The 64,572-nt window shown below is 34.4% G+C and overlaps 9 protein-coding genes across 12 annotated transcripts in view; 4 read left to right on the plus strand and 5 right to left on the minus strand.

The window, feature by feature from the left end:
- LOC145567779 (mitochondrial inner membrane protein OXA1-like) overlaps positions 1 to 2,778 on the minus strand; it is a 12,637-nt gene extending 9,859 nt beyond the window's left edge. For both annotated transcript variants that reach the window (XM_081627155.1, XM_081627154.1), the window contains exons 1-5: positions 2,637 to 2,778; positions 1,830 to 2,390; positions 1,644 to 1,734; positions 1,453 to 1,500; positions 805 to 851 (exon numbers count right to left, since the gene is read on the minus strand). In XM_081627155.1, coding sequence (XP_081483281.1) covers positions 805 to 851; positions 1,453 to 1,500; positions 1,644 to 1,734; positions 1,830 to 2,305 — 662 coding nt within the window. In that variant the 5' untranslated portion in view covers positions 2,306 to 2,390; positions 2,637 to 2,778. The remainder of the gene's footprint in view (positions 1 to 804; positions 852 to 1,452; positions 1,501 to 1,643; positions 1,735 to 1,829; positions 2,391 to 2,636) is intronic.
- Positions 2,779 to 6,034: 3,256 nt separating this feature from the next.
- Positions 6,035 to 6,415, minus strand: LOC145566866 (putative non-specific lipid-transfer protein 2). The gene has a single exon (XM_081626147.1). It carries the CDS (start codon positions 6,413 to 6,415, stop codon positions 6,035 to 6,037), a length of 381 nt encoding a protein of 126 aa, XP_081482273.1.
- An 826-nt stretch (positions 6,416 to 7,241) lies between these two features.
- Positions 7,242 to 11,216, minus strand: LOC145569214 (putative RING-H2 finger protein ATL21A). Its single transcript, XM_081628567.1, has 2 exons — positions 10,437 to 11,216; positions 7,242 to 7,934 (listed from the first exon to the last, which is right to left on the minus strand). Exons 1-2 carry the CDS (start codon positions 11,146 to 11,148, stop codon positions 7,504 to 7,506), a joined length of 1,143 nt encoding a protein of 380 aa, XP_081484693.1. The 5' UTR covers positions 11,149 to 11,216; the 3' UTR covers positions 7,242 to 7,503.
- Positions 11,217 to 13,235: 2,019 nt separating this feature from the next.
- On the plus strand, positions 13,236 to 18,397 carry LOC145569215 (uncharacterized). Its single transcript, XM_081628568.1, has 5 exons — positions 13,236 to 13,505; positions 14,662 to 14,820; positions 15,846 to 16,106; positions 17,302 to 17,973; positions 18,088 to 18,397. The coding sequence occupies exons 1-5, from the start codon at positions 13,422 to 13,424 to the stop codon at positions 18,175 to 18,177; spliced, it is 1,266 nt and encodes a 421-aa protein (XP_081484694.1). The 5' UTR covers positions 13,236 to 13,421; the 3' UTR covers positions 18,178 to 18,397.
- A 5,109-nt stretch (positions 18,398 to 23,506) lies between these two features.
- Positions 23,507 to 23,815, plus strand: LOC145566867 (uncharacterized). The gene has a single exon (XM_081626148.1). The coding sequence runs from the start codon at positions 23,507 to 23,509 to the stop codon at positions 23,813 to 23,815; it is 309 nt and encodes a 102-aa protein (XP_081482274.1).
- A 1,515-nt stretch (positions 23,816 to 25,330) lies between these two features.
- On the minus strand, positions 25,331 to 31,515 carry LOC145567782 (uncharacterized). 3 transcript variants are annotated; one of them, XM_081627158.1, is made up of 2 exons: positions 27,616 to 31,515; positions 25,331 to 26,196 (listed from the first exon to the last, which is right to left on the minus strand). In XM_081627158.1, exons 1-2 carry the CDS (start codon positions 27,835 to 27,837, stop codon positions 26,026 to 26,028), a joined length of 393 nt encoding a protein of 130 aa, XP_081483284.1. In that variant the 5' UTR covers positions 27,838 to 31,515; the 3' UTR covers positions 25,331 to 26,025. The 3 variants fall into 3 exon arrangements, with proteins under 3 accessions (XP_081483284.1, XP_081483285.1, XP_081483283.1); XM_081627159.1 differs by having other exon boundaries at positions 25,331 to 26,187; positions 27,616 to 31,514; XM_081627157.1 differs by having other exon boundaries at positions 25,339 to 26,187; positions 27,352 to 29,333.
- A 1,831-nt stretch (positions 31,516 to 33,346) lies between these two features.
- Positions 33,347 to 37,224, plus strand: LOC145567783 (uncharacterized). Its single transcript, XM_081627161.1, has 3 exons — positions 33,347 to 33,579; positions 36,711 to 36,856; positions 36,990 to 37,224. The coding sequence occupies exons 1-3, from the start codon at positions 33,492 to 33,494 to the stop codon at positions 37,005 to 37,007; spliced, it is 252 nt and encodes an 83-aa protein (XP_081483287.1). The 5' UTR covers positions 33,347 to 33,491; the 3' UTR covers positions 37,008 to 37,224.
- A 289-nt stretch (positions 37,225 to 37,513) lies between these two features.
- On the minus strand, positions 37,514 to 38,476 carry NDHS (NAD(P)H-quinone oxidoreductase subunit S). Its single transcript, XM_081627156.1, has one exon. It carries the CDS (start codon positions 38,387 to 38,389, stop codon positions 37,619 to 37,621), a length of 771 nt encoding a protein of 256 aa, XP_081483282.1. The 5' UTR covers positions 38,390 to 38,476; the 3' UTR covers positions 37,514 to 37,618.
- Positions 38,477 to 39,912: 1,436 nt separating this feature from the next.
- On the plus strand, positions 39,913 to 50,383 carry LOC145566868 (uncharacterized). The gene is made up of 16 exons (XM_081626149.1): positions 39,913 to 40,032; positions 42,499 to 42,728; positions 42,817 to 42,931; positions 43,019 to 43,101; positions 43,192 to 43,255; positions 43,345 to 43,462; positions 43,782 to 43,936; positions 44,682 to 44,778; positions 44,959 to 45,055; positions 47,292 to 47,380; positions 48,224 to 48,349; positions 49,198 to 49,235; positions 49,379 to 49,429; positions 49,549 to 49,716; positions 49,800 to 49,912; positions 50,010 to 50,383. Exons 2-16 carry the CDS (start codon positions 42,526 to 42,528, stop codon positions 50,131 to 50,133), a joined length of 1,641 nt encoding a protein of 546 aa, XP_081482275.1. The 5' UTR covers positions 39,913 to 40,032; positions 42,499 to 42,525; the 3' UTR covers positions 50,134 to 50,383.
- The last annotated feature ends 14,189 nt before the right edge of the window (positions 50,384 to 64,572 follow it).

Here is a 64,572-nt window from a genome sequence, read left to right on the forward strand (position 1 = left end):
CCTAGAACTCAAACCATGTCTAGTCAACTCGTAGAGTTTGAAAAGCTGCCCTACTAAAGCTTAAGTCATGGCTTAACCCAATCTAGTAGACCCCAAGGTCACAAAAGAAAAGAACATGAATAAGGGCTCCAAATGCAAGAAGCTTATGTCAAAGTGCATCATGTACAGTTGGATAGCTAATAGCACCCACTATAAAGCCATTAGCATTCGAAATCAGGACTCTAGTCTAGGCATAAAAGTCCGTTACTTACAGCATACCAAGGCCTTTTCTATGTTAATCAAGCATAGATTGATGGACATTAGTTGCATCTAAATTTGCTGAAACTTGAAGGAGATTTCCTATTTCCCTTCCCATGCTGCCCCCAACACAAGCTCCTCACCTAGTCACCGCTTTCCTAGCACATTGCTCGTAACGTCATAAGTGATTTGTGAGAACAGTAAATACTTTCCCTGGATCTTTTTATCATTACTCCATGATGTATGTCATCTTTCAGCTCCAGGGGTTTAGCTTAAAGTCCAACTTAAATAAGTGTATGCAAAACTACATAGTATAAATCAATAAGAATATGTCCATAAATTGCACAGTTCCAGCTTATCTAGAGATCAGAATATGTAACATTAAGTACAGTGAAACTAATTAACACAGAGACTACAGCCAAGTACCCAATAATAATCTGATTAGCCTGTTCCAAATCTGGCAGAGAGCCGAATACAACTATTCACCAAGAGAAGTAAGCATACCTATCCCAGACAAACAAATACACAACACAATAGTTCATATGAGGTTCTTCATGCCTGACTTACTCTTTGAATATCTCGTTCATTTTCAGTCTCCCTTCATCCGTATTACCCTGTAAGGAAACACCAAAGATTCTAAAGGTTTATTGAACAGAAACAGACCAGGAAAGTCAAAGAAGGTATGCATGCATCAAATAAGTTGATAATAGCAAATGTATGTCTGTAACAAATGAAACCAAAACAAAAAACTTCCTAGCTTGTGTACAGATGCAAGAAATTGACCATAAGTTGATAACAATGAAATGGCTCACATCAGCCTACTGCAAGGTGAAAGAACCATCAGCTACAGTAAATTAACAATTGCCAAAAACAGTAATACGAGCACAAGAATTCCAAATAGCAGGATAAAAAAGTACTGGCTCTCCTCGATATAATTCATACAAATACTGCTACAAGTTCTGAATTGCTAAAATCTTTGCAAAGTTTGAAGATAATTAAAGCACCAGATAAGGCTCCACTACATAGAAGACAGCAATATATAACCCTTCCCCACCCCCTATTCCCCTCCCAACACACGTGCACACACATAAGAAACTTATAAGCAGAATGAACAAGCAACTCATAAACATTACAAGGCAAAGTACAGAGTTTGATGAATATTACAGTACAAAAAAGTTTAATTATAAATTAGGGAAAAGGAATTGGTAACCATACCGTGGCTTCCATCTCCGCCTTGATTTCCTCGAGACGTGGCCTCATAATCTATGTATGACAAATAATTTTATGTTACATACAAGATTATACACTCTTTGATGGTAAGCAGTCTAAGCACAAAGTGTTAATTGAAGTTGCAACTTGGAAACTAAAGACGGTGAAAAAAAGTTTGGATATCAACAAATCAATACCGTCAACTTAGCAGTGGCTTTGAGCTGACTAATCAGGAAAGGGACAGTCATCCCACGTATCATCAGAGTCGTAAGAGCTATTGAAGCCCACCTAAAATTAAGGGAAAATTCCACAACATTTAGAAAGCATCCATCAATTTCAAACCTATATAAAAGGAACAAAGAAGAATCATTTCAGATTCTCACCAATTCAAACCAGTAAAACTGTGAACCCCATCAATCAAATACTGCAAAGCAGCAACTGGTATAGCAGAATCCGCAGCAGCAGTTGCCACTTCACTCAAAACAGGGGCCTGAGACGCAACCGCATCCACCGTGGTATCACTCATAACCTCGGCAACATCGCTAATGAAACCAACCTTATCTGACGCTTCCCCAACAGAAGTTGACATATATCTATGAAAACTACTAGCCCCAGTTCCATGTCCAGGGAAAAATGATCTTTGATGATGAAATAAACTACTGGATGCCAAAGAACTGTTACTATAAGTTCCGAAAGACCTTCTTTGGGCTAGTAAATCATCGATTTTCCGCCGAGACGACGATTCCGGCTTATCATTGTTATTGTTCTTGTCATTGTCATGAGAAATGTAACTAAAACAAGGGTTGATTCGTCGAGCTAAAAGGGTAGCTCGAGTACAAACACTACGCCTATAAGCCATCTTCAAATAACCAAATTAACTAAACTTCACAATCAATTAAAGAAAAAAGATTGAAACTTTAGATATCATCACCAAAATCAAAACCCTGAAATCAACAATTCACCAACAACAGAAAAATTGACAGCAAAAGTTAGCATCAATCAGAGCAGTTCAGATCTTATGAATATCAAACATAATTTTAATTTTTTTGAAGAAATAAAATAAAAAAATAAAAAACAGAAAATGTGAAGATATGAACTAGGGTTTAGGGTTTAAGCAAAACCCAAAAAATAAATGCTTAATAAATAGGATATAAATCACATAATGGGGAGAAATTAAAAAGGGGTCTAACCTTTGCGAGAAATTAGGAGCAGAGGAGAGAGAAAATGAGGGTTGAACATCGGCAAAGTTGAAGAAAGGGAGGTTGGGCTGTCTGCTTGATCTGCTGCAGCGAGACAGTGCCTTCCTCCGGAGTGTTGGCGGCGTAATGTTTATTTTTGGTAATTTTGTACAATCACAAAAAGTCAAAAACACCCATAAATATGAACAAAGAAAACATCAAAAATGAACTACGGGTAAAAAAAAAAGGGTATTTTTGCAATTTATGAAAATTGGTTTGCATCCTACGAGTAGCAATAGTGTATTGTGTGTGGTCTGTGTCATCAAACAATAATATTTTCAACTACTCATATCGTATTGTATCTGTATTAAAGTGTACATGATTAATCTCGGATATTCATCGGCTATAATCATTAACCAATTATCTACTTTATTTAATTAGGTCATGTTCTCTTCACCTTAAAAAAATAATATTAAGTAAAAATAATTTCAATTTAGTTCAGTAAAATTAATTTCAGTTTAGTACAAATAATTTCAGTTCAGTAAAAATAAGTTCAGTTCAGTAAAATTCAATTTTCTTAAAGAAGAATTATAATAGAAAATCAGTAAAAATAATTTCAGTGCAGCAAATATAATTTCAATTCAGTAAAATTAATTTAAGTTCAATAAAAATAATTTAAGTTCAGCAAATATAATTTTGTTTCGGTAAAAATAATTTCAGTTCAGCAAAAATACGGTGAAGTGAACGGGACCTTAGACTCGAATTGATATTGTTGATACTGATTTGAGATTGTGAGTTTTTTTCATGCACAAAATAACTTGAATTGTTGATGTCATGAGATTTACTATAGTTGGATTTGATCATTAACGTTTTTAACAACTATATTTATATTTATCATTTATGATGACTTGTTGTTCAAGTCTTATGTATTATACTCTTTCTGTCCCATAATAATGATAATATAGTAAATGGTTTTATAAGAATTAAGATGAGATTTTAAATATATTGCACTTAATAATGAAAATACAAAGGCCAAAGGCCATTTAAAACTTACAAAGGTATTCATCAGGTCATATTCATAAGGCTTTAGGCTTAAGTCTTGTTTCTCTTGAATAAACATTGTTCAATTGATCATAAACTTAGACTTAACCAGGGGCGGCGGAGGGGCGGAACAACTTGAGCGACCGCAGATAAATAATTATTGTGAGTATTAAATAAAGTAGAAATCTCCTTGGCTTGCTAGTTAGAGCAATGAGTTATGAAAGGTAAGTCAGAGGTTCGACTCCCCTTAACATCACTTTATTATCTTTACTTTCTTACATAAAATTACATTGATTTTTGAATTATAATTCGAGATAATTGGCCTTGAAATTACTCATAAAAATGTTATGATTTTATTTCTTGTAATTTAACATATAATGTGACAATTAAAATCAATATTTACAAAGTATTGTTTAACCAAAACCTCCTTTTAAATTATGAAAAAGAGGTCCAAGTTTAAAAATTGCATAGAGACCCGAAATTCTTTGCCCCGCCCCTGGACTTGACATTATACCAACACAACTCAACTTGAATAACCTCTGCGTCTAGTTTATTACTCCGTAGATCCCAACTATGGACTTATATATACATATTTTAATGGGCTACTTGCTCCCAACTCCTTCATATAATCCTTTTGTTCATCATATGACATATGGGTAGTGATTTTCACTATTTTCTATGGAAACTTTTAAGTTTTAACTATGAACATCTTTTATATGTGCATGTAAAGATTTGTCTTTTTATTTTATGTTACGAGAGGAGTATACTTTCTGTAATTACATGGTGACGAGAGATTAAGAGGCTAATAAGAAGTTAAGAACAAACTCATTGCAAATAATGTTATTATTGCTAATTGCTACTACAATAAAGTTTTATTAAGTCTATAACACAGTGCAGTTGTACTTCGCTTAAGAACAAAGAATCTGGCCTCTTTTATTGCAAGGAACTCGAATCTTCTGTCCCACATTTTGTGTACCACTCGTGTCATTTTCTTCCATTGTACCAACTACATATTACAATTTACAACTGCATATAACTTTTTTTCCCTCGTATAATTATTAAAAACTTTCTCATTCCTCATCTTTGTCTCCATCATTTTACCCTGCACAATAATCACATGTAGCCAGAGTAAGGCCCCGTTCTTTAGAGTTGCTTTGCTCTGCTTTGCTCTGCTGAAATCTGCTCTGCTTTGCTCTGCTCTGCTCTGCTCTGCTAAAATCTGCTCTGCTCTGCTTCAATCTGCTCTGCTCTGCCCTGCTCTGCTCTGCTTAAAATTAATACTTAATATTGAATTATTATAATAATAATGTATATTTAATAATAATAATAATAAATAATTAATACTTAATGATAATAATAATTAATATTTAATAATAATAATAAATAAATAATATTTAATAATAATAATAAATAAATAATATTTAATAATAATAATAAATATTTAATAATAATAATAATAATATATAATTAATATTTAATAATAATAATATATAAATAATATTTAATAATAATAATATATAATTAATATTTAATAATAATAATATATAATTAATATTTAATAATAATAATATATAATTAATATTTAATAATAATAATATATAATTAATATTTAATAATAATAATATATAATTAATATTTAATAATAATAATATATAATTAATATTTAATAATAATAATAATATATAATTAATATTTAATAATAATAATATATAATTAATATTTAATAATAATAATATATAATATTTAATAATAATAATATTATTAAATATTAATATTTAATAATAATAATATTAATAATAATATAATTAATATTTAATAATAATAATATTAATAATAACATAATTAATATTTGATAATAATAATAATAATAATAATAATATAATTAATATTTAATAATATAAATATTATTAATTATAATTAATATTTAATAATAAAATTTAATGATTATAATAGTAGTAGTAGCAGCAGCAGCAGCAGTAGTAATAATAATAATTGTAGTAGTAATAATAATAATAATAATAATAATAGTAATAATAATAATAATAATAATAGTAAAAATAATAATAATAATAATAATAATAGTAATAATAATAATAAAAGTAATAATAATATTAGTAATTATAATAATATTAGTAATAATAATAATATTAATATTAATGAAATCTGCTCTGCTCTGCTCGGCTCCGCTTTGCTCTGCTCTGCTCTGCTTCAATCTGCTCTGCTCTGCTCTGCTTTGCTCTGCTCTGCTGAAATCTGCTCTGCTCTGCTCTGCCCTGCCCAGAAGCTCAAAAGAACAGGGCCTAAGTCACTAAGATAAACTTTCTTGTGTTTCAAAAAGAGATTAAAAAATAAGGACAGAACACATAATCTTACTGGGAACATTTAAAGTTTGGACTGATGGGAGGAAGTTTGAGTTTCAAACCACACTGTTTAGGAAGAGCAGAGATGAGTGAACCATCAATCTGTCCTATAATAGGCAGTACAGACTCGAGACATTGGCAAACACCCTGTCGTTTCTTCTTACTTTTCGCAAAATGCTTCCATACATACTTAGCGCCTTGACAGCAGTAAGTCGAGGGTGAGGAGTATTGGTTGTGGAGGTAAGGTAAACACGGGGACAGCTCGTTAATCACCTGATTACATGGAATTGCTGCCTGTCCTCCTGACTGTCCTAGTTGTATTTGGCCTGTCACAGTGTTGCTGGAGAGCACTAAGAGAAGAGCTAAGAATGTGACAAGACGACGACTCATATTTGTGTACTTCAGTTCTAATTCTGATCTTTTTTTTTTCAGACTGGATATATTTAAAGGTTTATATAGAAGGTAACACATTTGTTGATTGCAAGCATGTACTATACATGACTGCATGATTTAAGGATATTAGTTGAGTTTCTTATGCCAAAAAACATAATATCATTTTGCAGTGTATGGTTCACACATTTAAGTCTGTTTCTGAGTTAAATTTTTAAAGGAGCAGGAGTTAAGGGAACAGAAAACTGTAAACAGAGAAATAAAATGCAGAGGCAGCCGAACTGATGCACAAACCTACCGCAACCCAGCTGGGGTAGCCGCGTTACTTTTAGCATATACAAGGTACGAGTGTTTGATATAAGCACATGTTAAAGTGTCAAATACATAGAGGTTCACAATTTCGAACATGACATACTATGTACATAATATATATTCTTGACCCTAAAAGACTTTCGCATGTTTTTCACTTTGCATATACAAGAAACATAATGAAACAGATATATAGATAGATCTACTTGCTAGATTTAGTTATGATTCTCGTTTCAAGCCAAACCTACAAGCATACTTCACTTCTACTATTTTTTAAGGTTCTTTCCTCAACATTATTGAGGTGAGGTGTTGCAGTAAAAGTTAGTACTGGGTAAGGACAACCCTTGTCTGAGTGTCAACTATCCGACACAGATAACTATCATAAGATACATGGGACGTAGAAGAGTTGAATTACGCACCATGTATTCCATTCTACCAAGTTTATGTTTGATAAAACAACACTTCTTGCTTGTCAATTTGTTGAGCTTGACAAGATCAAAGTAAAAATAAAAAAAATGCAGGTAGATTGATGTAAGCAATAAACTGTGACTGCCTTTTAAATAACAGTATTGATCATAAAATTCAATGAATGGTATTTGTGTCTGTATAATAACCCCAAAATTTGTGCACAAAGATGCCCAAAAATTCTATTTCTTTTTCTTTTTTCCTTTTTCCTAAAATAAAGGAAAACTATAGTATATACAAGCAATAATGAATCAATGCTAATGATCCAGACTACGCCACAAGGAGATTTCAAGGACCAAGCAGGAGTTAGCTGGCTAGCTGCCAGCAAGCGCAGATGATGGTTGAGGTGAATTTCTGCAAAGAGGGCAGGTGGCATTCATTCTCAACCATTCATCTATGCATTCAGCATGGAAGTAGTGATTACAGTCTGGTATAGACCTCAAGGTCTCTTTGGGCTCATACTCTGACAAGCATATAGGGCAGGTATTGTCACTGGGCTTTGGGAGTCGCTTGCTTTCTCCTAGAATGGTTTTCGGATAGGATTCTATGGTTGGGACATCAAGGCCCAGTGTAATGATAATTGGTTGCGGAAAGATTGAGGGCGAGGATTCAGTGTTTGAGTAACGTCGATTCTGATTACGAGCACTAACCCTGCTGCTGATGTAGAATGTCAACCCAATAATGCATAGAAGGCCTGGTATTCCAGCTCCCAGCATTAAGCCATATTTGGCGCTTTTTGGTAAACCTGTAAAGATGTAAATGAGAGGATTAACAGCACATACATAATCCTTTTACTAGAATACTAACATTTGTAATCCAAAGCAGAGTAGCACTTTAAACAACAATTGGAGAAAGTTAGAAAACTGGACATTGTGTGTCCCAAAAAGAACTAGACACACCCCAAATCCTTATACTACATGTAACAACGAACTATTCACATTATATTTGAATTGGAGGTCATTATGAAACAGAGGAAGTACGTGAAAAATTATGAGTCATATGCTAATATCAGGGCACCAGTTCACGAATCCTGCCCATGACTATTTGTTACAACGTACATTTCCACAAAAGTGTAATGAGTGAGGATGAGAAAACATGGAATGTAACAAAAGAAAGAGTACCAACATGAAATAATTGATTTTTACACCCCTCATTATCTAGGCACGGCTTGATAATAGTGCCCAAAAATTGGATCGTGCCAAAGGAATAACAAACCAAAATTTTGGAGTGCAAAAATCAATTCCCACAAGAAGCATGTATGGGGACAGAATTGAAACATATACTCGTAGGGGCTCACAGCCCTACTTAGAGCGATTAAAACCCAAATCTTCGAGTGCAAAAAACAATAACCACACGACCATGTATGAGGACAGAATTGAAAGGAACATTAGGGGCTCACAGCCTTACATAGCTACCTAGCTTTCGACATCAAAATGGCTATCAGAACAAGCGTACACACAAAAACAGCAACAAGCTTCCAAGAGTATAAACACCTATTTTTTATACGTAATACTCATATACATGGTAAGAGCCAAGAAGTAGATGTCAACTTCAGTGTGTCATGGCTCATTAGAAAGCAAGATGACACCAATTTAATTAAAAGTTTAACAAAGAAAGAAAACCTCTTCAGCCCACCTTCCGTGTAATACAAAATGTGAAACTCAATTAACTAGACCATATTAGTTGAAATGTCCACATCTTAAAACCTACCAAGACAAGTTCACAATTCGTTTTCATTTGTTCCTAATTATAAATTCAGCAGTTGTTAACCTAACAATGAATTTCTAAAATCAATACCACGTCAGTATACTATCAGCAACCTGAATTGTATGTGTTTCTTAGATCTTAGCTACTGCGCGCTCAAGTAGAAGCAGCAAATATTGATTTACTAACTTCGTACAGGAAAGATTTTACAATTTTTAACAACCTATGGAATTTTCACACAAAACATCTTATGAAGTTTAATTAAGCTCCTTATTCTATAGGTATTTGGTAAATGAATTCTCACACTTGCAATAAAATGACTACTAATATGTACGGTCATACGGAGTAAGAGTTAAAAACAAATTTGTATTCTGGCAAATGCCATCAGAAATTCAGAACAAATGGTTGTTTACAAAAGCCAAAATTGACTACACTACCATTATAAAACTGACTTTTATAGTCTTTATTTAAGTTTTGAATTCAAAGAGTGATTTTTAGTATTTGCAAGTAACAGGAAATATGGAAGCTCGTAGATGACTTTAAAATTTATGTAGCATGAGAAAGTTGGTAATGCTATATGTATCATGTGAGTATCATACATCATACGCGCTAATCCTACGAGGCTATGTATTGATTCCCCTTATTAGAACATACTTGAATGGTCATTATGTTACACTAATAATCTTAAATAGCTTCATATAATTATCATTCTATACTTTTCATTGACATATAAGGAGAAATATATTGAAGATTGGTACGTTATTTTAAAATGTCAAAAACAGACCATCATTTTTAAACAAATAAAAACAAATCTTTAACTACTCTTTTCACCCTATCACATTTGAATTGCACTCCTGGCTACTAATTGACCCATTAAACAAAGGGTGTAGTATTGAATCATCCATTAGTACCCGAGTGGCGTGTTCGGCCTGGCGTACTACAGTCAGTCAATACAAGGCATCTCAATTCCCAACTCAACCACATTATACAGAACAAGTTATTCTATGGACTACGGGAAAAAGTTAGGACAAGCATGTTTTTCCTTCAATGGTTCAATAATTTGAAGTTTAAATTAGACATATAAACCCTATGGAATTTCACTATAGCTAAGTTATTGTGTAAGGTCTCTTCTCAAAGTGGCATAACAATTTTGTAGGTATACTCGTTTGTCTGTTATATGCCACAACAATATACGGAGTACAAAGCATCATAAAGATAGCACTTGTTCCAAAATCCTATATCAAGAATAAAGTTGATAGCGAAATCACCCCATAATAGCCACTAGTGGTTGATTCCACGATCATCGATTCCCCATAACGTAATATTCCCTCCATCCCACAATCATACGATACAACAATAAACGTCTGTTAGTTTCACTAGGCTCCTAATAAGCCGGTTTCAAAATTTAGCTAGTTAGACATCTCAAATGATGTATTCACGCATGACATTATTATTTAGGGACGGAGAACGTATAAAAAAAAGTAGTCACGAATTCACGATTAATCTCCTTGATAAACACGAGAACATAGAGATTAATACTCACCCGAAGAAGCAGGAAGGTAGCAACCAACTTCGAGACCCGAATCACCAACCAAACCACAAGACCCACCACGTAGCATACAATTAACGCAACTCGGAACATCCCAACTCAACTGCACAAACACATCACTCATATCCATCGGAAACACACCGTACTCCATCCCCCTCCACCAAAACGCAGCGTTTACCTTCTTAACCACCTCACACTTCCTCCTCATCTTCGCCTCCGACACGTCATCAAACGCAACCACAACCGTATAATTCCCGCCACTCATACACGAAATTACCGAAACACCCCCAGGTAGTTGGTCCGGGTCAACCTTCGGGCTGGAGCAGTTCAAAAAGGTATAAGCCGAATCATACGGCCCATAACTAAACGGCATAAGCTCCGAATAAGATAACTCAGGAACCCGTTTAGGAATACAATGATTCGGGTCGGATACCCAAATGAGTTGATCCGGGTATGATATACCCTGAACAATAAGATGATCAGTTTTAAAAGGCAAAAGGGTTTGACCCGCGGAGTTGCAGGAGAGTTCGAACCCGGGGTACCCGCACCGAGAAGTTTGGTTATCGGGTACCCAAAATGGAAATTGGATCGGGTCTCTTCTGTGTTGGTTGCACGAGAAGGTAGAACAGAGTTCTGCAACTGCTAGAAGATGGCGTTGTATGAAGAAGAAGAAAAGGAGAGAAAAAAGTAACGGAAATGTTTGCATTTTTTTTTTGGATTTTTTGGGGGGTGTACTTTTGGCGCTGTAGGAGGTGAGATTTTGGGGGATATGGAATATTGGGATTTGGGGTGTGTATAATTTGGAGGTAATTTTGGGATTTGGGTGATTAGTCAATGTTTATAAAGTCATTTTCTTTGACAAGCACTAATACTCTATTAATATTATTATGGATAACAACTTGAACTTAAACTTGTACTCCTATAAAAATGTGGTTAATCTTGGATTATGGATTGTGTCTTTGACAATGACCACAACAACAACAAAATATCGTGTGGGAATAGCGGATGTGAGTATGTATTAGTATGATTATTTTCTAAGAAGAGTTCGATGGAAGAATTGAGGTTGAATTATGATTAAGACAGTATAATGGATAGATTATATTTTAATCCTTATTTTAAATTTAAATGAGCTAATAAGTTTAGATAATGTAAGTTAGTTTACGATCAATTAGATTACAGGACTTAGCAGTGGCCTTGTTTAGTAAATACGAGTAGCTTTTTAATGGTCTTGAACAGCTTATTGAGGAATATTGTAGATTTGACCATTATAAAAAACTAAGTGTACAATTGATTGACAAATTATTGAAAGAGTTTAATGGGCATAAAAAAAAGTCTTTCGAAAAACTCAATATATAAGCCTTTTTGAAATTAGCTTATTGCATATTTAACTTTTTGGCTAATACACCTACACTAAAACAGCTAACCATTAATAATTACAGTATTTACCAAACATTAATACACAACCAGCCAACCATGCAGATAGTCAGATAATAAAATCAATAGTTAAACCAGTTATTATAATCAATTATATCAATCAGCTATTAGCTATATACCAATTAAAAACAATATAAATTAATGAATTAATTATTCAGTTATTTTCATAGAATCAAATTCGTTGAAGTATAAACATTATATATACATACCAAAACCAATATCTAATAAATACAATAATTTTGTAACAAAATATTATAATAAAACAATAACCGAACTCCATACTTCATTTCTTATCATTTTCCTTAAAATTGTATACTATAATATAACTAGTTCGGATCGATTAGAATTTAACTCAAACTCACAACAATACAATATTAATTTGATACAAATATAATACTCATCAATCAAATTAAATTTGACTTACTCTTGTAATTAACTGGTTAAACCATTTTCAAACTATTATTAACGTATTGTAATTTTGATATTATAAAAAATACAGAGTAATATCCAAATTTCTTATTACAAAAAAAAAAAAAAAAAAAAAAAAGAGATTTGACATAAAATCAGTAATATACTTTGTAACACTCAACCAATCCAAGTTTGACTTATACGGTTACACTTGAAATTAAAGTCTTGTTTACTTCACCTTAAAAAAAAAATGTTTTAAAAAAAAGTTTAATTCAACAAAAATAAATTCAGTTCAATAAAAATAAGTTCAGTTCAGTTTTGTAAAAATAATTACAGTTTATTAGTAAAAATCAGTAACCTCAAAGAAGAAATATAACGGCAAACTAGTAAAATTAATTTAAATTCAGCAAAAATAATTTTAGTTCAGAAAAAATAAGGTGAAGTAAACAGAACATAACCGGTAAAAAGACTATAAACTCTTTTCAAACTATTAATATTAATAATAATTTTAATTGGATATTATGCCTTGTTCACTTTACCTTAAAAAAATAATATAAAGTAAAAATAATTTCAATTCAGTAAAAATAATTTCAGTTCAGCAAAAATAATTTTAATTCAGTAAAAATAAGTTCAGTTCAGTAAAAATAATTTCAGTTCAGTAAAAATCATTAATTTTAAAGAAGAAATATAACATAAAATAAGTAAAAATAATTCCAGTTCAGTAAAACTAATTTCTAATCAGTAAAAATAATTTTAGCCCATTAATATCCAAAATCACTCATTACCAAAATAAGAGATTTGACATTAATTCAATATTATACTTTGTAATACTCAACCAATCCAAATTAATGTAAAAATAATTTTAATTACCTAAGATACAAATGAAAATCAATAATATCCTATCCAAAATCATCACTTACTAAAAGAGGAGATCTGGCGGGAAATATCATGGCGGTCCTTAAAATCAATAAAAGCCCTAAAACCAAACCCCTCTTTTCACTCATTCTTCTCTCTATCTCTCACTGTACTTCAGTGCCCTAATTATGCAATTTTCAGCGTTTTGCTAAAATCTAGGGTTTAATTTCTAATTTCTTTCATCAATTTTTCCTCAATTGTTCGTGCCAAATTCTCTCAAAAATGGATGATGCTTTCGAAGATGATCGTGAAAAGGAGACTTGTACTCTCAATGAATACCTCGATGACCTCGAAGAACGCGAGATGGTATAATTTTCATAGCTTTAATTTTTCAATTTTTTCGTCATTTTCCTGATTTTATTTAGGGTTTTAGAGTTTGTGTTATTTTGATTTTTATTGATTGTTTTAATTTGGTGTTTGATTGTTGTTTTGATTTCTGGAATTGAAAGTTATGCCCAATTGCTGATGCATGCTATCATTTTTTCAATTTTATGGTGAATTGGTGTGTAGAATAAAAAAATGATTACATTTTTGGATAGAATTTAGAGAAGAGTACTAGAATTCTGTAATTGAGAAACAAACATTATTAATTGATTTATTGTTATGTAGTACTTATTGAGTTATTGAGGTTTGGGTTAATTCTGTGCCAATGTGAACTTTTGATGTGTATTAAGGCTTTTGTCTTTGATTTGAAGTTGGATATAATTTTAAATCAAGCTTATGGTGGGTTTATTTAAGTGGAAATTCTGAATGGATTGATTGAGAATTATAAATTTTAGAGTTGAAGAGAGGCAGCAAGGGAGCAGGTACTTGACTATGATTCTGTTAACTCATTGTCTTTTATAATTTCGTTGCTTAAGACTCTCAAAGGAGCCCTTCTGCTGTAACATAAGGTTAGGTCAGGAACATATGAACCCCCTAAGCCTCAGACTTGATAGAGGCATTTGAGTAATGGCACTATACGTTGGCTTCCTCTGAGAAACTATATCTCGGGCATAATCAACTACTATTTGCCAAGCCATTTGCTTGTGAAATTTGGACTTGAGTAGCTTTCAACATCACATTCCCTAGTGTTCTACCTTATTGATTACCTGTACGCTCGATGAGATGCGCCGCTTTTCCTCTTGCTGGCTGCTGGTAATATTCTTTATGTTGCGCTGCAGCTGAGCATCTATTGGTTGGGCTGTTAGGTTAAATGTCTAGCCTTCGTTTTAGGGTTATATGAGTTGGTTACGTTTGATGATAAATTTGGTCTGGCGATATCTGTCTGTATGCATTTGTTGGTTATACTTGGTGTAATTGTCAAATGTGTTACTTGTCTGTAAGAGTTATTAGCTTACATCTGCTGTTTTTGCTTGTTAGATGTTCATGATATTACGACTTTTGTATGGTATAAACTTGAAAATGTGTGTGAAGAGTAGTTTTTCTTCTATCCTCTATGATATCGTAATTTGTGTTACAGGAAGCTGAAATGGTTCTGGGTGGTGATGATGGAGACGAGTGTACATACTCAAAAGGTTATTTGAAAAGGCAAGCTATATTTTCATGTTTGACATGCACTCCTGAAGGAAATGCTGGATTTTGCACTGCATGTAGCCTGTCTTGTCACGAAGGACATGAGGTAATGTTTATTCTGCTTAGAATGAGAGTAAGTTTTTGCAAGCAGATTTTTGTTGGCATGTCTGACTTATATTGGACTGTCCGTGGAGAAAGTTAGGATTTATGGCAAGGCTATTGAAAATAATTTGGCCATATAGTTGAATCTTATATGGTTCTTAAGATTTACATTCAAAGACCCAAATACCATAATATGGAATAATTTCATTTGCATTGCTTACTTACACTTGAAATCGTGGATTTTGTCAATCACATGTTCTTTGGTCATACAAAATATATATAATCCAGAATTTTCTGCCAAATCTTAGTTGACCAGTTATACTCTATAGTCTATATATCTACTTGCTTAAGATGCCTGTCCGGCTGTCCATGGTATTTCATATATATTGCAATATCTGATCTTAAGTATATTGCTATTCTTGAAATTCTGACTTAAGTAAGAAATCTTTTTTTCCAATGCTTTATAGTTCTTTTATCACTTGCATTTATGTTGCTCTATCAAGAGATTATACAAACTTATTCTAAATCTTGTGGAAAGATGACGTGTCTTTGGAGTTGATTCTATAGGCATTTCGAATTGAATTTTTATCTGGAATTGTTGAGTTATGATCCTACGGTTCTGCAAGATATCATATTTTAGATGTACTGTCTAATGTAAAGTTGTCTGAATCAAAGGGAGATGTTTCTTTTAATCATTTTTTCTTATGGTTCATAGCTTTCCTTCCTCTATCTTTTTCTTCTGGTATTCATATGCCTGGGATTGAAAAGGAAACTAAAACGGAAGTTATTGAGAAAACAAACCAGAATCTAGGATTTTGTTTTACTGTGAGTTTGATATTTTTATCTATATTCATTTCTCTGGTCTTTCTTTTCATGCTCCTATGTTGAGAATTTTGTCTGATGTGCACTAACATTCCCATCCTCACATTAGTCCGTTATACTGCAAAAACTGCATGTAACATTGTTGTATGGAGGTGTGGCCTCAGAGTCAGCCAGCTACATGAACCTTACGCACTGTTGTTTGTATAGATTGTGGAGCTGTGGACCAAGAGAAACTTTAGGTGTGATTGTGGAAATTCTAAGTTTGGAAACTTCATCTGTAAGCTTCAGCCAAGCAAGGACATAGAGAATGCGGAAAATTTGTACAACCATAATTTCAAAGGTACATATTGTACTTGTGATCGCCCTTATCCTGATCCAAGTGTTGAAGAGGAAGAAGAAATGGTACAGTGCTGTGTATGTGAAGACTGGTATCACAGGGAGCATCTTGGTCTTGAGTCCTCTGAAAAGGTTGGTGTCTTTTACATTTTATCTTTTAGCTTATTTCAGTGATTTGCTCATATTTCATTACCATTGATCAATGTTTTCAAGGTCTAGCTAGACAAATATCTTTGTTGATTCTGTTTCTTCAATTAGGACAGAAAGCTTATAACCACAGTCAAATGAATTTGGTTGGGATGGGTTAAGAGTAAAATATTTTTGGGTTTGAGTCAAACAATGCTTGTTTAAGACCTAAATTGTTAGTTTTCATGTTGATCCAACTGGCTAAATATATATATATGTTGGATTTTTTTGATTTAATGAAGTCAATTATAGCCAAATTTAACCATACAAATAACATCTAGATTCAATAAAAACCACTGTTAAACCCTTGAACGTATTTTTTTGCAATGAAGTTATCAGTATTTCATATAAGTGGTATAAATGAAATGGTTCCCGGGCCTGTCTGGGAAAAAAAAATGTTTTTTTTTTTTTTTTTTTTTGTTTTTTTTAGTTTGGATAAAACTTGTTCTGGGTCACAAAATGTTGTTCAAAGTCATTAGTTTCAGGTGTTTGGATCTGTTTTGGGTTAAGTCGAATTTTGACAGGTCAAACTAAATAAAAACAAACTGTTCCAATGTTTTAAATGCAAATTTTCTCTTGTATCAAGTGCAGGAAAATTAGATTATTAGTGTATGTGAAATTAATGATGAACTGAGGCACAAAATGGCGTTGATTGATTCCTTAGAAAAGGCATTATTGATGCTCTTGTCAGTCACCAATAGGGAAGAGGCTTATCAAGGGTTTTGTGCTGGGTAGTGTAGTCTTAGCACTGGCTTTACTATATGATATTTGTCCTTGCATCTCTTGCTTGGTTCCGTGTAAGACAACATAATGTATCTGATTATTTTGGGTGTTGTTTAGTGGCTATTTTGGGAGTCATCTTTAAGTGATGTAAAATTGTAAACTGTGATTGACCTAGAGTTTACTCCACAATTTTTTTTTTTTTTTTTTTTTTATGAGGATGATTTTTAAGAGGACTTTTGGCTCTTATTGTGCGTTATATTGTGATTTCATTAAGTTTTTGCCTTGTCTGGATAACAATTACCTGTCTTTTCTTCTTTCATTGGCTCTTATATCCAAATCATTATTATGTTGAGTTATGCGTGGGTTTTTTATTTTTAATGAACTATGCGAGGTAATGAGTCAATTCTTTGTGTGTCAGATCCCTGTGGACGAGGAAGGGGAGGCTTTATATGAGGATCTTATTTGCTCAGGTTGCTCAGCTACTTGTTCATTCTTCACCTTTTATCCCCAGAACATCTTTGTTGCTCCTAAGAAGCATGAAGTGGTTGCAAGCGATGAAAAAGGGAAAGGCATACTAGAAGAGGCTTTGCCTACCTGTGATAGTACTGGCAAGATCAATGATACTAGCTGCGACCACTTGAAACCATGCAATGGTGGTGATACCAAGCCTGAGAATGTATCTGGTGAAGAAAAGTTGGTTTCTGCAGAAGTATCTGAGAAAGCTTTGAGCTTGAAAAAATGCAGTGAAGATGGAAGCTCAGGTAATTCTTGTCAGCTTGGCTTTGATTTTGGGGCTGCTCCACCGCCTGCGGAAAGGAACAAGGCTATATTTCTTATAAAGAACTGGAGGGACACCCTCTGCCGTTGCGAAAAATGTTCCGATTTCTACAAACAGAAGTGTGTTAGTTTTCTGCTTGACAAGGATGATTCAATTGTGGAGTATGAGAAGAGGGCACAGCAAAGAAGGGAAGAAAGACTGCAGAAACTGGAGGGTGCTTCATCAAACATGTTCGATAACCTTGGTCATGTAGAGAAAGTGGAGATTATTAGTGGTATTGCGGAGATGAAAAATGAGATGGAAACTTTCTTTGTATGTCATTTTTCTTCTATTGCTTTAATATCTGTTTATTTTTTGACGGTTCACAGATCATCAAAGATAATGAATTTGTTTCTGATTTTTTAAAATTTTTCAATAATCATTCAGGCAAATCGTGATGCATCTCAAGCGGTCACATCTGCTGATATTTATGAACTCTTTGACAATCTCAAAAGGAAACGCCGCCGTGAAATGTAAGGAACGTCGTAGATCTCTGTAAGTTTGACGTTAAGTTATGCTCTAGCTTACATTTAGATAGTTGTGAACTTGTGAGACCTCTGAAACATTTTCGGTGTTTGGACAATGTTTAGATGTTCCAGTTTGTGTTCACTTTCTTTTCCTGTACCTTGGTTCCTCATCATGTTATGTATAATGGCATTTTCATGTATGGTATTTTATTCAGGAAGTCATAAGTTTAGATGCATCTCCCCTCCAATCCCCCACAATCTCCTCTCAGATGTTGTCATATCCGATTTGTTGTGGAATTCTAAGGTTTCCTGTACATGTAAGCAAGAAGTTAGGTGGAAACTAATTTGCTTCTGAATTTGTTATGGATTTAACTGACCAGGGGATTTTTGGATATTGGGGGTCAACTTTCAATGAAGTACTTGATTATTATTTATGGTAACAAACTAATAACGATACTACTTTTATACTTGAATTGGAGACTGCTCAAAAACACCAGCCTGTTGGTCTGAGACTCTGTGCTCCTGACTCTGGCATTTCACCTATTGCTTGCATTTCAATGTTCTTTACCTACAGACAGTGACATGGTCTGTTTGGTTTCATGACCTACCTTCATCTTCATTTGTTGCTCTCTTTTAATTTGAGCTGGTTATTGTGTCAGTTCCTCAGTTTAATATGGTTATATGCAGTTGTGCAGCTTTTCTTTGCTTGCACTCCCTTCTACCTGCTTCTGTATATTATTATGATGTGCTTTGTTTCCCTACTTGATGCTTTTGTTGGATGTAGTTCTTGCGAGCTTATACTTGCATGGCAAATATGTTAGCCATCTAATTTTACTGACTGAAAATGGACTGGACACTATAGTTGGTAGAATTTCATATCCTTCAGTTGATCAACTGTGTCTAATTAAGCTCCATATAGTTCACCAAGATTACGTTGCATTCACTTACCAAAAAAATAAAAGGTTCAATATTTCTTCGTACTATTCTTTGATAATTTGTCTGTCCCATGTAGGGTACAAATAATATCATAATTTGGTTGATGTCATGGAAAGATATCTACTTGGGTTACTAAGTTAAAGTGTTAAACTAGCATTATTGTCAATTGCTTCTGATTAGGGGCTAAGTAGCCTTGTTTTTTATTAAAAAAAAAGTGTGATGGGCCACCAACTTGTTTTAAATAGTATTAATGTTAAACTGTTACAAGTATATTTTTTCTACTTTGGAGGTTTTGCTAGTTGCTATATACTTAAGAGAGTTGGGCAACATAGCATCTAAGATTCACGAGCTTTGTTAGTGCCCGGTTAAAAGCTAGGCAGCATGTATGTTATTGAAAGAAGCAAGTGATTGGGTTGGGAAGTAGGAATAACGTATCTGCTTGGTTTTTGGTGGCATTGAATGCTATTATTGTGATGTTCATTGGCCAGGAGGGTTTTTTCTAAGCTGCAAAAGATTTAGGAGTACTTTACAAGTTTAACTAAGTTTTGTATGAGACTGTCTCACAATAACTTACACCATATTATATTGATATCAGAGATTTTAAGGTTTTAGAGATGACAATTTTTTAAGGTAGTTTTGTTGTTTAGAGGTGAGAAAATTTTTAACTATTCAAAAAAAAAAGGTGACAAATATTTAAAAAACTTAGTGTGAAAATGGTCTCACTCAAGACTCCCATGACTGAAAAAAAAAGCCTTTCTTATAAGCCTATACCCTTTCAAGTTGTGGATATAGGGGGTATGCCGTATGCATCCTTTAAAATAATTAAATTTATAGGATTTCCTATCCAGGGGAGCATTGCAGTATTAATCCAACGTATCAGCGAGTTAATTCATGAGTTGTTAATTAAATCAAACAATTCAATGTTATCGACTTATTAAAAAAAAAAGAAGGTAATATCATGTTTAAGATTGGACAAGATGATAAGTAATTAGGCTATGCAATAAATAAATATAGTGTTTAAAATCATGTTTGAGATTGAACAAGATTTTGAAAACATCAGGGGTAATATCAGCTACAGAGTACATGTTTGTTCGAGAAATGGTGTTTGCATTGTTTGGAATGCTACTTCCTCATCATCTACATTTTGTTTTAAAACCCTTTTCCTAAAATTGTACTACTTATAAATCTTTATTTCTTTGTCGATTTTTGAAAATGAGTGAAAAGGTAGTATGGAAGAGAAGGGTAATTGGTAGAAAATTTTCTATGTTGGTGCCAACTGCCATGTGATAACTACTATGGAGGTTTATAACGAAGCTGTGAGACATTCCAAAGATTTTTTTTTTTCTTTTCTACTTTTTTGTACCATTCAAATCTTTATTATGCTTGACAACTATTTTGCCAAATTTCTTCAACTTTTTAACAAAATATACCATAGTAGAAGGTTGAAGATTTAGCTTCACCGTTGAAGGTTAAAGCCGACAAAACCCGAGTCTTAAGGTTTGATTAGCTAAATCCTTGGGATTATTGTTAATTAATTTAACTTACCATCACAATTACCTAGCAAATCTACGAAAGCTATCAAGTGATGTCATGAATTATGGTTTGTTAACACTTTTCCTCTTGGAAAGAAAGCTTTTTGTGGATGAATTATTATTTTCCAAAACGGTCAAAAAGGAGAGAGACATAAAATTTTGTTGAAATATTAGTCTTTTCCTACTACCTAAACATAGATTGGCTTGTCTCATAAATTCATTAATTCGGTATTTTGCCGATTTGTGAAAGTGATGTGTTCTTGTCACCAGATTTATTAGAACAGTAGAGAAGTTGGGCAATTTCTCTTTGACGGTGTGTTTCTCCCAACTCTTTACTTGTATGTCTCACAATTCACAACCCCGCCTTTTATTGTTAGGGCGGGGCTGAATTCTTTCTAGTTTGAAAAGTAAGTGGTTTATATTGCGCCACGTAAATTATACAACAGTTTGTATTTATATGTCAAGTTCTTTTGAGCTTATTTTTAAGTGTTTACATATTGTAATATTCGTTTAGTTTTAGTTAACTTTATAATAATTTTAATTCACCTCAGTTTATTAATTTTAAACCTAACATGGCCTTAAGCTTTTAGTGCATGTTGATTATATAGTAAGTCAATATTAGTAATGATTTATTATTGATCTTAAAGGTCGATTTTTATTTTTGCTCTTGATGCATACCATCTATTTGCATTAACTTTTCAGGGTAGATTATTTGCTCTTTAAGCAAGTTATTGAATGAGTCAGATAGTGTTATTAACTTATTACGGAGTACTATTTTTTTTTTTTTTTTTTGCTATTAATACAGAAATTATGCTTCTTGAATTTAACAACAATTATAAATATGATTTTTCAGCTTGACCCGGGTTCGAACCTTAGAAAGCCCCAAGAATAACCAAATAATTGGCTTCCTATTTGCCTTGTGAACAATGAACGTCATGCATGGTCATGATCACGTCGAATTAGGGATAAGTTCCTTAAATAGTATAATGTTCATATAAATAAATTCAATGATTCATCAATTAATTATTGTCGGTGCATGTTCATAATTGTCATTACTCGTAATTATACTAATATTAGGACAACGTATTACATTTTGTTTTAGAGCGTTGAAGCCTTGCTTCAGCTACGTGACTATTAATTATAATGTGACATGATGAGACAATTATGTATTAATTTTATTTAATTTATATCCACAGATAAAAGATGCCGAAATTTCTGGATCCTAATCTCTCTCTACAGTATGTAGGTGATTTCTTCATTATTTTAGGGTTATATAATTCTATTTTTAGTCATCTAATTATTAATTTTTAAGAGATTAGGTGTGAATTATTTGGGTCTTACTAAGCCCGTGATTATTTTGTCCAATTAATGAACTTGCACACGAGTAGCTTTAATCTAAACATGAACTCCACGCGCTTAAACTGAGGATTTTATGCTTGACTGGTTTAAGAGCCGAAACATTTCATTTAATTGAGTGTTTGATTATAGGTACACCCGTGTATATTAAAGACAAAATCATTTAGATTCTATACTAGTTAGAGTCTTCTTAAGAAGGATTTATTGTATTCCTTAATCGTGTTATTCTGCGCGTAGCAAATGCCAAAACAGAAACCAACAGTGATAAGAATGTGATTCTTTTGCCCTTTAACTTTTTTTTTTTTTTTTTTTTTTTTTTGAATAGCTTTTGCCTTTTAACTTGAAATGACACGGATGCTAGCTGTTATTTAACTGAATATAAAACAATTCATACTGTTAGATGTGATGTCTTATGATTGTTAATTTGCATGATTGAAAGATTTTTCCAACTCTTTCTAAAGTAATCGTAGTATCTCTGTTTTACCGACGTTGCAAGATGTTAATTTATTGTTAACTCTGGTTTATATACTGTTTTGTTTAGCTTGATATCCAGTAAATTACGTGAATATATGAGCTGTCTTTTTTTTTTTTCGTTCGTAGTAATTATCATGTTTTGTATTACTTCGAATCTTCCTACTCGGTATGTCTTAATTCACTTGTCTCATAACAACATGCACTAGATAAAAAGACGAGACAAGTAAATTGAGATCCGGAGTACTCTAAATAGGATTATGGAGCAATTATATTTGAAACGGAGGAAGTAAATATATGATAAATAGAGGATAAACATCTCTTTTGAATTATTATACTCGTAGATATTATTATCAAAAAAATATTTTATAACTATGTTGAACACCATAGAAATGCTAAGGTTAATTATTCTTAACACTGTAATGGCGTAAAATATTCATAATTTCATTAGTACAATTGTATAACCTTTAGGTTAATTTTAAATGTTAGAGTGAAATTTTTATTTCAATCAGAAGTTACTTAATTAAAACTATGAACGAAAAAATTATTTGTCCCATACCTCAAGACATCGAAATTGAAACCCTATCAATATTTTTTGTTCAAACTTATTTTAAAGAAAGAGAAGTATTATTAAACCACAATCAAAGCAACCAAATAAAATTGGAATTTGCAACCAACAACAGTCTCCCTTAAAACCAGAGTAGTGTAGTGGCTACGAAAGGTCAAAAATAAAAAAGGAAGTTGAAGTTTGATTAATTTATGGTGAAGTAGGGCCATTAACAATGTGGGGGTTAGACATTGTCACTTGTCATCAGTGCAAAAAGACAATCTACTCACATGTCAATCATCCTATTTTTCTACGTACATTAATTAACTTTCTTAAGTACTACTTGTATTTGTATTGTTATGTACACTCACTTCTAAACCCCCTTTATATATATAAACCACATTTCATACATTACTTTAGCAAATCCTTCTTTTTACTCCCTAATTAAAAACCCAACAAAAAATATTTTGGTCCCAAATTATAAAATAACATAAATTATGGGAAATTGTTTGGAAACTTGCAAGGAAGAAAATAAAGAGATTGAAATGAGTGGAAAAGAAGGAGAATTTGTGAAAGATGTTGTGAGTAATGAAAATGGGTTAAGAGTAAAGATGGTGTTGACTAAAGAAGAGTTACAATGGTTAATGATGCAGCTGAGTAACAGAGAAAATGGAGTTAAGAGGATTGAAGATGTGTTTGGTGAGATTGAGAAGGGTAGAAAGAAAGGTGTTTCATCTGCTCATTCTTGGAAACCTTCTCTTGATAGTATTACTGAAATCCCTGAAGTTCTTGAGATGAATAGATGATATTTTTGTTTTGTTTTTTCGGGTAGGGAGCTTCTAAGGATTCACGGGATTTGATCTCCAAGTGTTGGAGGCACTGTCTCTATGTATTTACCGATTAAACTAGTTGTCATCCATGTAGTTGTCGTCTATGTAGACGATAGATTTGTCAGAATTGTCACTTGAGGTTTGCTTTTTTTCCACCTTTTCTTGTGTAGTTATGGTGTGGATCACTCAGATGTATATATTTTTTGATATAGATTGAAGTGTTCTTTACATAAAAAGTATCAATCTTACTTCCATGTGTTCCCTTCTTTTTTTTCTTTGAGTTAAATTTGTTGTTTACAGTTTCAACTATAAGATAATTAAGCTCACTGGTAAAATTAACTTACAATCTATACTGAATAGTATTTAACAACACAAACCATCATCCTTTCACCAATGCCACATGTCACCTCATTTAATTTTTGTTTTTTTAGTCCCTTTCTCATATAAAAAAAAAAAAAAATGCTTTAATTTAATACATGTATAAATGTTATTTGGTTCACTTTTCCCCAACTAAATATATTCTACAATTATATTCAATTTTCACCCCTTCATCTCTTTTATAAACTATTCATTTTCCTATGAAAACATATCATAAAATAAAAATTTATATTGTATACCTATAAACAATCCATGTATTGCACGGGCCAAAAGGCTAGTTTTGCATAATTCTTAATCATTTTTAGTGGATTACAAACTACAGGGGTTCCTTTCCATTCTAAAGAGAAAGAAAAAAATAAAGAACTTTTTAGTGTTGTCCATTTCTAGCTGATTATGCTGATAGATATTGATTGCCATGTGAATCCCTGTAGTAAAAGCGCTAATTACGCTCTCAATTAAGTCTCAACTTGGCAAAATATAACTAATTAAGGTATTAGAAGTTTTTGTTAACATAAAAATAAAAAAGTTACGTCAAATTGGACCATAAACAACTTTGGTGACTTGTTGACGTATCAATTAGTACTATAGATGATTAAATAATGTGTGGATGTGCATTAAATATATTGGACTTAATTTAGGTGTGTGACGCTCACTAGTCGAAACTTAATAAAAATTGATGGGGATACATACACGAATCACGAATGTCAATGCGTTATAGGTTGATCATGTAGTTTAATTTGATACCTTATTCCTGTAAATTCATATATACCGATCATGATGTTGTGGCATGTAAGATTGTAAGGTAATACTACCGTAATAGCCTTTTTGAAATTATAGGAAAAAGAAAAAAAAAGAAATAGAAATTACAAATAATAGTGTATACAAAGAATAATTTTTTTAAAGGACAATTACGATTTTCTGTAAATGTCAATTAGATTAGCTGATCACTGCAAAGTATATATTTTAAAGAAAAATAATAGGAATTTTATATGTTATAGTCATACGTATGTAGCACCACATTCTGTCTAATTAATTCAGTATTTAGTTATTTTGGCTGAGTTGATAATCTTTGGTCCACCACATAGAAATAGCGAAAAAGGTAGCGTACCAAGTAGAATTTATTTTATGACGACGTCCACATACAATGATACAAGCAAAACGAAACAACAACAGGAAATGAAGAAACATTATTAACAGAAGTAGTGTAATTGACAGCTTATTGAATTGGGTTTGTTTTTATTAGAGGTGTTTGGACTGTTAAATTGGTTGCTCGTAACTTTATTAGTGGTTCACATTAAAAAGTAATCAAAAAATTTGGATGATCGACCATATATGCCTTAGGGCCTGTTCTGATTGACAGAACTGAGCTGAACTAAACTGAATTTATTGGAACTGAACTGAAGTGAACTGAATATTTTATGAGAGAAAGAAATTAAGAACTGAACTTAAATGAACTGAAAATAAGCTGAAGAGAACAGGCCCTTAGTTGAGGTTTGAACCAAGTGAAGCCGACTTATAGGGAGGATGGCAAAGCAATATTGGTGTTTTAATGTGTAGGAACGTGTTTTAGTTGATTTAAGGACGTACTTGCGAACATAGAGTATGTATATTCGAATTTAATTTCTAAGAAACCAAGGATTTTAAGCGTGTGAGTTTGGAGGCTCAGATGCCGTCCTGATCATGACATATAGCAGTCATGGAACCAATTTTGCGGTTATTTGAATGGTTTTTGGCTTTCACGGCCTAATTAGTAATTATACAATAAGCTAAAAAGCCTTGAATGAGATTGTGATTTTCAAAAACCTGCTTCAGATGAGAGTTGGCGATAAGCTGAAAACACGCTTCAATGTAGAGCTCACAGTAGGAGTAGGTTTTCTGCTATACCAATAGTCGTTGCTTGTTACCAACAGCCGTTGCAGCATAACAAGCAACGACGTCTGAAATTGGACATTAGAAGTCTGCAACACCATCTGCAATGTCTATTAGGATCATATCAGTAACAGAATAAGGTATTTGAAGCCAATACTTGGTCCAACAAATGCATAAGAAAAACTGAATAAGTGTCACATTATAATATACTCCGTATTCATAATCCAATCACTTGGGCCGTTACACTCAGCCTCTTAGGTCCATACAACATGGATAATACTACTAGAATAGAGCCTTCTACAGCTGGTAGTCCAAGAGTTTCAATTCCTCTGTATCCGGGAGAAACATCTTTTGATTTTCATTACCTATTGAGCCTTGAAGAAAAACATCACCTGTCATACTCAGTCTGTTATAAGAGCTCAGTCTGTTATAAGAGCTTCTATTACTATTGTAGTGCATTCGTTTTCTGATCTGATCCATATATAGTCTGCCCTTTTCCTTTGTGCATATATATCGATCAGGATCGAGTTTGCTTAATGTAAATTATTGATGGACATACTAGGCATCCCACATAAATTACCAAGTATTTGTATCTCTTTCTCTCTCTCTCTTTTTTTTCTTTTGTTGTTGTTGTTGTTGTTGTTGAAGGAGTATTAGTTTCTCATTTAACATAATTAATTGCAGAGTTATACAATCCGTATAACATATATATATATATATTTTTAATCACAAGTTGTCTTGAACTACCTGCAACACGTAAATAAGTGACATGAATCCATTTTATTTTATAATTTCTCTCAAAATTTTAATTAATTTGGAATAGAATTCACATGGACCTAGCCAAGTAATTCTACATTAAATTAAATTGTTGTTCAAACTTCAAAACAGTAATTTTTGCAAATCCAAGCAATCAAATTCACCAATCACCACAACAGGCTAAATAGTTGGATTTGTGAATCATGGTCTAAATTTTGCTAGATAAATTACAAGTATGAAAAATGACAAGTATATACTTTCCTATAAGAAGTGAAGAATTCCTCTAAATTGATCTGATTCACTACCCAAAACCTAGGCCTTTTAATTTCTTTGAAAAAAGTGAGCAAAAAAGTGAATGCCAACTAACGTACTTGGTTAACCTAAAGGTTTAACGCCCAAAACTTAAAATCAAATCTTATCTACATACATCACTGCCTTCATAACTCCCTATAAACAAAGAAAAAAGAAGAGGCCGGGAATTGAACGATAATAAAAAAAACTACTCATACGTTCTTCTTATAGTATTCCTCGTACTCTTCCTCCTCCTCCTCTTCTTCTTCTTCTTCAGCAATAGTAGCAAGCTCCAAATCATTAGAAAGCTGAATAGTACCGGGAACGACATTAATCCGTTGAGCAGGAAGCTTCATAAGCTCATTAACCACATCTTTAAAATCCAAAGCTCCTTCTCCTTTACATTTTGATAACATCTTTGCTGCTTCTTCTTTTGTTAACAAAACTTTTACTCTAATATTATTATTGTTTTTGTTACTTACCTGTACTACTCCTTTGATGTTCTTCCCTTGATCATCACAATCATCCTTGCCTCGAGACGATAAGAGAGGCTCCCTCAACTCCGAGGACATCTCTAGATAGTCATCATCTTCGCGGTCATAGCCAACAATTTTAGGGCTTCTTTGAAGCCTCCTTGGTGGAGTTCTGTCTTTCGTTTTCGTAATAGTTTCAAGTAATTTGTCTAATGCAAACATGGTAAGCATTTTTAAGGAGAAGTGTATGTAAGTTTTCTCTACTTCTCTTTTCTTCTTGGTTTTTAAGGGTTTTTTTTAGTGTGTTTGTTAATGTGCTTTGGTAGTTGAAGACTTATGGTAATGTGTATGGATGAAATTATTTAATTATGGATATTGGGAGATTAGCTCGATCTATATATAGAATAAAAGGCAGAGAATAAAGTTAAGGTAAGTTAAGAGTAAACAAATGGGGTTAATCTTAGAAAGTCTTGCACTAAATAGCTAAAGTGGGGCCGGGGTACCTTTGAAGATTCAAATTTACATGTCTTTTCGTTTGTCTCATTTTCTTAACAAGTGACCCTTCTTCATTTCCATGCAATTGACTCCGTCTTAAATGGGGTAGAATATGCTACTATGGCAAATAACTAAATAAGTCTTGTTCTCAATCTATATTACCTTAACATTATGAGAACTAGCTTGTTGCATGGGAAATTTAAGATTCAATGACGGCTACTATACGCCTAAGAATTCAATTCACAATTATAACTTAATGCAAGGAAACAAGTTTTAATGACGACTGCGTACTGTGACCAAATTCAGATGAATAGAACACACTCAAAAATTACGTGTGAGACAACAGGTAACTTTACATAATGTTTAAAACAACGAAGGTTTAAATTTATCCAATGTTGTGTAATAAAGTTTAAAACGGCTCATTATGCTAATGTTTATTCAACTATATGGTATACATGGTATGGATGAATAAAGTTAAAAATGGTGCATCGTGGTATGTTTATTTAAAGTTATGAATGATGCACGCACTGTTTTTATATATGTATACAAATTTGTATCAAATTGAAATCATTCTAGTTTTGTAGGTAATGTTATATCGTTGTATGAAAACTTAAATTGATCTCTCTCGATGTATTTGATACTCTTAGTAGAAGTCCATAGAAAAATCATTAAGTGGATCTTCAATCATAAGCTAAAAGTCTAAAACACTCATTTATTTTTAAGTAGATATAAGCTACTTGAGGCCAGGGTATAGAGGATTAAAGAGTATATGGTGCAACCTCAAATTGCCTATAGTAAAACTTAAAATAAAAGGAACAAAATAAGGGGAAAAAAAAAAAAAGCAAACGTAATTACGTAACACTAGACATTTAGACAAAGCCAACATTAGATGGTTCAGCTTTAGCACTTGTTGTTAAGATTAGGGGTGAGCAAACCGGGTATCCAGTCGAAATTTTAGGATTTGGACCCGGAATTGGTTGGAACCGGGTCTTAAAATTTGGAATTAGAATTGGAACCACTTCAATCGGGTCCTAAAATTTAGAAATTGGAATTGAAACCACCGGGTACTGGTTTTGATTCCGGGTACCCACTTATGAACACAGTTGTTAAAATTTAAAACAAATTATAATACTTATTTTGATCCATTTTCATTTTTTGCGTTTAATGCTTATATTTATACCCACATGAAGCTATTTTATATATGTTAGGTATTAATAACATATTGTTTTATTTTACTAACTAGATACATTCAACATATATTTGTTTTATAATATATTTAGTTTAATATATTTTGGGTAACCGGGTACCCAACCAGTTCCGGGTCCAAAATATTGAGAATTGGAATTGAAACCGGTTGCAACCGGTTCCTTAATTTGTTACCTGGAATTGGAACCACCGGGTCCAATTCCACTTCCGGACCCGCCGGTTCCAATTCCGGGTACTCGGAATTTTTGCCCACCCCTAGTTAAGACAATACTTGAGATTAGCTTTACAAATAGATTATCTCTAATACAAATGTTAAAAACTAATTTCTTTCAATCAAAGTTTATCGTGACATGAAACTTCAGTAAGAATCATTATTATTTTTGGGTGTAAAGATCATAAACAAATAATGTACAAGAGATTCAATCAGTTTTAAAAATCACTTTCTCAAATTTTAATCAACTAATTTTAAACACTGGTTTTAACTTTTTAAACACGAACTTCTAACCATTTAACATTTTTTTTTTTTTTTTTTTAGGAAACCATTTAACATTTTCTTATTTCAAATATCTTGTTTTTCTTTATGAGACAAAAGACATGAGGTTTAAACTGATGAATTCAAAATTTGAAAAAATTCAATTTTTTTTTAACAGTCAAGATGACCCGATAAATGGGGTTAACATATTTCAACATTCTTGTTTTTCTAGTGACTGATCGATGAGACTTGTTTCGGTATTTTTGTTTTCACTCACTAATCATCAAAGAAATTTCGCCTTTTCTTGCTTGAAGTTAACAAGCGGACTATTTAATCAGCAAAGTCTTAATATAATGCTGACTAATTCAACACGGAGTAGTAGTTTTGAACGTTTCAAAGACATTAACATATTTAAATATATCTTGATTAATTAATTAATTGCACTCCAAAATATTGGAATTTTATACACAGAATGTAGGCCTACTCTAGTCTCCAGTGACTAGTACATACGTACAAATACGTCTTTGCAGTTCAAAGGGCTCGTGACATTTTGTCATATCAGAGACTAGGTCTTTCATAGTCTATTAATTTAGTTGTGGTCCGAATTGAATTAAGTATTAATTAGGGATGGCAACGGGTCGGACTCAGAGCGGATTATGCTAAATCCAACTCCGACCCGACAGGAAGTCGGAGTCTAAATCCGACTCTGACATCTGAGTCCGACTCCGACTCCGACTTCATTATCCAACCTCTGACTCCGACTCCGATCCGACCCGACTCCGAGTTATTTTTCGTTATTCAATATATTTTGAGAAATTGGGCTATTTGGGCCTTATAACCCAGACCTAATGCCACCATGACCCACACAAAAATCCACTATCTATTGGAATCGGAGTCGGAGTCGGATAATCAGTCAGAGTCGGACATTTGTTGGAGTCGGATTTTTTTCTCGGATTTTTTGTAGGATCCGACTCCGACCCACCTCCGACTCGGAGTCGGATTATTTTAACGGAGTCGAACTCGGATTACTTTTTTCTCAGACTCGGAGCGGATTTTTTTACCTCAGATTGGGGCGGAGTAGGGTCGGATCTGGATTGGATTGTCATCCCTAGTATTAATTAATAAGGCAATACAAATTACAAATAGGGTGAGAAATTTGAATTTTTTTTTTTTTTTTTGGTGTTTAGAGACCCACAAAGGCGGGGGGTGAGAATCAATCATAAAACCTCCTAAAATCGGGAGAGAAGCTCTAACCACTTGAACTATCCTTCAATCTCACAGAAATTTGAATATGTGATGACATATTATTCTACATAAGTTTTCAGTCTTAGTCAGTGGAGGCCTGTTCACATTTACTGAACTGAGTTGAAGTGAACTGAACTGAACTGATTGGAGCTGAACTGAACTGAAATTAAACTGAAGTGAAAAGGCCCTTAATTTCAGTTCAGTTCAGCTATTAATTTTCTTTTCTCATAAAATATTCATTTCAGCTCTATTCAGTTCGATTTAGTTCAACTCCAATCAGTTCAGTTCAGTAAATGTGAACAGACATTAAGCTAATAGTCTTTACATAATTTGGGTTTTCCAAGCTCAAAATATGTTAATTAATCATATGTTATATACCACACATAGTAACAAGCGAAAATCATGTTATATATGACATCAAGGGGCCATCCCATCAAGTCTCATGCTCTAGCAAACTTTGCTTCGAATGAGTCAAGCGAAAATAATGGTATATATGACACATAGCTTGCATGACATGACACAGCCCGACATAACATTTAATTTGAAGATATGATGGATTGATCTTTAATATGAAGTATATCGACCTAAAAATCTGCTTGGCAATCAAGTTGTAACAAGCTAAGCAATTTGATAGTTTATGGCGACCCTTGCTTGTTTATAGAACGATCGATTGATCGAGTTGTTTAAAATTGAAATTAATGATTTTAGGAAGACTGAAGTTGCAAGATAAGTTATATGATAAGAGTTAATTAATAGAGGATGAAGATAGGATAGCCGACGAGGCTATTAGCTGAGATATCAAATTTGATATTGGTTTTGAATAGTTGATATAAACAGTACAGTTAGTTAGTTTTGGCCATCCATCCTCATCAGTTGGCATATTACAAGGATGGGTCCTTCATAATTATTAGCGAAGGAACTTTTCTAATACTAATGTATGTGTTTACTTTTCTAAAATGGTTGTGTTTATTAAGAGTGCAAGCAAGTTGCAAGATGTATTCTCTCAAAGAAGAAATTATACTAGGATGTTTGATGGTAAGGAAATAGTTTCCAACCTTAAGTGGTCCGACCAAGCTTTGTTTGGTGGAGTTGGTGGGGAACTCACATTGTGACTTTGAAATCACGAGGTCGCCTCTACTCTTAAGCGATGACCTGCGAAGTTGGGCTGACTAAATCTGTGAGAGGTGTCGCCTCACTAGGGTCCTTCTTCTTACCATTAAAAAAAAAAATTCCTTAAGTGGGTCCGAGCCCTAACACATACTCTCTCTGTTCCTAGTTGATTGTGTGGAGGGAGTACTAATGAACCCTAATAGCAGAGGGTTGAATCTCAAGTCAGATGCGAGATAGCTCAAGACGTATTGACCTATTACATACTCAATACATACGAAGTACTTTCTCCTTATCGTAATACTTGACTTTTGTACAATTTACATAATCTAATTTGACCATTGCTATTAATTTATACTTAAATGAAAACATAGTCATGTACGATTTTGTATAATTTCTCTTAGACCCCGTTCTCTTCACCTTAATTTTGCCGAACTGAAATTATTTTTACTGAACTGAAATTATTTTGTTGAACTTAAATTAATTTTACTGAATTGAAATTAATTTTATTAAACTGAAATTATTTTTGCTGAACTGAAATTATTTTTACTGATTTTCTATTATAATTCTTCTTTAAGAAAACTGAATTTTACTGAACTGAACTTATTTTTACTGAACTGAAATTATTTTTACTTAATATTATTTTTTTAAGGTAAAGAGAACAGGGCCTTAGAGCATACTCCCTCCGTTTTTAAATACTTGCTCTACTTTCCTTTTTCGGCCGTTTTTAAATACTTGATCCATTTTCTTATTTGGAATGCTTTTATAATATTTAATTCATTTCTCTCACCTAATGATAATGAACTCAATATAAATCACATTTTATTAATTTCATATTCTCTCTCCTCTAATTCTCTCCACTACTTTTGCTTTTTATAATTTTTTATTCTTCCACCTACCCCACTACCTCCATATTTTATTACTTTCTTTAATTTCTTCTAAACTCCGCACATGTAGAAATGAAGCAAGTTTTAAAAACGGAGAGGGTACCATTTATATAAAAATAGTCCTGTACGGTTTTAAAACTTGTGACACAATACTACAAGTCTACAATAGGTAGCTAATGGGTCGGGTCTTTTATGGGCTTAACATGACATCACTATGGGCCTTGATCCATTATAACCTTGTAGTTGGACCATATGAGTTGATCCATATAGCTATATGGGCCAATTCCAAACATCAAAAAAAAAAAAAAAAAACGGAAAAAAGCGCGAACGGAAAAGCGTGGTTGTGAATTGTGACTAGGTCACGTTGAATAACTTGAAGTACGGCATTCCCCACCCTACGCCACCGCTACTCGCAAAAACGTTTTTGCTTTCCTAAACTCAAACACATTAACAATCTTCTTCATTCAAAAATTATGGCTTCTTCTGTTTCTGCTGCTCATGCTTTCAAGAGGATCCCTCGCATCAAATTCCCGAAACGTCATCCTAAACCTTCTTCTTCTGGTTTTTTTCTTTATCCTTATTTTTTTTTTTTTTATTATTTAATGTTTATTGAGATGACTTTTTGTGTATTACATTTGTGTTGCTTGTTTATTTATTATGTTGATGGATTAGACATGATTTTTGATTTTTAATTATTTTGTGTAATTAGGCTTGTAATTGTGTGATTTTGTGCGTAATTAGAAATTTTGGGGTTAGATTTTAATTTCTTCTGGTTAGTAGTTAATTTTTTTTACTAGCAGACTAAACTTAATTTGTTGAAGATTAAGAGCATTAATTGGAGTTTTGTCGTATGGTTGAAGATTAATATTAGATTTATAGATTTGTTGCTCATGTTAGTAGGCCAAGTAATGCTGATGGATCTATAGTTTTGTGTTAACAAATGGACATTTTGTTGCTTAAGATCTAGTCAAGGAGTTGTATAGGCTTATGTTGCACCAAAAGGGAAACAAGCAACCCAAATGCCAAATTGGGGATTTGTAGATATATGGTATTGCAATTCTCAAATGATTAGGAAACACGGAATCATTAATATTGAAACAATGTGTCATTAATTTTGCCTCAAGCATTAGAATTCTATTTTATCATTATTAACAAGGAGGTAAATTTTAGGGGACTTGGTTCATATGGTCGACCTCAGACTTTGGTGGTGGTGTTGTTGTTGCTGTTGTGGATTTAATTTGACTTGGTTCATATAGTCAACCTCATTCTTTGAAACTAAGACTTTGGTGGTGGTGGTGGTGTTATTTTTTTTTTTTTTCCAAATTGTGGATTTAATTTGGATTTATTCTAAGGGATTGTAAAGGGTAAAATTCAATTTTAGATTTCAATTTACATGAGGAAAGTACGCTTTGGTTATTTAAGGAAGACATTTCCGCAAATATTTCCAAAGGGTGAATTTAAAGCTTGAATAGAAATGTACCTTTTAAGAGTTTCCATACATTGAAGTTTAGCGAATATAGTTACTCTCTACATTTTGTTTCACTTGCACCATTTCAATTCTAGGGGACTTGGTTCATACAATTGACCTTATTCTTTGGGACTAAGGCTTAGGTGGTGGTGGTGTTGGCGTGTTGTGATTTAATTCGAATTTATTCAAAGGGATTGTTAAGAGGAAAGGTCATTTTTAGATTTGAATTTCCATGAGGGAAGTACTCTTTGGTTATTTAGGGAAGACATTTTCCACAAGTTTCACTAAAGGATGAATGTTAAGCTTGAATAGAAACATGAATTTTAGATTTTCCGTACATTAAAGTTTGGCAAATATAGTTACTCTTTACATCCCATTGTACTTGCATCATTTCAATTTGCACATTTTTTAGAAAAGGGAATTTGTGGAGAAAAAAAAAAGAGTGAATCAATTTGGGACCCAACTTAGAGAAGAAAAAAGAGAGGAAAGTTATAAATAGAGGTTGGGGGGGGGGGGGGGGGGGGGCATGTAACTTGAAACATTCCAAAATGGATGATGGGGCTTGTAAATTGTGACGCGAGGATTCTTGGAGCACAAAAGTTATTTTATTTAGAGTTATGGCAAGTGGTTTGATCTGCAGTATATAAGATTTGTTTTCTTGGTTAAATGGTTTAAGAAGTATTGTATGATTTTTCAGTTTTGGGTTTAAGATGATAGAATTTAAAATTATGACTAGGCAATTGAAGACGAGGAGTGCATTTCTGTGTCTAGTGGGAGTTACATAGTTTGGTCATTGACCAGCTAGGAAGCATGGATTTTTTGTCAACTAGCTTAGTGTGTTTATTTACAAGCAACGTGCAGGGAACACAAACAAGGGTGTTTTTGTCTAGCTAAAAACCATGTTCATATATTTCTCTTATGTTTTGGATCTATAAACATAAAATAAAGACTTACACAAAACTTGGAATCTCACAGGAACAATACCAATGTGATTTAATAACCTTTTTTTGGAAGCTTATGCCTGATTGATGAAATATTGAGACAAGGAAAGTAATAAAATATTTATTGACACCTGAACTCTTACCTTTTTAAGGCAAAAGATTCAAGGCCCATCTCTATTTCTGTTTTTCAACTTTCACTCTCCAGCCTGGAATAATTCACTCAATAGCACCAAGACTGGTTGTAAATTTTTGGCATCCATATCCATGCATTGGACATTAAGTGTCACATTTAGTGATTTTAATCAGCCATAAACAAGAAGTTTTCTCACTCTACGGATAAGTTTTACTTGTACTGTACCTATGTCTATATCTGTTCTTGTGCAACCTAGTTAACAATAGTGGTTCACGAGAGGGTCACTGGTAACTGTTTGCTAAGTGGAGTGTTGTAAATTTCCTTGGTTTTAAAAAGTCTTACAAAAGTAATATGTCCAATATGAATGCCCCATGCACAATTCATTAAACATGTTTATCACACGACCTTAATGCCCTTATTTTTGCCAAGGGTCTAAAGGAAGAGAGGTGGGGGGGGGGGGGGGGGAGGGGAGGGTTAGGAGCTGAGATACTAAAAGGTTTTGTTTAGTGTTGGTAGTCATTTTCAAGTTAATTTGAAGAGTGTAACTTTGAATCTTTGATGGGAGCTGCATTAGGCAGTTTAATTTAGTTTACATAGTGCAAAAATTTTATATCTACAAACTGTCCTAGGACTTGGCAGTTCAGACTAGCATTTAGGCCTTGACCACTGGGCCATTGCCCATTGCAATTTTTTTCTTAAAATAAAGTCTAAAGGAATCTGTAAGCTGTAGTTTATCCTTGAAGTTAGCTTTGTGATCCAGTTTCTGTCTTAAGCTCTTAACCTCCTATTTTGATGTTTGATCTATAATATCCGCCTTTACTCTCTGAATACAAGTTTCTGACTTTGCTGTTATTTATCTCAGTGATGATATTGAGAATGATTCTTCGATTAGTGCTGTCTATCTTGCTAGCCTCTCTTTATACTTAAATTTTAGTACTAAAATCTAATCTAAGGCCGTCTACCTTGTTCCTATTGATATTGTTTGAAAAGGCTGTGCTAAGCAATGGTCTTCTGGTTTAGAAAATTTTGAGGTTTGACTACTTATGTCTAGCTTAATGGCTGACTTTAAACATTTGGGTAATTATTGCTGTGTTAATTGTCAACTCCTAACTTATCTTATCTGCCTTTTTTTCCCTTTCTTTTTTGCCAGAATCTTCTTCCTCATCAACAGATGATGCTTTGAAGGCATTCCTATTGAGGTCAGCTTCCAGCAACTCCTCCTTGTCTGCCTCTGGGAAGGCTTCTGACCAGCCCAAGCGGACACCAGTATCAAGTGCTGAGATGGAAGCTATACTGGTACAGCATGTTGTCCTGAAATGAAACCTTTTTATCTTTTAACTCCCCTTCCCTTCTGAACTCTTTGAAATCTCAACTTCATGTTTTCCTAACTATGCATTCTCTTTTGCCTTCCTGTTATTTCTCTTTGCAGTTGGGTGGCTGTGTTTAATCTCACTGAAGTAGTCAATGGCTATTTCTCACAATAACATTTTGGTGAAAAAATTGGTAAATTGGATTTCTTATAAGATATTGTTGCTGCTGTTTCAACCTCGGTAAAGATTAAAGAAGAGGCAGCATAGGTAGGACTGGTCAAACCAATTGGTGTATACCATACCATTTATTGATATACCATATATTGAATGGAATTTAGACTATGATTGCAATTATTTCAAATTGTGAGACTGTTAAATAATTTGCAACTTTTTGTGGTACTATGTATTGTTGATTATCATCTACGATTAAATTTCGGTTTTTTAGAACCGAAGTTCCTTTTGTTATTACTTCGTATGTGCATTAATCTGCTAACATTAGAGCTTCCTGGGAGTTAAATCTGCTATGCCTGCTACTTCCAGTTGATGTTTGGGATTATCATTAACTCGAAATTAATGATAGATTAATAGGATTATGTGGATGCAATATGTATATAATTACAGGAAATATGAGAAATTGGGAATGTAGTTCAATCCTTCACTTGGGTTTTTATTTATGGGTGAATAGAAGAGAAGTTGCAGCTTTTGATCTGTACAATACAAACAAGACTAAAGATAGGTCATTGGAAGCTTACTGTGTTATTTCACTACTTTCTGTTTCTGATGCCTGCTTTTCAAGCATTTCAATCATAGGCTCAAGCACAACAGACTTGGGATTTGTCATTGGTGGGCCCTTCTCTCTCCTTTCGAGCTCCTCAAGCCTGAATGTTATCAGTCTATCCCAATTCCCTCCTTCAAACAGCACTCCAGCCTTGCCATCAGTAATCCTCTGCACAATACCGCAGTACATATAGTATGGATTGTTCCGATTTTTAACAAGGGCGATCATCCCGGGCAACAACAATGGCAACTCAGGTGGTTTCGGCTTCTTGGAGGTCAAAACCATCTTCATATCTTCACCACCTTTGTTTTCCGTCTTAGGAGGAGGTGGGTTTTTCTCAATGAATTTCTTGAGACCTTTTTCGCCTCCAGGAAATCCACCAGTTAGGCCTGAGAGCTCCTTCTCAAATGCATTTTCTGGTATAACCTCATCAATGCTTGAGTCTGCAAATGCATTTTTATCCGATTCCTCTTCATTACCCTCGGTTGTTTGTGGCGGATTTTGAGCGTCTCTTTTCAGCTCCTTTTCGAGTCCTGCCTCGCCGTTGCATAAACCTCTGCCACCCAAGATTCCATAGAGATCAAATTTAGCAGTGATTGCTGGTTTACTTGAGATTGTTTTAGGACATGAAGTTGAGATTGATCTTTGAGTTAATAATTTGACGTGATTTTGGCCAAGAAATTGTGATTTGTTAAGGAAGACACCTTGGAAGCTAGGGGGTGATAAGGAAGAAGATGCCATTGTTGCCTAATTCACTTTGCAGGAGGAGAGAGACAGAGAGCGTTGCTGTTTCTTATTCTGATTTTCTGACCACAAAATTTATGTGGGGTTTGATTCGGTCCTATCTTATTCATTTGAAATGTTAGCACGAGACAAAAGACAATGGCCTTCATCTAATCGATTCCTCTATCTCCTTGTTAAGGTTAAGTTGTGTACGAAACCATCTCATAGTCATAGTGATAAACTTACTGTTATGACTTTTAACTCTGTAATTTTCAGTGACTAGAAAGTAATTACTTCTATACGGAATATTGTTCTAGGGGTAAGTTTAAATGCTCTCTTTAACTTTGTTGGAAATGTTACACCTAAGACGGTAAGACTTTCACCTTTGGTGACATAATACTCCTTTCTCCAAATTTAGTGGTTGATTGATAATATACGACTAATTTGACGTAAGAGCTATTTTTGGATGCAATTAAGGTCAAATTTTAATTAATATTTGTTGACATGTAAAATCACAAATCAACTATTTGTGGACACAAACCATTTGATATTGCTACATTGAATCAAATCAACTTTAAACTGGTAGGTTTATTGTTACAAGTAATAATCATCCCGCCCGAAGCCATTATCTAGTGGTCAAGCCCAAACAAGTGATCATGGAGGAAGATGTTTAGGAGTTATTTAAAAATAAATAAAAATAAAAAAATAAATAAAAAAGATAGTCAAAGGTTAGTAGTCCGTATTTGAATAGTGAAAAGAAAAAATATCAAACGAGTCAATTATTTAGGAATGGAGGGAGTATGTCGTTGCTTGTGTTTTTTATATTTTAATATTATTATTGAATGATTGATTATTGAAAGATTGATTTTGGACCTATATTGATCTTATCAATAAAAGTCATGTCCATTAAAGACTCTATCTACTCTCTTCGTTCCTGAAAGTTTGACTCACTTTGCAATTGCACGATCTCCAATGAAAATCTTTGACCATAAATAAATCCAGCTGTGTATAATTAAAAAATATAAAAAAAAAATTTGATATTTAGATTATTTATAATAAGGGTAATCTAATAAGATCTTATATGCTGAATTATTACTATTGTATATCTTATATATGTGGTCAAACCTATTTTATTTTGACCACATGAATAATAAGTGAGTTAAACTATCAGAAATGAAAGTAGTATTAAGGATCCTATTAGATTGATCGTGAGTTCTGACCCATTATCAATTTATCATTGGACTGCTCTCTTAAATAACCAAGTCTAGTTACAAGCTTTTTTTTTTTTTTTTTTTTTTAGGAAAGTCTAGTTACAAGCTTAAAACGATGAGTACAATTTTGTTCCCCGAGTCCAATTGAATTACCAAAAACACCCGCAAATCAGGTGGAGGGTGTAACGGTAATTACCACAGGCAAATTCGGCAATTGTTTTTCGAGTACAACAACATTAACGAACAGTTCATTGGATATAATCATCACAATAAAATGATAATTATTGTTAAAAATAAGACGTATTCTTCTACCATTGGTCAATCTCATATTTTTAATTCTTAATTCAGGACTAAACACAACAAAAAAAACCACAAACTCAAACCCCTTTCCCTTTCTTCAATCTCTCCCCTCAATCGCCAACCCCCTTCGCTCCAATCTCCATTAACAAGGTACTTCCTTTTTTCTTGTATTTTTATGCTGAATGAATTTGCTTTTGCTTGATTAAGTACTTGAATTTTTCTGGGAATCTTGCAAATTTTGCACTTTGTTATTGATTTAGCTTGTGATTTAATTTCCGTATTTGCTACTAATAAATTTTCGAATAAGTTGACGATGTCAAGATTATGATCAATTATGTATACGATTTTTGTCTTTTGGGGCTAATTGATTCGAATTTAATTTGGGGTTATGATGGAGTTGAGTTCAATTTCAGTACTGTAATGAATTATTCAAGTTTTTTTCTTTTTTTAATATTTTTTTTAGGGTTTAGGGTTGGTTTGGAGGGTGATGGATGTGGAAATATGACTTTTGATTGGGTTTTTTAATTTTAGGATGAAGGGCTAATTAATTAACGCCTGTTGAGATGTTCTGTTTTGAGTATAGTTCAAATTTGGATTTTTTTTTTTAAAAAAAAGTTTTTTGTGAAGTGGATGAGGATTTTTAGCAATTAAGTTGAGAATGCTAAAAAGTATGTTCTTGATTATTGGGTATCTAGCTGGATCAAGGGCTACTTTTTAAAAACTGTTAAATTTAGGCAATTGAAACTCTTGCCAGGGGTTTCGGAGTGAGGATAGATGATTGAGGCTACTTAGGATTGAGCAGGAATTATTTATTGCCAAGAGATGTCGTTTTACCATCCAATGTGGCTGCTTATGGTTTTTAGTAATGGAACTGTTGTTGAAATTGCAGCTGTGGTTGATAATTTTGCAATGATCTAGTATTTCAAACTCCTCATAAATCATTGCAAACTTCATCAACTGATAGACATGCCAAATTATCGATTACCAGAACTAGTATTTATATGCCTAGTGTTATTTACTACGGGTAACATACTCTACATCCAACTCCTAGTCACTTAACATGGCCTATAAGAAAGAATTTAAGAATTTAAGGATTTTGATAGACCAAAGCTTTGTTTTCAGATCAATGGAGTCTTATTTCCTCTGGGAAATCCATCTGTGATTTTGATTAGGCTAAAATGCTAGATAATTTACTATATTGTTCACTAGTGTGTCATTTGAAGACTGCATTAGCTGTGAGGCAAAATATGGGCTTACTAATTGGTGCCATTTTATTCCTCTTATTTTATTTTAAACTTCCATACATAATTATTTTCTTCATATAGTTTAAGTTGCCTGTAATTCTGTATTACATTAATTCTTGGGAACTTCTCATAAGAGTGCCAGTAGATATCCATTTTGGGGGTTTTTAAGTTTATACTTGCTGCCATGAAATTTTCCTTAAAATGTTATAGTTCTCCACTTCTCCCACATGCCTTTTAAGAGCTTTAAATCATTCTTCTATAATTTGTTTTACTTTCATGAAATTGCAAAAACACTTTATTTCTTAGATCGTTTTTTTTTTTTTTTTTTTTTTTTGGGGGGGGGGGGGGGGTTATTTTAACTTGTTTAGTACTTTGTTGATCGCTTAATTTTTTAAGTATGTGAACTGTGTTTGGCATCAGTTTGCAGTTAGGTCTTCAGCCACAGTTATAGGTTTTCACATAGAGTAATCGTACTTTTTTTTTTTTTTTTTTTTTGACGGGATCGTACTTTGTTTCGATGTGGGAAGGGAGGCTATGGGATCAAGCTCCCTAGTTTGCAGATTAGGGAAACAGAGGAAAATTATAGGCTTCCTTCTTTCTTAACTTCTTAATGAACTTTCAAAGTTGAAAATTTTTCCTCTCTCCTTTCTCTTCCCTATTTTCGTCCCCCAATACATTCTAAGAAAAGCGGAAAACGAACATATTTTGGATAAGTGTATTTAAATGTATAGAGATTTACTTCGTATTAAACAATTTGGATAGCTAATATCAAAAATACCAAAAGTAGAGAGTAGAATAATTGCAATGCAAATAGTTGGACTGTTATACATGCATTTTTTTGATATTATAAGATGAACTGAAGCAAACATGGCATTTATTGTCCAGGGTCATTTAGATCGAGTGAAAAAGAGTTAATTTAATGTCAAATAATTCATTTTTATAATGATATTTATTATTGGTGGTGTACTGGTGTTTGGTTTGGTGAAAGGTGAGTAATGCCTTAGAAAATTGATTAGAATGAATCTACATTTTGAAATAAACTAATAAGTGGAGTATATTGAACAGTAGATTTGCATTAAAAGTTGCCCAATTACACTTTTAAATAACGATTGTTTACCTTATGTTAACCTTTTAGAGTAATATGGTTCCATGTCTGTACATGTGAAAAGCAAATTACTAATCTTGAACTTCTACTTTATTATTACACATGCAAAATTTGCAATTGCTCCTGTTCGATATGCTGTTGGCCATATCCTTCAAGTATGTGCTGATTATAGCCAATGTTTTGTTCTCATTTGCTTGAAGGATTATACTAATGACTACAACCTTCCTCAGTGTGTTCACTGTTCACTGTGTTGTTGAAATTTTGCAGCCAATTTGCAAAATAGGAATTTCATTGATGGGTGATGGTCCTAGAACTATAGAGATCATACCAGATTATTTTGAGGCTTCAGCTTCCGCTTCCGCAGATTCTCCCCTACCCAGAAGTTCAGATACCTCAATATCTGGTGAAGATTCTCCTCATACATCAACATCTGGCACAACATCTCATTTAGATAGACATTCATTTTTCTCAAATACAACTGCCAACAGTGCCTCCAGGTACCTTTATTAGTTGAAAAGAAAAGTCTAATAGTGAAGTATTTTGTTAGTTGATTCTCACCATTATTTTTCTTTCCTTTGACTTCAGCATAGTTCAGAATCGTTCATTTTCTAGGAACAAGTTGAAAACTGCTTCATTCATGTTGAGGTTATTTAGTTTGAAGGGACTACGAAATATCACTGGTCTTAATGGTGAAGAAAAGGTATTTGCAGTTAACTTTGCTTACTCGATCCCCTTTATATTTTTAATAAGAATGTAAATGTGACTCTTTTCTATCTCTAACTCACAGGTTGAGCTGAGTGCTGTAGAACTAGAATCCCTTCGGTCAGAACTTGCTGATGTAGAAGAAAGAGAGGCTCATTTCAAAGCACAGTAAGAAATGCTTCTCTCTTCCACTTGTATACATGCATTGAACTAGCCAGCTACTTGTACTCTTTCATTAACATGTTCCCGCTAATGTAGGTTGGAACATCTTGATGAAATCTTGCGGCGGGCTCGACTATCAGGATACTTAAATATGAGAACAGTAGGGTTCTATTTGTAATCTTTCAGTATTTGGACCAACTTCAATACTATGTTGCTTGAATTTGATGCATATATTTTTGAAATCTTTAGCGATGGGCGGCACTACCTGGCGAGCTACCTCCTATTGATGATTGTGATGTCGATGACTGGGTTCCTCGCTTTACAGTCCTGCAAGGATCATGCATCTTCTTTTACTTGTCTTCTACAGGTATTTGATTCCTTGGTCCATCTTCTTCGAATGTTCATTTCAGGTGACATGTTTAATGACTGGAACTGTATTATTCATTTCAATCATTTGTGATGGTATCTTTGACTCGATAACATGTTCCCTAGATGTGTTTTGTTAAAAAGTCACATGTTTGTTTTGTAAGCACTTTTTCTTGAGGAATGAGGAAGGTGGGCACATTTGTCAAAGTGTTTTATCGCCTTATTTGTATGCTTGTTTGAATGGGGTGTCAATATATACAAATTTTGATAGCATTTGATTTTAATACAACACATCTAATAATCTAATAAAGCTGCTGCAGATTTGAGTCCTCAGGATTCAGCTCTTCTCTCCGATATTGATGAAGTAGGTTCATTGCCATGCATAGTTCGAGAAGGTGAAGAAATTTGGCACTGCTTTTACATTGTTACACGTTATGGACTCAGAATTGAATGTTCTAGCGATTCTGAGATACAGGTAAATCCAGTAGCTACTGCTTCACTTTTTTGTATGTGATTTGCTGTTAAAGATGTCCTTTCTTATCTGGGGCAGATTTACTTCATTTTGTCACTTGTTAATTGTTTATGTGAAACTAATAAATCTTAAATGAGCGGACATTATTGAGTTTGTGTGAAATTTCATGTTATTTTGTTTTGTAGTATTATGTACTCCCTCTGTTATATAAAGTTTACACACAACTTTGATCATACTCCGTACAAAGCATTTTTTATTCTCTGTAAGTAAAATTTTTACAAAAAATGATGACTTGAATTTATTTATCGAGAATAACCTAAACTTAACAATCTCGTATTACTGATTTGTGTATGAATCGCTGTAGAAGGACAAAGTGAGTAAACTAAAAAAAAACTGATGGATTATAGTTGAGGGGTCATAGACTGTTTACTTGAACACAATTGTTAATGTGTTAGCTTTTTAAAGAAAAGTTATCATGTTTTTGGTCCAAATGAGGTGTCAACTGTCCATACCCTCATTTCAATGTCAAGGATCCTACATTGATTTTGAGGTGAAATATAAAGTCCCAAGTGAAAGAGATGATCAACTCCATATGTCTTTGTTGTATGTATTCATGTTCAGCAGGAAGAAGAAGATGAAATGACCTTTTTTGTTAGAGTTCTATGTCCTTAACCGTGGTTGCATGATTTCAAGTGTAATTGTTCTTGATCATTAGCTTTGATACTTGGATTGTAACTTTATTGCACAGGTTGATTCTTGGCTAAGAGCATTACGAACAGAGTGCAAGCTTGGACCTGATAAAACTGACCCCGGTGATCAAAATTGTGAAAGCAACGCTCAGCAATGTATATAGCTAGAAAGATAAGGTTATTGAGAATCTGAGTTTGATGTGCAGAAATTAATTATTGTGCTTGTAAATATAACCACATTCAAGGTAAATAAAATAAGGGTAATTTCAGGTTTGCTAATCGACTAAGTGCTGCAGATCGAACTTTTTTCTTTGCCAATTTCACCTTGTATTTCAGACACCATTGTTCACCACTCCAAATTGAGCTCCCGTCGAATTTCCCCTCCTGAAACTTCTAAACAGAGGATTTGGCCTTGGCCATTAAATCCACACTTGTTCCCATCCTGATTCCCTGCCGTGACTGTTAGTCTGTTACTGTCTTACCCTCGCTAGTTACTGTCAAATTAACTGGACATTTTTATTGACAGTGAGTTCCAGTTCGCTTTGATTCAGACGTCCGATTTGTTTCCATATAAATCATGCCCTTATCATCAATTCCTTAAGAATTCCATTCTTACGAACGTTTTTTGAAACGAGGATACGTAATGTGAAGTAGTTTTTCAATTTCCGTAGTTGTTTGGGGAAATGTCTTGCTTGTAAATAGGATGATGACTTAGGTACTTAAATTGTCAGCATTGGAGTATAATTAGGTTGTGAAGCAGTGTACGTAGAGTAAACTCAACACTATTACAAGGTCCACGTGATTTGTGAAGCTTTGCTGCCTTTGCTGGTGGAGGCGTTTATTGCTAATTGATCATATATTGACGTTGTATATGTGATCCATGAAAAAGTATTTGCAACTTTCTAACGATTTGACCTTTTTTTATTACTACGGTAATTTATTCATATTTGTAAAGATGATATTTTAATGATTAATCAAATTTCTTTTCTTAATTTACCTGTATTGAAATTTGGATGATTTGTGATGATCAACTCATTGTTATTTGAAGTTCTAGTTCTTATTTGTGATTATTTTACATGTGAATACTTTACTTAAACAAATCATACATGATAAATATGATTGTATCGTGTCTGGAACCAGTATGGTGTTGCGATTTGCAAAATTTCCTTTCTATTTTATGATGTAAGTATTACTTCCTATGTTTTATTTTACTTGTCATGTTGCTTTTATCACGCTTGCCAATGCAAAAGTTTAACGATCATTAACTTTAATTCTCCATAAGTAAAAAATATAAAAGTCATACATTATGATAGTACTTATTGAGACGAATTCAAAAACATCCTATATGAATATGTTTTTCATTACATATTATTTACAAAAGATTGTTAAAGGAGGAGTAGGTCAAGTAAAAAAGAACGGAGGAAGTATTTTATTTTCGAATCCTACTATGGTTGTTATTTTGTTACTTTTAATTTGGTTGTAGTGAAGGTTGTGGACTTGTGGCTATGAGCCTATGAGTAAGGGTCTGTTTACATTTACTGAATTGAGCTGAACTAAACTAAACTAAACTGAAATGAATATTTTATGAAAGAAGGAAATTAGGAGCTGAATTGAACTGAACAGGTCTTAAGAGAGGAGAAACGGAAGGGAAGGAGCAGAGAGTGAGATGGAAAAAATAAGGTGGGGTGGTTGTTGGTTGTTTGGGGGGTGGATGGGTGGGAGTTGGCGATGGTTAGTGCGGGCAAGACTGCAAGAGATGGAAGGGCCCAAGGTGGGCCGAGTGTAGCTAGTCCACCTAGTTGTTCGGTATAAGAAAGAAGAAACAGAGAGGAGAAGAAAGGAGAATGAGTCGTAGTAGCGTCATTTACAATGGCAAAATTAAACAAGACATGACGGTATTTATCAAATTATGAAAGACATGATTAAAGATTGTAACCTCATGTCTAATTTTAGACTTTCCTTGCATTCCTCACGCTCCTAATTCATTACGGAGTATTAATATTAATATCTCCTTTGCATTCCTTGAATAAGAAGCTCACATTTTAAATGTTGTAAAGTAATTGCTTTGTATATTTTATAAACAATGACATCCATATCCAGATCCATGATGTGATGAATACGAATTCAGTTTTGAACCAAGTATAAAATCGAATATAATCGCAGATATAAATCCAAAAGCTTAAAAACTTGGATCTCATCAAAGCCGATACAAATAATGATCCAGTGTCAATACTACATTACATATCCAATACGATAACAATATAAGTTTAATTACTCGCCTCATACAACAACCCTAATTGACCTAACTTCATCAACAATATACCTAATACCTACCTACATTAGACATGTCTCACACATTTAAAGCAAATGTATGATTCCTAATCAAAAACCTAAACAAGGCAAGTAAAGGAAAGAGCGAACAAAACAAAGCCAAGCAAAAGCATTGTTATAAAAAATGAAAAAAAAAAAAAAAAAAAGCATTTCCAAATCTCCAACAGTAAAAAGTAAATAAGAAAGCATCAAAATCCTACCAACTAGACTACTACTATAAAAAGAAAGCCAAACAAAACCCTTAAAACATTACTACTGTTGTATCGATCTGTCACTCTAGTAACCTCACTCCCACTATCTTCTTCTTTGTTAGAGTTTGTTTTCTCTCTCCATTGAAAAATGAGGTCCCACTTTTACAGATCTGCTTCTAGGGCTGCTCGCTCTTTTCTCTCTTCTTCCAAGAACTCCGCCTCTCGCTTCGTCCCTGGTACTCCCTCACTCTCTCCTAGATCGTTGGTCAAATGTCATTCATTTGCTTCTTGTTTCATTACAATCTTTGCTCTTATTATTATTATTGTTGTTGTTTTCGCGCTTGTCAATGCATGATTTCAATCAGTAATATTATTCCACGTGTTTTGCTTATCATTACTAAAGGTTGGTTTTAAAAACATAAATCGAGACGAGTCTAACAAGATCTTTTGTTTAATTATTATTATAAATTGCTAAAGATTGTCGGTGTGTGAGTAGTGGGAAATGCAAAATGTTGTGTCTAAGAATAAACGGAGGAAGTGTTAGATATGATCTTTAGTGTAGTAACTATGTTTGAATTTGAATTGAGGTTAAGTTTTTAGATTGTTGCTTTTGAATGATAGTCGTCAATTGATTGTTTAATTATGTTGTTGAAATGGACTTTGAGATGTTAAAAGGCTTGTAAATCCTTAAATTAGGGTTATTTTGATATTTAGGTTATAACAAAGAACAACATAATTAATTTAAAGGATAGAAGATTGTTTGACTTTGTTATTAGAAAAGAGGTAGATTGATAAATGAAATTGAATTTCAGGATTCATCTTTTATTTGCTTTGTCAATTGAAAATGATTTGTAAACGATTTTGGATTTCAAATGCATGTATTATGTATGTTGCTTGTCTTCATTACAGCTTGAAGGGTATGGTTTTATAAAAGTTGTGCACATGTACGATACGATATGAAACGGATACGATATGAAACGATTAAGCGGGCGAGTTTGTGCTTTCTTGAGTATATTTGTTTGTTATCATACAATGGATTAAGTATTGTTTTTGAAGTCGTTTTTGCGTTTGAATTGCAGAAGGACGAACAGTGGCTGCTACTGCTGCTGTATCCTTGAGAGGAAAAGCGTCTCACTTGGCTTCTCTCGGAGGAGCCAATGCATCCGGAACATGGTTGTCCACCACATTGGCCATCCCTGCAGCAGGTGCCCAATAGTTTACCCTTTCAATGATTTTCTTTTCATGTCTTTTCTTTCTTGTTGTTTATCTTTTTGTGTGATTGCTGAATTATTGAACCATCCGTATCTCTCAAATTTTGGGACTAAAAGTTTAATCAATAGATAATTTTGAAGGGTAATTCGTTTTTCTACTAGTAAAAAGCACTAAATGGTACTAATTTGACAACTTTATTGGGACCCAAAAAAGAATGCTTTTGACATTAAAATTAAGGTGTAGAAAGACAGAAAGTACTATATTTGTGCTTAAATATGGTAAAGAAATTTAGATATGGTTTGTTGTTCAATATGTAATGATACAATAATTTGAGAAACCTAGGCTTGGTATTTTTTTTTTCCTCCCAATTATTGTCCTGTAGAAAGTTTGTATTGCTGAAGACTAAATGAGGAATTTTTTTTGTTTATGTGCTTTATTACAGTTCTCTATCAGTCAATGCATGTTATGGGCCTTTGTAAATTGGAAGTTAAAACTAAGAAAGAATTACATGTCATTGACATTTTTTATTTATTTTGAGTGGGAGGTAGAGAAGCCTTGTACCTTGCTTTGTTTTAGCTTCGTGACATTTGGAACCTCTTCCATATGACATTGTAGAAGAGCAGCCTTACCACTAGCTAGAGCTTAAACGGCAGCAAGCTTAAATCTTGTCTACAAAAACTAATTTTATGCTGTTTATCAATGGGGTCAAGAAGTAGTTTCTTTCTATGCATTGTGTGATAGGTTATTTCCTGAATTTCTGCTGATATGTACCATGCTATTGGTGTTTCCGCTTATTTTCCCTCTCTAATATGCTGTTTTCCTTGCCTATTTCGCAATGTAGCTTACTTGCTTCAGGACCAGGAAGCTTATGCTGCAGAGGTACCTGCTTAGCTTTTGCTGTATTTACCTCTTAAGATCTCTTAATTCTTGTAAATTGTAATGGTTGAATTTGTATCCTGCCAAGTACTCTTCTAAATCATGAAAAGGATTTTAAGAGAGATTTCATACTGAAATGTGTGTAGATGGAGCGTACTTTCATTGCTATCAAACCTGATGGAGTACAGAGAGGGCTGGTAAGTACTTTTCCTGTGCCTTTTTTTTTTCCATTGAGTGTCTTACTATTGAGATTTGCAGTTGGGACAGCCTTTTTCGTTCTTTTTTTACTAACACAGATTACTTTTCCAATGTTTAGATCTCAGAAATCGTAGCACGTTTTGAGCGAAAGGGTTTCAAGCTTGTTGCTATCAAAGTAGTGGTTCCCTCAAAGGATTTTGCCCAGAAGCATTATCATGATCTGTCAGAGAGGCCTTTCTTCAACGGACTCTGTGATTTTCTGAGCTCTGGCCCCGTGGTTGCTATGGTGAGAAATTAGTTAACAATCTTTTTTTTTCACGAGAGACGTGACTTCCAAATCGTTTGTGACTAACTTACTTATTTTCATAGGTTTGGGAAGGCGAGGGGGTGATTAAATACGGAAGGAAACTCATTGGAGCCACAGACCCACAGAAATCAGAACCAGGAACCATCAGAGGTGACCTTGCAGTCGTCGTTGGAAGGTATTACTACTTATGACTAATGATTCGGATGAATACTGCTTGCTCTTAATGACCAACTTTTGGGCACTGTTAATCTGACTTAATTTTTTGAATGTAGAAATATTATCCATGGAAGTGATGGCCCAGAAACAGCTAAGGATGAAATCAAGCTTTGGTTCAAGCCTGAGGAATTGGTCAGTTACACACACAATGCTGAGAAATGGATCTACGGAGACAACTGAAGCAATTGTAGGGGTTATTGATGTCTCAAATTAACCCTGTTTTCCTTATTGCAGCTTTACTTAGGTCCCATACAATTGGGATAGAAACAAAGCTTTACGACAATAAATTATAGCCCCTGGTTTCATCACATTACTTACTCATGGGATTAGATTTCTGCAATAATGTATTTCAGCTCCTTAATTTTGTTCAACCAAATACAACTTTTAGATTGAAATGTTGTAGAAAGTGAGCTGACCATGGTGTTTATCAGTTTATGTGGCTAAAAATTCTCCTAGTTTTATGTTTAGCAGATCTTTGGATGTTGAACTTCCTTGGTTTGAAGGATCAGCATCACAGCATGTGTTTTATGCATCCTTGTATCAAGCCAGTTCTACGTTTATATGCGTAAAGGACTACAGCTTTTATTAAACAGAAAGACCATTATCGCCTTGTGGCCTTTGGTAGGATTGCGGTATGCAACAAGCTACTGGATGTACACACACATACAGACACAGTATTGTTCTCCTCCCTTTTATTTACTTGGAGGAACCCCCAAGGCCCTAACCTTGAGGCATAAAAAATGTTCATTGAAACATGTGCTTTAGCAGGACTTTGGAGTGCGAATGAAATACTGCAGGACTTAAGATTGCCGCTTCTCTTACGAGGACCTAATAATCGATGTCAATTCAGGTCACGGATTGGGTTTGGATTATCGTGTCCATGCGGCCATGCCTATCCAATTTTAGATTGTGTCATTTTGGATTTGGTTGGATTGTTTCAAGTTACTGTCTTTGAAGTTCTCTAACTTGACGTAATTAGAATAATTATTTTTGTCGATATTATTCAAAAAAATAAAAAAAAAATTGTCGATTTGTTCCCAAAGATGAATATTTCACTCTCACACAAAGAGTCACGGATAACTCAAGTGGTTAGAGCTCCCCTCCTGATTTTGATTTCAAGATATCTTGATATTGATTCCCATCATCCGCCCTTGTGGCTCCTCTAAACAACAAAAACAAAGATATTTTTGGATGAGAGGTTAGAGATTTGGAGTCACGCGAACTTATGTAGTTATGAATAGAAGTAAGAAAGCTATGGATGGTATTGTATCCCTACCTTTTAAAAAGTGCTATATAAGATAACTCTTATGAATAGTGTTTGGACAATTATACCCTCTAAAATGTTTATTTATGTGATTACCTTTATTAATATTAGGCCCCGTTCACTTCGTCTTATTTTTGTTGAGCTGAAATCATTTTTACTGAACCGAAATTATTTTGCTGAACTTAAATTATTTTACTGAACTGAAATTATTTTTACTGGTTTTTAGTTATATTTCTTCTTTGACATGCAAACTGATGAAAAAATTACTGATTTTCAATTATATTTCTTCTTTGACATGCAAACTGATGAAAAAGTTAAAGGAAAAATTGACAAGAATAATCTCAATTTTGCCTCATTCGCCCAAAATAATTCCAACTTTGGATTATTTTTCAATAATCCAAACTTTAATGTGAATTTGCTTCTAATGGACCCAATCGGTTATCTAACTTGTTTTTACAAGTTACCTGACATGTGTCAGCATTTGATTGGTTCTAAAAAATGAAAATAAAATAAATAAAATTATAAAAAATTAAAGGAAATTTAAAAAAAAATCTAAATTTTAATTTTAATTAACTAAAAAATCTACCAGCCATACCACCCTCCCACCGCCATCCCTGCCGGCAACCAGCCACGTCGGCACCTAGCCACCCCAACCTCCAACGCCGATCAACCTATCTTCTCCCTTTTCCCCTTACCCCAACCCCACCTTTTCCCATCGCGCGACCACCCAGCCAAACCCTAACCCTTTTAACCCCACCATGAATAGCCCCCCTCCCTTGGGGGTTGTGAGGAGTACACGTGCTAGTTGTTGCTGTGATGCTAGCATTGGAGCTGCGATGTTGTGCGATTGAAAGCGACTTGAATTGGTGCGTTGGCAGGGGCTTGGGCAGCAGCAATAATGGTCGTGGGCACAAGGTAAAGGGGGAAAGGGAGGAAGTGGGCTGGCTGACGATGGATATAGTGAAGCTTGGTGCTGGCGTGGTCAGTTGCCGAGACGGGAGATGGCTAGGGCTGTGGTGCTGGTGTTGGTGGAGGTGGGGTTTTTATTATTTACTTATTTTTAAATTAGTTAGTTTTTTTTTATAGTTATTTTAAAAAAAATAGTTTTATTGTTAGTTAAATGTTAATTAGTAATTAATAATATTTCAAAAAATAAATTAAAATTCAAACTTATTTTTGACCAACTAGGTGTTTACACGTGTAAATTAAATTAAAAGAAAAAAAGAAATTACCTATTCAACAGGTTACAAGTCACTCGGGACCATTAGAAGCAAATTCACATTAAAGTTCGGATTATTAAAAAATAATCCAAAATTGGGATTATTTTGAGCGAATGAGGCAAAGTTGGGATTATTCTTGTCAATGTTTCCAAAATTAAATTAGGTTGTAATTTACAATTTATAACAACTTTTGAGCTGCAATTTGTAATTTATTTTTTAAATGGTTGTAATTTACAAAATACTAACTTTAAATGGCTGTAATTTGTAAATTTTCTAATTTGTAAATATGGTAATACATCAATTATCATGATAATACAAGAAAGTAGAGATCATTTGTCTTCAACTTTTATCCTAGTGAAACATAATTTAAAAAAAAAACAAAAAAAAAAACTTTTATCCTAATGTAAATTTCAGGAAATCTGCGATGTGTTGATTCCGTTGCTTGACAGGAAGGATGCTTGGACTTGGCATTTCTCGAAGGATGGAAGGTTCGATGTCAAAAGTGCTTACAATATGTTGACATTAGAAAAAGCTCGTGAACATGCCTCCTGCTCCTTGGGTGTTCATACTTTTGACTTGAACCAAATCTGGAATGCTAAGGTTAAAATTTTCGCCTGGAGAGCTATCAGGGAAGGTGTAGCTACTTGTCAGAATTTGGCAAATAGAGGAATGGATGTCGACACGACTTGTGCAATGTGTGGAGAAGACAATGAGAGCGTTCTTCATATGCTTGTGCTCTGTAGGGAGGTTAAACATACCTGGCGATTATCTCCTCTTCGTTTGGAGGTGGATAACTTTGAAGGCAGGAACTTTAGTGACTGGTGCAGCAAGGTTCGTGAGCAGCACAAAAATTCTCAATGGCAGGATATCTTCTGGTGTATTGCTTGGGGGTTGTGGCTTCGAAGGAACGCGTGGTCTTTTGAGAAAAAAAGGAAAGCTGTTGTGGAAGTAATCTCGAAGGCTTTGGGTCTTGTGGCTGAATTTGAAAAAGCGAATGAAGCTAGTAGTGTGTGTGGGGACTGTAATACTTCGTATTTTTATGTATTTTTATAAAGTATTTAATTATTTATAAAATATATTTTAAAGGGTTAAAGTATTTTAATTATAAAGTTTTATAAAAGTAAAATATATTCTGGACCAAACGTTTACCAATTATTTGGACTCATTTAAAATATCGTATGTAAACTAGTCATACATGCTTTTATTAGAATAACCCATTTTATTTAAATAGGCCCAACCTTTTATTTGAACCCTTGTAGGTCAAATATTCCATAATTCAAGCCCATTTATTTACTAAGCCCAAACCTACCCTATACTATCTACTCTATAAATATCCCTCAAAATGTAACACCCCAATAATTCTCTCTTAAAAACCTGTGAGAAACCTGTATATAACCTGAACAATTTCAAGAGAGTTATTGGCGTACTACCGCCACGTGTTCAAACGTTAAGGCTATCTCAGAAATTAGCAGCGGAAAACCAAAACAGTTTTAAATAAATCTCAAAACAAAGGAATTAAATCAAAATAAGTATTACAAGTTGGAACCATTAAGGCCCTTATTTAAACCCAATAAAAGTAGTAAGTGATTAAATTCAGTGTTCAAATAAATTCAAACCCAAAAGAATTGGTGTCAAATAAAAATCGAATTAAAATAAATTTCAACTTGCAAAAGAAATAAAATGCAAACAACCAACTCTCTACTCAAGATCCCACAACCCTGATGAATGCTGCATGTGTAAGAACCTGTGGTTATTCTGCTCCCCAATATTACAAGTGTAAAAATTGGATCGTCACAGGGTCATTAAAAGGCGAAGGCCATGACCAAAGAAAGACACACACAAAAGCACGCAGTCAGCAAAGCTGAGTACATACAAGCTGCGAAATCAAATTAAGAAAATACCTAACATGCTACTAATAATCAAGCACAAGCATCATTAAATATAGACTCAATTCATGACTCGATTATTAAATTTATTAAGACCTCACTAATTGATATTGACTGACTCATTTAATTAATTCATTGGATTTAGCAATAGACAAGGTTGTCCAACCCATGTCCCATTTGGAACATCAATAAAGAAAAACCCCATGCCTCCTTTTGGAAACATCAATAAACATCCAACGACCACGGGCGCGACTCCGTGCCCGTAGTTAGTATGAGATCTCACCTAACTCCTAGTTTTAGAAAAATAATATTTGAAATAGGAGACTCGTAGATCAGACGGCCTCGATAAAAGTACACGGCTAATACCCCATGTACCCCAACCCCTGATTGTCATTGCTCCAGATGTGCACCATTCCAGAGTTTTATTGCTCATCCATCTTGCACTTTACGTGATTTACAGGTTTAGACTTGGTAATGACTCATATACATTTCAATACGAACATCCCAAAAACAATTCAATCAAACATGGAAAATTCTCAATTTAGATTCTTGATTTATTAGTGATAAACAACATTTATTAATTATTCCATTACTCCCTCGGTGTATAAACACCTTGAGTGCATAAGGCATCCCAAAACCTTAACCTCGTCTTACAAGACTTGAATTTCTCCTTTACTCATCCTGTTTACATAATCATGAATGAGTAATAATTTGATCTTTACACCAATCACATACCTTTGTCTTTAAGCGCACCTTGCATAATTAAAGCACAAATAATACTTGCATTATAAACTAGTGCACATCGTTTGAAATTCACAATGTATAACCAGACAATTTAACCCAGTCAATCCTATACATGATACTAAGTTCTTGATCCGTCCTTAAACATGCACCTACAAGCAAGGTTTCGTAACTTGTACGTACCTTGAGTAAACAATTCGATTGGCCACTTTAAAACTAGAAGTCGCCTTTTACAAAGTCCTCTCCTAAACTAAACCACTACTAGAAAACAGCTTAATTCCGACGGAACCGTTCCGACGGACAAGAAAATCCGTCGGAAAGTACGAAATTTACGACGGAAATAAATTCTGTCGTAAATTTACGACGGATTTTTAATCCGTCGGAAATTATACCATTTCCGACAGAAAATTCCGTCGTAAATGGTATAATTTGCGACGGATTATAACCCGTTTCCGACGGAATTTTTTTTTTTTAAAAAAAAAAGGAAAAAACCCCAAAACCCTAATACTAAAACGGCGCCCCTTCCCCCCTCATTCACAATCCGCCTCTCTTCTCCCTTTTTTCTCTCCTCACGCTCTCTGTCTCCTCCCATTCTCTCTCCTCACGCTCTCTCTCCTCCTCCTCCTCCTCCTCCTCCTCCTTCTCTTCTCACGCTTTCTCTCTCCTCTCCTCCTCCTCCTTCTCTTCTCACGCTTTCTCTCTCCTCTCCTCCTCTTCCTTACTCTCTTCTCAAGCAAGCTCTCCTCCTTTTATGTCGTTTATGGTGATGTTAGTCAAATTAATGGTTTTTAAGGTCAAATTCGACCATGAAAATCCTAGATCTAGGGTTTTCGTGGTCGAATTTGGCCTTGTTAAACCAAGTTCGTGGTTAATTTCGAAGTTTTTTTTAATTTTAAGGTACGTTCTAATTTTTAATTTTGATTTTTTATTTAATTTTTGGATGATTTTCGGTGGTGGTGGATCTAAATTTGGGTGATTTTCGTGGTGGTTGTGGCTTGGTTAGTGTATTCGGTCAGGGTGGTGTGGGTTTTGGTGGGGATTTGTTAGGGGTGGGTAGTGTGGGCTCGGTTAGGGGTGGCTGGGTTTTGGGTTGGGTTGGGTTTGGTTTTGCGAAGTTTGGTGCAGGTGTTTTGGGGTTACTGTGTGCGTGTGGTGGTGTCGGTGTGAGTGTGGTGGTGTGCAGTGGGGTGGTGTCGGTGTGAGTGTGGTGGTGTGCAGTGGAGTGGTGTCAGTGCGAGTGTGGTGGTGTCGGTGCGAGTGTGGTGGTGTCGGTGTGAGTGTGGTGGTGTGCAGTGGAGTGGTGTCGGTGCGAGTGTGGTGGTGTCGGTGCGAGTGTGGTGGTGTGTAGTGGGGTGGTGTCGGTGAGAGTGTGATGGTGTGCGGTGGGGGCTGGTTGGGTGGGCTGGTGGTATGGGGTGGTAGCTGGTGGTGGGGGTTGGTGGTGCGGGCTTTTTTTTTGTTTTTTTTAATAAATTTCCGACGAAATTTCCGTCGGGAAATTCCGACGGAATCGGATTCCGTCGAAAATTTCCGACGGACTTTTCCAGACCAGAAAAACCTCTTTCGACGCTAATTTCCGTCGGAAAAATGTTTCCGACGGAAATTCCGTCGTAAAATGTCAATTTTCCTACAACTACTTTTCCGACGATACCTTCCGACGGAATTCCGTCGTAAACACGATTTCCGACGGAAAACATGGTGTTTTCGACGGAAATTTTCCGTCGGAATTAAGCTGTTTTTTAGTAGTGAACAATTAGAAATAAATCAATACCAAAGCAATTAAAATTACAGCAATACTAAACTACTTTAAAACCTCTTAAATCATCAAAATAAAGCCTTTACATTGTCCCCAAAAATCAAAGTTAGTAATATAACATCCCAACTTCAAGTTTATATGTTAGATTTATGAAAATATAGTGTTTTATATCAAATTACAACAACTTTAAAGTGGGTAAATAAATCTGGAAATTTATTTTAAGTATATAAAATAACCCCATAAGCATAATTACTTGAAATAGTCATTATATAGCAAGTTAGTGTGTTAAAAACCCAAGAATATATCAATTCAATGCAATTAGAGGCTTCCAAATAAAAGGTATGAAATCTGAAAATTATTTTTAAAGTTAGAATATAAAGTTCAAAGCTTTTTCAATCACAAAATACTCACAATAATTATTTTATAGGTTTAGAAGCATAAAAACATGAAATTAACACTACTTGTTCATAAAAATTGAAACTTTAATAAATCTGAAAATTTATATATGATTAAAATAATTATACTTTAATGTAATTTAAACGTAGTATGATTAGATAGTTTGATTAACACGTTATCAAGGCCTAAAACATGAAAAATCAATGCTTTAAACCCTAAAATATACAAAATACATAATCTGAAATTTTATTTAATAAATTAAACATGTCAAAACTCATAAATTTATAATCTTTTAGAATCCAAACATATTATCAAACCATAATAATATAATTTAGAACAAAATTTTAATTAAAGGTTGAAACTTTAAACAATTTTAATTAAGATAATAAAGCAATAATAAAAAAATAAAGGAAGAGAGGGAGAAGAGGGCGAACGGCAGCAGCAGCAAGGGTGGGGCTGGTGGCCGGCGGTGGTGCAGGCGGCGGTGGTGCTGGCAGCAGCTTCTTCCTCTTTTTTTTTTTTTTTTTTTTGTCGTGAAATTGGAGGAGGGGAAAGTTTGAGGGGTTTTATTATTATAGTGGCTTAGTTTCCTAGTTCTAATAAAACTAGGATTGATACTTGGGCTTAAAGTGAGTGGGTTTTTTTTTTAAAAAAAAAGTAGGCTTAATGAATAACGGGTTGAACTTGTATAATAATTAAAATATAAGTAATGAAATAATTTTTATGAAATAGTTTTATCAACTTTTAAAATAGTAAAATAAATAATCATCTAATAATTTTTTTTTTTTTTTGAAATGGTAGAATAAATCATATAAATAAATAATCATAGTTAAATATTCACATAAATATAAATTTTTGTATTCACATAATTATGGGGGATTACAATCTACCCCTCTTAAAAGAAGTTTCGTCCCCGAAACTTAACCCAAAAACCATAATTTTCCAAAATCATTCAAACTTTTTGTGTTTTGTATTGCTGTAAATTGCTTGATCCTCAACATGTATACTCAACAAACTGAACTTTGTACTCAGTAAACTCATATTTGGCCAAAGTTTACATACTTTTATTGTATGCAAATGCAATAATAATGCATAATAATAATTAAAAGCATGCAAAAACGTGCAAAATCAAGCAATAAATGGTATAATTGAGGTAAAAGGGCGAAATTACATCGCATTCTTCCCCCCTCAAAAGAAAAGAGTTACGCCCTCGTAACTCACCTCGTTAAACAACTCGGGATATTTGTTTTTCATCTCTTCCTCGGCCTCCCAGGTAGCCTCTTCGTACTCCTGGTTTGACCAAAGGACTTTCACTATCTTCACATCTTTGTTTCTAGTACTACGCACTTTGTGATCTAGTATCTTGACTGGTCTTTCTTCATAAGTTAGAGACTCATCTAGTTGAATAGTCTCCGGCTGCAAAACATGGGTTTCACTAGGCACATACTTCTTTAACTAGGAAATGTGGAACACATCATGCATTTTCTCAAACTCCATTGGCAGAGCCAATTTGTAAGCCACCTTTCCCACACGTTGGAGGATTTCATATGGCCCCACATACTTAGCACTAAGTTTCCCTTTCTTGCCAAATCGCATCACACCTTTTGTTGGAGAAACCTTTAGAAAGACCTTATCCCCAACACTAAACTCATCATCCCTTCTCTTCAAGTCGGCATAACTCTTCTATCTATCTTGTGCTGCTTTTATATGCGACTGAATTAGTCTCACCTTGCTCACCATATCTTCAATGAACTCTGTACCCAAAGTAACCCGTTCACTGTAATCATTCCAGCAAACTGGGCTTCTGCACTTCCTTTCATACAATGCTTCAAATGGTGCCATCTTGATGCTTGTATGGTAACTGTTATTGTAGGAGAATTCGATCAAAGGTAGGTGATCCTCCCAATTCCCTTGGAAATCCAAAGCACAGGCTCGCAGCATATCCTCCATGGTTTGGTTTGTTCTCTCAGTTTGACCATCTGTTGCAGGATGAAAGGCAGTACTCATTTTCAATGTAGTTCCAAGGTTTTCTTGCACTTTTTGCCAAAACTTTGATAGAAACCTCGAATCCCTGTCCGAAACTATGTCCTTGGGAACTCCATGCAAACGAACTACACTCTTCACATAGACACTTGCCAGCTGCTTCTTTTTCCAGGTCTCCTTTATAGGAATGAACATCGCTGACTTAGTAAGTCTGTCTACAATCACCCAAATCGTGTCGTTTCCACTACGAGTCTTTGGTAAACCTGTCACAAAGTCCATGGATATAGAATCCCATTTCCAACCAGGTATTTCTAATGGTTGCACCTTTCCCATGGGTCTTTTGTAGTCTATCTTCACCTTCTGGCACGTCAGACACTTTGATACAAACTCAACAACCTCTCTCTTCATATTCGGCCACCAATAGAACTCCTTCAAGTCCTTATACAACTTATCTCCCCCAGGGTGAACTGAATAAGGTGTATTATGGCACTCCTCCATGATTTTTCTTTTAACATCCTCACACTTCTGCGGTATACACCATCTCTCCTTATATCTCAAGCTCTCATCCACATGAATCTTGAATTCAGTCTCCGCACCACTAGTCACACGATCCCTAATCTTCTGAAACGACTCATCCTCCAGTTGCCTTTCTTTAATCTCCTCAAATATTGAAGGTTGGATGGTTAAAGCACTCAGTAATCCCTCTAACTCTCCTTGATTGATAACCTCAAGGTTCAATCTCCTCATATCTTCACACAACTCATTGGCCACAAGCAAAGCATTGACATTATGACTCGACTTTCTGCTAAGGGCATCAGCAACTACATTCGCCTTTCCCTCATGATACTGGATGTGGACATGGTAGTCTGTGAGGTACTCTAGCCATCTACGTTGCCGCATATTCAAGTGGTCTTGGGTGAAGATGTAATTTAGACTCTTATGGTCTGTGAAGATCTTACAAGAAACACCGTAAAGGTAGTGCCTCCAAATCTTCAAAGCGAACATAACAGCTGCAAGCTCCAAGTCTTGGGTAGGGTAATTAACCTCATGTTTCTTCAGTTGTCTCGACGCATATGCGATCACCTTTCCATTCTGCTGTAGGACACATCCCAAACCATGCTTCGAGGCATCACTATACACTTCGAATCCTTCTCTCCCATCAGGTAATACCAGCACTGGTGCAGTGGTCAATTGATCTTTGAGGGTTTGAAAAGCTGACTCACAACTCTCATTCCACTCAAACTTGCTCTGCTTCTTCATAAGGGTAGTCATGGGTCTAGCTATCTTCGAAAAATCCTTAACAAACCTTCTATAATACCCAGCTAATTCCAAGAAACTACGAACATCAGTCACATTCTTAGGTGTAGGCCACTCACTCACCGCCTTGATTTTCGCAGGATCCACAGATACACCCTCTTTCGAAATGTAATGCCCCAAAAATGCAACTTTCTCCAACCAGAATTCGCACTTAGAAAACTTAGCATACAACTTGTTCTTTCTAAGAGTTTCAAGGGTAGTTCTCAATTGCTCAGCATGCTCTTCCTCATTCCTCGAATACACCAAAATGTCATCAATGAACACAACTACAAACTTATCCAAATACTCATGAAACACTCGGTTCATCAAGTCCATAAATATGGCTGGTGCATTGGTTAACCCAAAAGGCATGACAGTAAACTCGTAATGCCCATACCGAGTTCTAAAGGCTGTTTTTGGAATGTCTTTATCTGCAACCTTCAACTGATGGTACCCCGACCTCAAATCAATCTTCGAAAACACACTTGCTCCCTTTAGTTGGTCAAACAAGTCATCTATCCTAGGTAAAGGGTACTTATTCTTCACCGTCACATTATTCAACTCTCTGTAATCAATACATAGCCTCAAACTTCCATCCTTCTTTTTCACAAATAACACAGGTTCTCCCCAAGGTGATGCACTAGGCCTAATGAACCCTTGTCTACCAACTCCTGTAATTGAGCCTTTAGCTCACTCATCTCAGCTGGTGCCATTCTATAAGGTGCTTTTGAGATAGGTGCAGCTCCTGGGACTAAGTCAATGGTAAACTCAACTTCCCTCTTAGGTGGCATTCCCGAAATCTCTTCTAGAAAGACATCTAAAAACTCATTCACTATGGGTACATCCTCCATCCGCCTACTCTCACTCATACTCAAATCTTGGACACAGCAAAAGTACAATGGACATCCCTTATTCACTAGCTTCTTGACCTTCAAAGCAGAAATAATCCCAAAACCCTTAGGCTTCCCTAAATGTCTATATGACACCGTCTTACCCAAAGGATCTCTCAATTGCACCCTCTGCATCTCACAGTCTATCTTGGCCTTGTATGAACTCAGCCAATCCATCCCCAGAATTACATCCAAATCCCCTAGATTAAACTCAATAAGATTCGATGGAAATATAGCTTCTCCTATTTTCAAAGGCAAGCCTTTGAATATTCTATTACAATGGACAAGTTTACCCGTAGGAAAACTAACTGACACATCAACATGACTCGATTCAGTTAAGTTTAACTTGCGCACAACAGAAGAAGAAATGAAAGAGTAAGCTGCTCCAGAGTCAACCAAAGTGTTGACAGAGACAGAATGAATAGAAAAAGTACTAGTAACTACATCCGAGGATCTCTCAGCTTCTCCCTTGCTCATCACAGACAAGCGCCTGGGAGTGTTGTTTCTTGCCTGGTAACCATTGTTGTTGTTGCCCGAGTTGTTGCTGCCATTGCCAGATCTGTCGTTGTTGTTGCTACCATTTCCAAACTTCCCATTCTGACCATTTCCCTTGTTCCCCTGGTTGTTGAAGTTGTTAGGCCTCTGTTGGGTGTTCCCACCATTCCCACCATTCCCCTGTTGTTTCTGTTTGGTGTAACACTCATATTCCCTGTGCCCCTTCTTATTACAGAACCGGCAAGTCACCAAATTCCCATCACAGTTTCTCCCAGGGTGGTTTCTCCTACACCTCTTGCAATGGTAGATTCTTTCTCCATTGTTAGCATTAGAAGAGTTGCTAACATTTTGGTTACCTCTATCAAATGAGTTCCCATTTCTAGGCCTCTTAAAGCTACTTTGGTGTTCGGGTCTCCCAAAGTCCTTCCTTTTTTCTCCGGCCTTAGTACTCTCGCCCACACTCTTTGAATTCAGGTGGTACATGTGAGCAGCTCTCTCATATACCTTATCAAGGGTTTTAAATACCTTTCCAGCTAAGTCTTTCTGTAATTGGTTAGTTAACCCTTGCTAAAACCTCTGAGCCTTCAGTTCTTCTGTGGGTACTACCTCAGGAGCAAACATGGCAAGGGTCATAAATTTATTGTAATACTCAGAAATTGTCATTTGTCCCATATTCAGGTTTATGAACTCCTGAGCCTTCTGTTTCTTTAGGAAAGGAGGGTAAAATTTATCTCTCAGAGCGGTTTTGAACACTTCCCACCCAAAGTTAGGTCTGGCTCTCACTAGTTCAGAGTTATCTCTCCACCTTATATCAGCTTCGTCCTTAAGGTACATAGCTACCTGGTCCACTTTCATACCCTCAGGACAGTTCAGTGCCACAAACAGCTTATCAAATTCCCTAATCCAGTTTTCTAGGAAAGTAGGGTCAGCACTTCCCTTAAAAACTGGTGGCCTAACCTGGGCCAACTTCTTAAACATCTTTGATTGTAGGTCGACTTGGTCTCCCCGATTTTGGTTAAGATTTTCAGCCAGCAAACGAATAGCATCAGCTAAGGCAGCGTTCCCAGCCATTCTAGTGCTACGCCTGAAATAGAATAAATGTGCACTCTATTTTAAATGAAATTCAAATACTATTCATACATATTCATTGAATCACAATATTGCATTCGTCACATAAATTGGTTCAAAAGGGTACTTTGAGACTGCACCCCCTTGTTCCAAGCAAAACCATACATTATAAACACAATTCATACGCAGGATTAAATTAAGTTAAGCATTCCACACTTGAGCCCCACTGTGATCACACACTTAAGCATGGTGGCGTCCAAAGGGAAGGAAGCTAGAGCAAAAGAGTCGCCAATAAGTTTTAGGAACTTGTAAATCGTTCACAGGGTGAAGGTTACACCCCTTCACGATCCATGAGATCGCTAACTCCATAGTGGTCTGGAACCATAACTGGATATTCGGGGATGAAGGTACAAATCCAACCTAAAAGAGATTGAACCTGCCCTAAAAATAGGCCTCTACTTTATTCTTCTCATATTCATGTGCGCTTTCTGACTAACATACAATCAATAGATTAACCCTAAACCTGTTTAATCTATGTTGGTTGAATATAATGCACAAACAAAACTGTTATTGGCGATCACTTGAATTATAATCATATTGGCCTAAACAAAATTATTAATTATCTTATTAAGCGTGATTACAAGTACAAATTCCCTTTAAACATGCAAGAGAGGGCGTGATCAAGCAATAACAATAATAATATATATCAAACAACATAAAATAATCATCATCAATCATAATAATCTCAATAAAGCATAATGATAATAGCAAGATCCTAGGCATGATACTAACAAGATTAATAACAAATCCTAGCATGTCACTAAACATTAAAGATCAAAGCTTTAGCCATAACATGATACTAACATGATATAAGGAAAGAAATAGGAAGCATCATAAACATACATGATATTAGAAATTTTAGTTATTACCCTAAACATGATACTAGGAATCATAAAGACATCCAAACATAATACTAGGAATTAAAACAATTAAAGCATGATTTCTTTATCAAAATAATAATCAAAGCAATTACTTACTTAGATGCCTCGTATCTCTTTCTAATAACAAAATACACACGTTACTAACTTCAAGGAAAATATTAAATCAAACAATTAAATCAAATAATTGAAATAAAGATTTGGGACCAAACCCTCAGAAATTATAAACCTTTCACGTCTAGGGCGAAGGCAACTTCGAACTTGGCTAGGTGTGTCTAGAACTAATGTATGTGAAATTTTGTGAGAGGGGAAGGTTTAGAAAAAGAATAGAGAGAGAGAAAGCTTCTAGCTTTTAGAGAAAGAGAAATAATAGAATTAGATGATTGCGAATCCATTAAAACGGGGAGATACGACTCCTATTTATAGAAAAATGGTCCGAAAACGATAGAAAATATTTCAAGTTCTATATGGAATAAAACTGGCATCTGTCGCCAGGAGACATACATCAGCGCCAGGTGACAGGATTAGCGCCAAGCGACAGACATTAGCGCCCGGCGACAGACATTAGCGCCAGGCGACAGACTTTGTTGTCTGGCAACAAACTCTATTGTTTGGCGCTAATTAAAATATAAGAAGCACTTTGTACGCGGAATCCTCTTCTTAATATGATTAAGCAGCTAATTCCG

This window comes from Chenopodium album, chromosome 11 (assembly GCF_948465745.1).
Source record: "Chenopodium album chromosome 11, dcCheAlbu1.1, whole genome shotgun sequence".
NCBI classification, from domain to species: Eukaryota; Viridiplantae; Streptophyta; class Magnoliopsida; order Caryophyllales; family Amaranthaceae; genus Chenopodium; species Chenopodium album.

Coding starts and splice junctions, on each gene's coding strand:
- LOC145567783 (XM_081627161.1), top strand. CDS start 33,492: ATGGCTTCTTCTGTTTCTGCTGCTCATGCTTTCAAGAGGATCCCTCGC. Junction 33,580..36,710: donor TCCTAAACCTTCTTCTTCTG/GTTTTTTTCTTT, acceptor CTTTTTTGCCAG/AATCTTCTTCCTCATCAACA.
- LOC145569215 (XM_081628568.1), top strand. CDS start 13,422: ATGGATGATGCTTTCGAAGATGATCGTGAAAAGGAGACTTGTACTCTC. Junction 13,506..14,661: donor ACCTCGAAGAACGCGAGATG/GTATAATTTTCA, acceptor TTTGTGTTACAG/GAAGCTGAAATGGTTCTGGG. Junction 14,821..15,845: donor CTTGTCACGAAGGACATGAG/GTAATGTTTATT, acceptor TTGTTTGTATAG/ATTGTGGAGCTGTGGACCAA.
- LOC145567782 (XM_081627157.1), bottom strand. CDS start 27,837: ATGCTTACCATGTTTGCATTAGACAAATTACTTGAAACTATTACGAAA. Junction 26,188..27,351: donor AGGAATACTATAAGAAGAAC/GTATGAGTAGTT, acceptor TAGACATTGCAG/ATGGTGTTGCAGACTTCTAA.
- LOC145566868 (XM_081626149.1), top strand. CDS start 42,526: ATGGGTGATGGTCCTAGAACTATAGAGATCATACCAGATTATTTTGAG. Junction 43,102..43,191: donor GAGGCTCATTTCAAAGCACA/GTAAGAAATGCT, acceptor CCGCTAATGTAG/GTTGGAACATCTTGATGAAA. Junction 43,256..43,344: donor GATACTTAAATATGAGAACA/GTAGGGTTCTAT, acceptor TGAAATCTTTAG/CGATGGGCGGCACTACCTGG.
- LOC145566866 (XM_081626147.1), bottom strand. CDS start 6,415: ATGAGTCGTCGTCTTGTCACATTCTTAGCTCTTCTCTTAGTGCTCTCC.
- LOC145566867 (XM_081626148.1), top strand. CDS start 23,507: ATGGGAAATTGTTTGGAAACTTGCAAGGAAGAAAATAAAGAGATTGAA.
- NDHS (XM_081627156.1), bottom strand. CDS start 38,389: ATGGCATCTTCTTCCTTATCACCCCCTAGCTTCCAAGGTGTCTTCCTT.
- LOC145569214 (XM_081628567.1), bottom strand. CDS start 11,148: ATGCAAACATTTCCGTTACTTTTTTCTCTCCTTTTCTTCTTCTTCATA. Junction 7,935..10,436: donor CTACCTTCCTGCTTCTTCGG/GTGAGTATTAAT, acceptor ACATCTTTACAG/GTTTACCAAAAAGCGCCAAA.